Source organism: Ctenopharyngodon idella, chromosome 5 (assembly GCF_019924925.1).
Source record: "Ctenopharyngodon idella isolate HZGC_01 chromosome 5, HZGC01, whole genome shotgun sequence".
In the NCBI taxonomy this organism is placed as follows: domain Eukaryota; kingdom Metazoa; phylum Chordata; class Actinopteri; order Cypriniformes; family Xenocyprididae; genus Ctenopharyngodon; species Ctenopharyngodon idella.
In genome coordinates, this window is record NC_067224.1 from 35326693 (window position 1) to 35388370 (window position 61678).

Below are 61678 nucleotides of genomic sequence, written 5' to 3' on the forward strand. Positions count from 1 at the left end.
GTGACTATTACAGTGACAATAATTATTATTGTTACCATCAAAAAATGAAAAATACAATACCAGTCATGTTACAGCAATCAGAATTTGGGGTGAAACCGTTACAAAGTAAAACAATTTTAACACCCATGTGAGAGGTCCTACTCAATAAAAGACAACAGAACCCTTTATAATCAGTTATGCTGTCTTCACTGGATGTGGCATACACCGCAACATGACAAATGACAAAGTCATGAGATTCTCTCAGTTAGATCTCTCCCTGATGTCCTTGCAAAAAGTCATAGAAAAGTAAAAGTTATCTGGAGCTATAGCCTGGTTTACTGAGCATAAAGATTATAATTTGGGGCTGACAAGAAGGGTAAAGTGCATTACTGCTCTTTTGTACAAACTAAAGCTTTAGTTGAAAATATTCTCTTTGGTAACTGACAGATACTTAATTGAGCATATTGAACTCAGAACATTCTTTTAATACTGATTGGCTCTCAAAAGAAAATGTACAAGATTTTACTTAATTGTGTGGTTTTCTGTGCAAACTCTTTCATAACTGCACTATAAGTGACCCTAGCCTCAAATGACAGCGTCGTCGACCCAGATATAAAAGTTTGATGTGTAGTTTTCAGTAAACAAATGCGTTGATCTTTTGCTTCAGCACACATACATGTACCATAAGGACTCATGTGGGCAGACACAGCATGCAGGTCACATTGACGATCAATGAGCCACAAGAGACCAGTGAGTAGTCAGTGCTGAGGGCATCTTCTTGTTTAACAGTAGTTAGTTTATTTATTTGGCATGATCAAACAGAATCTGTTTAGATCCCAATAACTTTTTCTCATCAGGTCTATTACTGGATTTTTACTGGTTTTTAAACTTAACTTGTGTCCAATTGTTTATGTGAAATTCCTTTTATCATCAGGGCTGCCAATGGATTAATATTTTTTAATATAATTAAATAAGTCAAATAACTAATCACAATTAATCATATCAATATTAGCAAATATATTTATTCAATGATTTGAAATCATGTTTGCTTTAAAAGTGCTTATTATGGAAATTATAAACAGATGCTTGTGTACTTTATAATTTTATAATTATATAATTGTAATCTTTTTATAATTAATTTTAAATTATTAACTTTTATTATGAAATCTGTGCTCATTTTGATTTCAGCAATATTGGTATACAATAGGTATAAACAGCGCTCTTTTTTTATATAATTCTTATTTTATGTAGGTTGTCTCAACATTGCAAATGAGAAATTATTCGTATCTTGTGTTTTTAATGTCTACAAATCACATATAATCTGTGTGGAACTGCTTGCTGACTCTGAGACTAACTGAAAGTCTCAGTTACGGTTTAGATATGTTAAAAATAGAATTAACCCTCTTCTGCACTTTTCCACTTTCATCTTTAAACACCAGTATATACACTGAATTACTGTCCCGCTGTGACCCTCTCAGAGCTTCAGCTCTCTCTCCTTCAGGCAGTGTGTGTGTGTGTGTGTATCCTCTGCTTCTCTTCATTTCTTATTATAAGCACCATCACACACTCAAGTCTGCCCTGTCGTTTAAAGGTGACACTACTTAAGTGGGTCACAGAAAACTGCGCTTTTACACATTTTATCACTTGCCCGTTGCCATATATATTTGAGTGCATGCATTCAAGACTGGAATACTCAGACCTAAAGCTCTGCATCATGCTTTAGGAGTTCAGCGGTTTCACCGACAACACCTATTTAAGCTCTTTTTATTTCAGTAATGCCACATGCAGCACTCCTTGTTTATGTAAATCTTATTTTTTGCAGGTTGTTTCAACATTACAAATTAGGAATAATTTTGTGTGAACTGAAAATATGAATAAGTCTAGAAAATAAGTAATGCAGTAAATATAACAATTTATCAAGTTTTTTAATTTATTGCAGTGTTTCCCAACCTTTTTTATTTTATTTTGATAACATCAGGCTCCTTTTATTATACTGAATATCATTTAGCATTGTAATTAGCTGTAAGTAGCCATTTTTACACTTTTTTTAAACAACAACAAAACAATCAATACTATGATAAATACCCACCAACGTTCTCCATTTAATGTTTAAACATTTATGTGGGGCAATTAGGGAAATTTTCTTGAGAAACTCCCACCAGGAAATGTACTGATGAATAAAATCCAACACATTTTTATTTTTATACACTAGCTATACCAAAGTAAAGTCGAACCCTTTCCAAGTACTCCCTGGAACCTGCTGGGAATCAATAAATATGTTTACATGCATTACAGCCTTTATTTGTTTGACCAAGTATACATGATTCAATGTGTAATCAAATATTTAATATGTAAATTATTAAAATCATGTTGTGCTTTTGGAGCAAACAGGCAACAGGCTGGCATGAAAAATGGACTGGCATGATTTTAGTTGGACTAAAGCAGTTGAGGTTTTTTTTTTTATAATGAATTAAATGAATTAGTAAGACTAAAATCATACATTTAAAGTGGACAGAAATGTATTTACTCATATATAGAATGTTTTGCATAATGTTTGCCTGTGCAAAACTCATTCTGTAATTAACCAATGAAGACACAGGACTTTCTGAAAAACAAGTTGAACAATGAGAGCACACAATATAAAACAAAACAAACAAAAAAAGGACAAAACACATACAATCCAATACCAAATTAATCACAAAAAGCTTTTAAAAAAAAAATTTAATTTGTTGATGTCACCCCCATTTCTTGGTATTTTAAAGTCCTCCTGTGGTGAAAGAAAAAGTGAAAAAGTGAAAAAAAGACGGTCTCAAACCCACGGTTTGAAATCACTGGTGTTTGTGACGTCCCAAACTACCTTGTAACCAATCATGTCCACATTCTGGCAGGCTTTAGCATATCATTAACCATGACCGCTCTGAAGCAGGAGAGTCTCTAGAGAATATATCCAATATATTTTTCTGGGTAGATTTGGCAGTATAGCGGGTGTATGATGTATAACGATGTTATGATGAACTATATGCCTTTCTCCACTGACGTTAAGGTGTTCAAAGCGTTTCTAAGGATACTGATTGTTAGAAGACAGAACGGGGACATGTTATCAAACAGCTAGCATTATTATGTGTTGCTAATGTTACACCAAGCTGTTTGATAATGTAGTCAAGCAAAAGGCTAATCATATTAATTACCGTTATGTGTCTGGCATTGTAAAAAAGCGATACCTTTGTGCAGAGTTTACCTCAGTAAGTTGACCGAGTGGATCTCTTGAGCTCGTGCAAGTGAGTGGAGGCGGGGCTAATTAGCATATTCATAGAGCCATGTATAAAAAATGAGGCAAGGGTGTAGAGTTACAATCAAGCTGTTTTAAGGCATGAAAATTTTTTTTTTTTTTTAAATGTGTCATTTTGGTGATCAAAGATGAGTTTTAAGAGATAGAATTAGGGGTACTTTAACGTGTTCAATATATCGTAAAGAGGACAAATTATTATAAAGGGGTTCTTTTGATTATTCACATGTATACTGCTTGCGTGTGCGGCTATCCATTTTTTTCATTCGTTTTGTTTTTCCTATAACCATAGTGGCACATATTATTTTTACAAAGAGAGGCTTTTTATATTTATTTATATATATGTACACTATAAAACTTTATGACTGAAAGGATGTCATTTGGATTTTTTATTTGAAACCTTTTTTCTGATTAATTTGGTATTGTATTGTTTTATATAATGTGTGTTGTCCTTTTTATTGTTTGTTGATTTATAATACCGTGGGTTTTCATTGTTCAATTTGTTTTTCAGAACAACGCCTACTTAGGTGTATGCGGAAACCCTCCAGTTTCACTCGACCCGCTCTGAGCTGGATTCGAACCGACGTCTCTGGCATGGGAGGCGGGCGTGCTAACAAAGATGCTAAAGACTGCAGACTCTAGCATTAGTCACTAGTGCGCCTCTTGAGGCGAGGGGATGAGGTTTTACTCACACAGCTCTTACTAGCTGATCTACATTACACTCACCCCCCTAAACCTCACTCCCATCTGGGTCACGGCACCGATGTAACCCCTTCGGTTGTACTCGACCCGCTCCAAGCAGGATTTATTTGCACATATACCATTTCATCTTGCTTGTGCAAAACTCATTATATTCCTATCCCTAATATAGCCATAGCTTGGGTCCCTCCTTTGGAGAGATTTTTTTTTTTTGACATTATTACCATCTCCTAGCCAAAAATCAAATCACTAATAAAAGTAATAGCAGACCTCACAAGCAGCATGATGTGAGTTATCATTCATGTCTACACCGCAATCCAAAAGTTTAATACTTGGGGGTTAGAAGTTTGTTCAAATCCGTTAGCATAAGTATGAGGTATAACGGTAGTGATGCTTGCCTTGGTAAGCCCCTTTAATAACACCTAATCTCTAATAATAGGGCAGCTAAAGTGTGCTGAGGTTTGCCCTCTGCAGATAGAGTTATAGAGGACGTGCGACTCAACACAAACATGCATTGTCTTTCTGATTGCTTTGCTCCCTGTATACATCATCCTCTCTCCTCCTGTCTAAGTGCCCATCAGAACAGCTGAATGGGGAGCACATCTGCCACACAACCTCTGAATAAAATATTTCCCTGCAAGCTGAGAGAAGAATAAAAGGCCTTTTTGGGTCACAGTCCTCATTCTGTGTTTCTAAAAGGCTGAGATTTTTTCCAAGGCTCCCAAAAGTTCTGTGTTTCTCCCAGCTTTGTTATTAGACTTAAAACCTCTCAACTCATGAATTATTAACCGAATGTGATGTTTATTTTGGAATCTCTTCCAGTCGGTCAATCAGCCAGCGGAATCCACTGAGAGAGCAAGTGTCTCACTTCTCCAAGAGTTAATGCCATCAGAAACAATTGAGATGTTTGTTTCTGGACGGTTTTTACGATGGCAGTCTAGTTCACAGCAAAGACAGCTCGGACCCAAGGGTATGTGTGTGTGAATGAGTGTGTACACAGTATGTGTTATGACAGTTCACCATAAATGCAATAAAAAACATGCCGTCATGTTTACCAAGTCGGTGACACGCAGACATAACAGAAAAAAATACTCATGGCTCATAAACTTGTTCACAATTTTATAATTCCATATATAAATATAACGAGGTAGAGAAAGCGCTTTTTCAGGTGATCAGATATATTATACAACATGACTGTACAAAACTAAATAAATAATCCTTCTCACCTTCGCCCACATCCTGTTAACATAAAAGTTAGCAGGTAGATTGCGGTACTTCATGCAGCAAGTGTGTTTCCCCAGCCCTGTATCTTTAATAACAAGCATTCAGTCTATAGGTTTATGATTTGGTTTGTTTGACCAAACACTCAGTACAAGCGATCCATTACAAGCAGTCATTCAGATATAACAGATGTAAAACTGCACTGTTATGTGGGGGAAAACCAAAGTTCTCAGCAAACAAGGAACATTCACTGTATTTCATAATATGTGGCATAGTTCACAGGAGAATGCACTGATGATTGCAAACGCATGCACAAAAGCTGACACCTGTTTTCACAGACGTTGCCTCATCCTGTCACATCAGTTTGAAAAACTTTCAGCATTTCCCTAAACACATTCTGCTTTCAGATCTCAAGTTGGCACCATCTGGCTGGCTTTTCTTATTGTGTTTGAGCACCAAGATGTGCATGACGTGCTTTAGTTGTCTTCAGACACAGCTCTTACTTCCAAACAGATCTTAAAACATTTGAGATCTGAACACAATTACCAGACAGCCAGGATTATGTGCCATGTCAAACAAAGGCAAGTGACTAATTCTCTTATTCATTTTAGACGTGAAAGATTCATATTTCATATTTCACGTGAAAGATTCTTTTAATTTGGTAAATGACCTTAATGAGCTGAATGGATTCATATTCCTGAATGCATATAGGGATCTGCAAGGAAAAAGACCTCCCCAGGCTGCTTTGCTAAACACCTGATTGTCACTATGCACTGTGCATCAGAAAAAAAAGGAACAAAAGCTGTCACTGAGGTGGTACCTTTTCAAATGTACCTTGTTTACCCTGGAAGGGTGCATATTAGTACCTTAGGTACATATTATTATCTAAAGTGTATGTATTAGTACCTAAATGGTACAGTATAGCTTTTGAAAGGGCCAGTGACAGATTTTGTACCTTTTATTCTGTGTGCAAACTTTTCTGTTCTATTAGGTGCATGTAATAGAATCTTACATGTAATCATGACTTATTTTCATAAGTGAGATTGTAGCTCCAAGATGTGATTAAGTACAGTATACTTAATCACAATAAAGGTTCTTTATTGCCATTGATGGTTCCATGAAGAAAATTTGACATCCATGAAACCTTTCCATTCCATAAATGGTTCTTTAGATTAATAAAATGTTCTTCACTCTGAGAAAAAAAAAAAAAAAAAAAACTCTATTTTATCTACAGTATGTTGTACCATACAAACAAAATTGGCTTGTATTGAGTAGCAGACATTACTTGGTAGGACTAGACTGGATCTAGTAGAGAAGTATTCCTTTCTAGAACCAAATTGCCAATTACAGACAATACACATAAGGCTTTTGAGATAAACACTCTTAAAAATATTTTTATTATTATTATTATTATTATTATTATGGTTCTGTGAAGAACCCTTCCATTGCAAAAAAAAAAAAAAAAAAAAAAAAACTACCACTACCAATTATTACACTAAGAAAAAAATGGTTCTTTGAAAGGTTCTTTGGGGAACCCAAAATGGTTCTTTGGTTCTATTACATTGCTACATTAAAAAAAAAAACTTTTGGAACCTTTACTTTTAAGAGTGAAGAAAATCATAAAAGTCTACAAGGCTACACCTTGATTCATGAATATACTTCCTGCTCAACTCTGTTCTGCACAGAAACAACCACTTTAACAACTGGACTAATAGATCAGTCTCAAATTTCACAAATGTGTCTGATATATATATGAAGACTTTCAGTGCAAAACCCTCTAAAAGCTACCTTGGTCAAAAATGAGATAACGATACTGAGTGAATGTTCTCTGCACATAGTATACGTTTATCAAGTGCTTTTACTTCAAACCCGGTAAATCCCAGCCTCAGCTCATTCAGAAGTACCGGTAACCTATACATAGGAGCATGACAAAAAATGCTAATATTAAAAAAAAAAAAACATCAGACTGACTTAGAGGCTTTTGCATCTGAAGTCTTCATATATAACTCGTGCCTTAACAAAGTAAAGAAGAAATACAGACGAGACCCTTCATGGTAAAGCACTAAAAGTGTCATGGTATTACCATGACATATTATCAGAGTCCAAGTTTCTGAACAATTTCAAATTAACTGATATTTATGCAGATAATATAATTTCTAATGGGAAAAAAATATATATTTATCTTCATTTATGTATTATATATTACACTGTTCAAAAGTCTGCTCTCCAAGGCTGTATTTTTCTAATAAGAAATAAAGTAAAAATATTAAGCTAATATTGTGAAATATTCTTACAATTTAAAATAATTGTTTTTTTTAATTCTAATATATGTTCAAATGTAATTTATTCCTTTGATGGCAAAGCTGAATTTTCAGCATCATTACTCCAGTCTTCAGTGTCACATGATCCTTCAGAAATCATTCTAATAAGCTGATTTGCTGCTCAAGAAACATTTCTTATTATTATCAATGTTGAAAACAGTTGTGCTGCTTAATATTTTTTGTATAAACGATGTTACTTTTTTCAGGATTCTTTTATTAATAGAAAGTTCAAAGGAACAGCATTTATTTTTGTAACATTGTACTGTCACTTTTGATACATTTAATGTACCTTGATAAATAAAAACTTCTGAACAGTAGCGTATATGTATATGTCTATATATATGTTTGAATTTTTTAAGTTTAGGACCACACTAAATCCATTCTATTACCATGTTATTTTTTTCTAAATCCACAGACTGGTCGATATCAATGATGCAACAGTACAAACAAATACATTTCACAGATTTCTTGAGATAAACGGGAGCTACAACTTTTGGCAGGCACAAATACCCCTCAAAGTTATGGCACACAACAATGAACAGCTTCTGTCACTACACAGATGATAGTGTCTTTGCTGTCTGGATTTTGACCACAATCCCTTTTTCATCCACACAAACTACTCTCTTGATCCATTGTGACTCTACAGCAGCACCAAAACACTGGGCAGCAGGTTCAAAACCATTTATTTCCAAGCCTCTGCACATGTAATATAACTCTAAGTACCAGCACTTTACCCGATAATGACATGTCTCAGGCTGCTATACATCAGTCATGTTTCATTCTTCTCCATCTCCCGCTGTATGTTTTTCTATTCATGGCTGAATCGTATGGCCTCGAATACCTCTGCACTGTACATAATACAGCACTGCATGATCTGTTGCATGAACACTATGATTCTCTATTATTTGATTTTAAATTTTTAAAGGTTTTTCTCACAGTTGGTTCTTTTATTTGCTCTGAACGTGAGCCCACGCATGCCTATTTTTACATGGTACTTATGAGTCCTGATTGTGGTATGTTTATATCATTAATGTAGGCAGGAAGTACTAGCAAAAACTAGTAGCTACTGTATATAACAACTCAGAAGATGAAGATGCCAGTTTTTCTGTCCCTTTAGATTTACCACCAAAATGGCACTTGAGTCTGTCTGCCATGAATGTTTAGCGATACGCCAAATGGGAGCTGCTTTCCAAAAGTTCCAAAACATGCAGCAATTAGAAATTAGCATTATTCTGTAGTAAGTGTGAGTGAATGGAACAACACTTCATTTCCTGAAATGCTTTTCGTTGAATATCAAGTTATCAACTATGCCATTCGACTTCTTGTGTGTTGTGGCCAATTCAGTTCAAATTCCAACTAATGAACAGAAAGGAAGCCAATTGTTAGTTTTTGAATTTTGCAATCCAACCAAACAAACCGAACTCTGAAGTCAAAAATATTTGGGTCTGCATCAAAAGCACTAGTGTGAAAGCACCCTTAAAGGGATAGTTCACCCAAAAATGAAAATTATCCCATGATTTACTCATATGATTATCTTCTTTTAGACGTACACAATCAGAGATATATTTCAAAATATTCTGGCTCTTCAAAGATTTATAATGGTAGTGAACGGGGGGCCTGTTTTGAAGCCAAAAATAAATGCATCCATCCATCATAAAAAATAATCCATACAGCTCCAGAGGGTTAATAAAGGCCTTCTGAAATGAAGCGATGGGTTTTTCGAGTATGAGGGGTTACTCATTTGGTGCAAGTCAACTTGCGCAGTTGAGTACAGTCGTCTGGCGGAAGCTAGTTATTTTAGATTATAAAGTTTTATATATGGATATTTTTCTTACAAAAAACCAATCGCTTTGCTTCAGAAGGCCTTTATTAACCCCCTGGAGCCAAATGGATTATATTTATGATGGATGGATGCATTTATTTTTGGCTTCAATACACGCCCGCCGTTCGCTATCATTATAAATCTGGAATAAATATATTTTTTTAAATATATCTCCGATTGTGTTCGTCTGAAAGAAGATAGTCATATACACCTAGGATGGCTTGAGGGTGAGTAAATCATGGGATAATTTTCATTTTTTTTGGTGAACTATCCCTATAAAGTGTTTTTAATATATAATCAATTTGAATTCTATTTTAAAATTGCATTAGTAACTGGCAGCTTTCGGTTTCAGGCAAATATAAACAAATGCTTAAGGTAATGTACAAAGTTTGTTAGATGTCCAGTCATTTTTGTAATTTCTACAAATCAGTGCAAGAGATCATGTGCAACCCACAGGTACAGTAAGTTGATTCTGTGGAATGAAGCAAAGACACATTTGATCTGTCTGATCAGGATCAGAATTTCCTTGTGAAAATACCAGAAGTCAAAACTTTCAAAAGAGTAACTTGTTTTCTTTTTCTTCTAATTTATTTCATTTCTGAACTCTCTTCATTTTACTCTTTGCTTTGCTTTACATCAACAATCTTGGCAAAACACTTAGTGTAGTCCTTGTCGGAAAAGGTAATACACAAAAATGCACAGGCAATTTCAACGTTTCTGGTGCAGGGTTAAAATCTGTGACAAGAAACAATTGTAAGCTTCTCACAAAGATTTGGCAACACACATATAGAACTGTACATCAAAAACATTTCGCCTCTAGATCTCCATGTGTAAACAACCACATCAAATTGGTCAGTCAATAACTTATCTGTTAAGAGTCAATAACACTTGAGATTTAACAGGAATTCCGTCCTCAGTTAATGTTGCTTACCAAAAATTTCGTCATTCATGGTTGAGGAGACACTTAAAGGCATTGAAAGTCTTTTTCAATTGCCACATCAGGTCAAAAAAGAGTACAAAAACAGACAATGCCAGATCACAGCAAATGCACAAAGGCTCGCAGAGTCAGATGTTCCATCAAAGACAGCCGGCTATTCCATGTTCTTAAAGTTCTTAAAATAGATGGACTGAATCATCGGAAAAGCAAGGTGAGTGTCCTGTCTCTTGTTGTTTCTAGGCAGGGATTCATGCTCACGCACACACACATTCTGATGGATTTCCAATATCAGTCAAGCCTCATAGTGACAACTGCCCACAAGCCCTTATTTTTCCTCCTGGAGACTTGGTCGCCGCATATGTACAGAACAACTGCTTTAAGGTGGCCGCATACTTCTTCAGAACACTCACAGGTAGAGGGAAATCAGTATTATCTCAGCTTAATGCAGATAAATGAACCAGGAGCTTGAACCAATGACTGGCTAAATATGAAGGAAGCAAGTGTGAAGATTTACACTTTTGTTCCACATTGCGGAATCTAATGTGATGATGAGAAAATTAACAGCTTTGAGAAGATAACGGCCAAGAGCATCCCTATAATCACACCCCGTTGCTTCATGACAGCAAAAAAATGAGCTGATTGCTATGAATTTATAGACAGAATTAGCAAACATGTACTGCACTGTTGTTAATGTATAGAAATATATTTTAGGATATCACTATTTTAGTGCAAGCTGCACAAACGTTGATTGAATATAGGGTTGATTCAGGTCATTTTGGCCAGGTTTTACCATTTAAAGTGTCCCAATTTAGCTGAATTCACTCCAAATTTCAAAATGAAAATATGTATTTGTTTCTCCCTGATTCTTTAGAGTTGAAGCCAAAACATGAACCATATTTGAATTTGTTTTGAAAATAGCCAATAGCCATTGTTCTTTATACAAAGGTACAGTTTTATTAAAAGTATAATTGCATTATAACTCACTCTCCTATGACTATAAATCAATACTTTATTAAAATATATACACTAATGCTCAAAAGCTTAGGGTTGGTAAGATTTTTTCAAAATAAGTCTTTTATGCTGCATTTATGTGATAAAAAGTACTGTAATAACAGTAATATTTTAAAATATTAATACAACTTAACTATTTTTTAATACATTTTAAAATGTATTTTATTCCTGTGATAGAAAGCTGAACTTTCAGCATAATTTCTCCAGTCTTCAGTCACATGATCCTTCAGAAATCATTCTTATTTGCTGATTTGGAGCTCAAGAAATGTTTCTTATTATTATCAATGTTGAAAACAGTTGTGCTGCCTAATATTTTTGTGGAAACCGTGATACAATTATTTTTCAGGATTTTTTGATGAATAGAAAGTTCAAAAGTACAACGTTTATTTGAAATGGTAAAATTTTTACATTGTAAAAAACATTCTCTCTTTTTATCAGTTCAATGTGTATAAGTATGAATAAAAGTATTAATTTCTTTGAAAAATCTTACTGACCCTAACCTTTTTAACAGTAGCGTATATATATAAAATTGAAGAAAAACATAATTATGAGTATATAAAATAAATGTATTTTATATTTATATAGGTGTAAATGATTTATTTTTTTAATAAATTCAACAAAATAAAAGTCTTCTTTAACACATATTTTCTCAGTTCTATTTTGTCTGAAGAATCGGTGCTGAATTTCTAGCCAAGTATTTTAGCCGGTCTAATCCTCAAATCAGTAAAATCAGGCCTAACATGGTATATCTTGTTGTCTCATGGGGGAAAAAAATAGGGGAAAAAAACAACTACTGACCAAAACGATACCTTAATGGAACTGAAATATGAGTGTTCTGAAGAAGTATGAGCCTGTGATTCTGTTTTTTGTTCATACTTTATCTATAAAAAACAATAAGTGGATGTAGCAATGCACATTGTTCAGCTTTCAGTGTAAACCAAAATTGGGTCAAACCACATCCTTTTTCACTATACTTCAAACCTTCAGTGCCTCATGCACGCCTACAGCCGACAGTCGCCGGTTAATGTTCCGGTACCTGCAACGGAGCAAATCCCTGTAAGTGGAGCGCAGGTCCCGATTAAAAAAAGCATAAATGAAGGGGTTCATTAATGAGTTGGCATATCCAAACCATAGCAGCGTCCTCTCAAGCCATATTGGTATGCAACTACACTTAACCCCACATATAAAGGGTCTCGCTGTAGATAGAATAAAAAACGGCAGCCAACAAATACCAAAAACTCCAACTATCACGCCCAATGTTGTAGCTGCCTTTTGCTCTCGCTTAAAAATGGAGATATTCTGTCGTTCACGGCTGAGAAAACGAGAAAGAGCAGCACACTCCTCAGCTACGCCAGGTGTGTGTTGAGGTTTTAGGCCTTGCATCCTCAGGGCTTCGCTGGCAACTGTCTCCAGGCGTTCCCGACGGGGGAAGTCGGTAAAACGATGTTTGGCGCCACTTTTTCTGGCAGCCTTGAAGATCTTGTAGTACATGAAGAGCATGACGATCATGGGGATGTAGAAGGCCACGGCGGTGGAGTAGATGGTGTAGCCGAAGTCCTGGCTGATTAGACAAACACCAGCCGTGTTAACGTTCTTCGCCCAGCCACAAAATGGCGGCAGTGTGATGGAGGCAGACACAAGCCACACGCCAAAAATCATCTTCGCCATCAGTTGACCATTTTGACGAGCAGGGTAGGTCAAAGGGCGGGTGATGCCAAGATACCTGCAATCAAACAAACAGTTATAAGACATTATGATAAGATTGTTAAAGCCACTATGAAAACAAAATAGACAATTCCCTTTTTTTGCATGGAATATGGAGGTATTTATTATAAATGCTATGCACATAATTTTTATTTTTTTTAAAGTTCATGTGCCCTCGTAATCTTTAATCAGAATAACTCCCCCTCTCTTGCAGCAACATCTCTTCTATGATGACTTGTTTACTGGCGCGAGGGCGGGACAACCTGTCACTCACATGAGATCCACCAATAGCAAACCATCTAATCAATTCCCCATAGACAAAATCAAGTCCCACCCTACACTTTTTTTCTTGCTTGATGTAACAGACGTAGGCTAGTAAGAGCTGTGCGTATAAGCCCTGAACTCAAGAGGTGCTCTAGCGACTGACACTAGAGACTGCAGTCTTTAGCCTCCTTGTTAGAGCACCCACCATCCAATGCGGACGGGCCCAGGTTCGTGTCCAGCTTGGTGCGGGCAGGTGGGAACTAGAGGGGCTACATTGGTGTTTCACTCAGATATATGTCACAATAGGGAAGAAAAGACTATTGGAACTTCAGAATTTCGTGCCAGCTTCAAATATATTAAAGCTGAAGTGTGTGATTTCTGTGTAATAGCTTTGGAAAATGAAACTTGCAAAATAAAGGCCATCATTTACTCACACTCATATCGTTCCAAACCTGTATGACATTTTTCCAAGAAACTCGAAAAGATGTTTAACCAAAATCTGATAAAATCCATAAAAACATAGTCCATTCTTATGAGCTATATTCCAATTCTTCTCAAAGTTAATCTTTTCCTTCATAGCTCTCAAACCTCATTTACGTTTACATGTATATTCAATATGCCGTATCCAGATGCCACACCATGTTTGACGTCAATAATGCCAAATTACATTGATTCATCTGTCTTGCTAGTGATTGTGATTCACCAAATTTGAATATGTGCATATTCAGATCATACTAATGAGATTTGACAGAGACATACAGTGACTAACAACTTAAATTTCATATGACTGCACAAAACTTGGAATAAAGTGCATGAATCATTATTCATCTCCTTTTGTGTTTCATAGAAGAAAGAAAGTCATGCAGGTTTGGAACAAAATGAGGGTAAGCAAATGACAGAACATTCATGTTTGGGAGAGCTATACCTTTAGGATGAAATAAGAGAAAGGAAAAACAATTGCCACATATCACCTTTAAAGTTCAGACTAAGATCAAACTAATAATAGTTTGATCTTATATATAAGCATATAATTTACAAGTGTAACTTCTTTACCAAAATCATTATATACTGCAGATGCATTAACTCGCCTCAAGCTCGTTTCCTAGAATTCCACTCAATAAAACAATAGGTGGTATTTCACAAGAAGCAAATGAGAATGAAGTGAGACATTCAGCATTCTAAAAAAAACATAAGTTCACATCAGGGGCATACTACAGCGCGACGAAAGCATGGTGGTGCAAATTACATTTGTCTGAGCAGCTCTTGTCTGAACCAATCAGCACCCACTCAAGTTGAGTTGAGCAGGAGCGCAGCATTTGAGAAAAATGCATGAACAAAAAAAGATCAATTATATTATTGCCACTTCTGCTGCTGAGGAAATTGACCTTGATGTCGCCATTGCGTCTGTTGTGGCTAAATCGCAAGTAAGAACTGCATTTAAAGAGCGTAAGATTACAGCCCTTGAAGGTTTGATGAAGGATTCTCATTGCCATGACCCCTGCCCCCAGGAGACACTTATGCAAGAACGTGCTTTCCATAGAGATCTAAATTTAATCTCTGTGCAGTTTCCATTCTTGCTGGGGTCGTACTGAACCCACAAAGCACAACAAAGCTGGTGAGTTTAAAATGGCTCTGCACAGTTAGTATATGACTAGATATGAACGATACTGAATATGACAGTTGGGGATCCAAACATGAGATTTATAGCTAAACATTAATCAGACAAATAAAAAAAAGTATACCATAATGCTAAATGTATAGGTCATACTGAACTTGCGGCGTAGTCACATTGTATATCAGGGGCTTCTATTGAGTAGTCCTTGACTTTTATGAACTGGTTCATTTTAGTTTGTGCCGTATGTTTTTGATTCACTAAAAAGAACCGGTTTCTAAGAGTAATTTGTTCCTGTGTAGTCTGTCCAATTCACAAACAAATGACTCCTATGAACTTGTTAGTAAATCAGGGGAAAATAAATTAAATATTTTAGTGTAGTTAATGTAGTCTGATTCACTAATTACTCTTTTGATTCAGTCCTATTAATAAATCATTCAAAAAGTCTAATGAGCTGACATAGCACTTGAATCAATCAGACAAATCCTTCACTGAATTAACTCACTGAATCCATTAGAGCAGTTTCTGAATGAACATTATCACTTCCAGTGATGGAATATTTTAATTTATTACGCAACACTATGGAATACTTCATTCTTATTGGTCCTATTATTTGCCGTCGTCCTTGAGTATTTGTTTTCTTAGAGGAAGCTTTAAGAAAATTATACAGATAAAATCATAAGATAATAATTTCAAATTGTTTCAGATTTGTTTAATGGGTCTGTGGTCTTTAGCGTCCTTGTTAGCACGCCCACCTCCCATGCCAGAGACATAGATTCGAATCACGCTCAGATCGGGTCGAGTAGGAACGGTTAGGTTTAGGGGGTTTTAAGGCCCCGATATCCTCACGGCGAAGTTCTTTTCCTTCTTCGTTTAGGGGTAAAATGAAGTTCGAAATACATGAGCAGCGATAAACTGTTATCAAATCTCTGATGCCGTGCACACTGCTAAGAGCGGCGTTTATATGAATATGTAAATATGTGCTGTGCGCTTTGCTCTCAGTAACAAAATAAACTCAGTAACAAAAGAAAATTGAAAACAGCAAGCATTTTAATAAAGAATAAGAAAAGCATCTGATCATAGCAATGTGGATATGTTTGTTTGCAGGAGCTCTGCAAATTAGTACTCCAGTAAAGTCACGTCACGTTTATTTATATGGAATTTTATTCAATAGATTGCTTAAAAGCAAGCAGCTTTACAGTATCAAACATGAAAAACAGTGTCAGTGCCTCATTTCATCGGAAGCTCAACTTAATTTTCTACTATAAAGCAGCTATCCAGTGTGTTCACATTTTCACCCGTGGAGATCTTACCTCGACGGACTCAAACAGACGAAATGAGTCAGAGAGGAGTTCCTTGTGAAAGAAGGCGGAGCCTCAGTGCACACCTCCTATTAACTCATTGGCACAGACCAATGGTAGGACGAAGGTGTTTTGCAGCTGGAGCAAACTTTTCCTGAGATTTCGCTTTAGCAAGCGGTTTCAAACTCCCAAAGCGAACACAAAACAAACTTTCTTTTGGCCTGATTTTATTCGAAATGACTTCACATCAGTTCATTCTTCGATTTCGTTTGAAGTATATCGGGGCCTTTAGGGGGGTGAGTGTAACGAAGGCAATCTAGTAAGAACCTCACTCCCCTGGCCTCAAGATGCATGCTAGCGACTGATGCCAGAGACAGTGGTCTTTAGCATCCTTGTTAGCGCACCCACCTTCTATGCCAGAGACACATGTTCGAATCCCACTCGGACTCGTCTAGTAGGACCGGTTACATTTGGTGCCGTGACCCGGATGAGAGTGAGGTTTAGGGGTTGAGTGTAACGGAAGGAAGCTAAGAGTTGTGTGTGTAAACCTCAGTCCCCTGGCCGCAAAAGATGCGTGCTGGTGACTGATGCCAGAGACTGTGGTCTTTAGTGTCCTTTTTAGTGCACACACCTCCTATGCCAGAGATACAGGTTTGAATCTCGCTCGAAGCAGGTCGAGTAGGACCAGTTACATAAAGCAGATGTAGTTAAGTACATGTACAACACTGATATAAAATTCCTGAAGCACTATATCCTATATGCAGTGACAACTCAAAACAGAATCTCCATGGCACCAGCTCTGGCTTAGACACCATCAGCTGCATAAAGTAAATGATTCAAACGTCCCTTTAAGCAGCTTAGCAGTCAAACACCCATTGGTTTATGACTCCCAGGGCAGTGTAGAGGTCTGCGGGTCATGTAAATAACATGGCCATTATTTATGTAATAAAACTGAGGGTACAGGAGGTTCCAAGGCTAGAATAATATTAATCATAATTCTAGGTCATATGGAAAATGCAGTCTGACCTTTCCATGTAATTCTTTGAACAACATGTACAATTTTCCACTTCAAATCGAAAAACAAAAAAAGTCTTATGAGAGACCTTATGAGTTCCTGAAGGTACAAATAAGGTTAGAAGAGGTTCAGGGTACACTAATCATATACAGATCTCAGGTGACTGCATTATTTGTCAACATACCATTGATTTCTTGACGTGCAATTTTTTTTTTTTTTTTAACGTGGTAAAAAGTTGAGTGTACCTTTAATGTTTTAGTTTTTGCCAATGCTTTTATTTTCTGTTTTATATATGGATGGCAATTCTCAAATCTTGGACTATGTTGTTATCATTCTGAGTCTTGAGGGTTTATATAACACAACATTCTTCTTCACGCATGGAAAAGAGAATCTGAACTCTTCCACTTAACATCAAACCTTTTTCTGCTTTCATTGTTTTAAATTGCATCCATGACTTTTCAAAAGCGTCTAAATGCCAGTTTAAAATAGTAACCATGGGAGCCACTTCCATGAGCATCTAGAAAATTCCTGGCTCTTCTTTTCTTTCTCTCTTTAGCAATATTATTTTATTTGTCTTGGGGGGCCATTCTGTGGTTTTTAATGTACATTAAGGCAGGGTTAATGGAGAGGATGTTTAACTTCCGCTATTTTGCAGAAGAGCGGTGAAGTGATTTCTATTTGATTACCTTAACTTTGAGTACTGGTGTGCCACAAGGATGTGTGCTGAGCCCCCTTCTTTATGCACTTTTCACCCATGACTGTCAAGCTATCCATGAATTGAATCAATTCTAGTTAAATTCGCAGATGATACGACTGTCGTTGGGCTTATATCAAACAATAATGAAGTTGCATATAGGGAGGAGGTCCAGAACCTGACAACATGGTGTGACATCAACAACCTGGTCTTAAACATCAAAAAGACCAAAGAAATTATTGTGGATTTTAGGACCACTAAAAAGATCACCCACAGTCCTGTGAATATTAAAGATGAGGTTGTAGAGAGAATCCCCAGCCACAAGTTCCTGGGAGTTACCATTACAGAGGATCTCTCCTGGGGTGATAATACGGCATGTTTAATAGGGAAAGCACAACGACGCCTTTACTTCTTGAGAAAGCTAAGAAGAGCTAACCTTCCTCAGAATCTGTTAGTCAACTTCTACAGATGTACCACAGAGAGCATCTTGACTAACTGTATGACAGCCTGGTATGGCAGCTGTACTAAAGCTGCCAAAAAAGCTCTGCAGCAGGTTGTGAAAACAGGACATTGTTGGCACTGATCTACCATCTCTTGAACATCTTTATAAAACTCGCTGTTTGAAAAGGGCCAATAACATCATTAAGGATATCACTCATCCTTGTCACAATTAGTTTCAGCTCCTAAACAAACTTAAAAACAGTTTTTTTCCCACAGCAATAACTCTGTTGAACTCTGATATGTCCCTGACCATGTAAAATTACCGCTCAATAAGTTCAACAATAATATTTATGCTGCCATACTTTAAATTACTTGTCTTAACACTGAAGTTTATTTTTATAGTAGTATTTATTGTATGATGTCAATTATTTAACTATCTATTAGTAACTGTTTCATGTTTTTAACTAATGTATTTTAGTGGATGTTGTTGGTCATTTGTATTGTCTTCTTAATGCACTTTGGGGTTGGCACAAGATAAATTTCATTGTGTCACACAATGACAATAAAGTACTTGAACTTGAAGAGAAAGTGATATATTTAAAAAAAAAAAAAAAAAAAAAAAATGAAAGTCAAGTACTGCTCAAAAAAAAAAAAAAAAAATCCTTCACAGCTCTTTAAAGGGTTAGTTCACCCAAAAATGAAAATAATGTAATTTATTACCACCCTCATGTCGTTCCAAATCCGTAAGACCTTCGTTCATCTTCGAAACACAATTTAAGATATTTTTGATGAAATCCGATGGCTCAGTGAGGCCTCTATTGCCAGCAATGCCACCGAGCCTCTCAAGATCCAGAAAGGTACTCAAAACATATTTAAAACAGTTCATGTGGCTACAGTGGTTCAACCTTAATATTATAAAGCGACGAGAATACTTTTTGTGCGCCAAAAAAAAACAAAATAACGACTTTTCAACAATATCTAGTGATTGGCCAATTTCAAAACACTGCTTTGAATCTTTTGTTTCGAATCAGTGATTCGGAGCACCAAAGTCAGGTGATTTCAGCAGTTTGGCAGTTTGACATGCAATCCAAATCACTGAATTGAAACAAAAGATTTGAAGCAGTGTTTTGAAATCGGCCATCCCTATTAGTTCGGTGGCATTGCTGGCAATAGAGGCCTCACAGAGCCATCGGATTTCCTCAAAAATATCTTAAATTGTGTTCCGAAGATGAACGAAGGTCTTACGGGTGTAGAACGACGTGAGGATGAGTAATTAATGACATTATTTTCATTTTTGGGTGAACTAACCCTTTAAAAGCACTGGAAAATACACTGTCATAACATGCTAAGAACCACAAAACAATGGAAAAACATATATTTCTGCATATTGATTTTGATTCTTTGCCAAATAATTTTGTCAGATAAATATATATCAAATATTTTATGATATATCAAATATTATGAAAATGTAGGGTTTTTAAAAACAAATATCCCCTCTGGACATCACTTTTGGCCACAACATATCTTAAGTATCTTAAAGAAAATAAAGCCATATTTTATGACCATTAATATTATTTGCATTCTGACATTATTTCAAATATACTAGAGAATTAGGCAAATTTCCCCCACAAATTATTATCATAATGCATCTAGACATTTCACTTTTGACTGTTTTTATAATTCCCATTATTCTCAAAGACCTCTGATTCATATATATATATATATATATATATATATATATATGTGTGTGTGTGTGTGTTTTGTGTTTTTTATTTTTTAATCCTATAATAATTGTCACAGTTAACAGTAACAGAAAGCCATTTCACATTTCTCTTGATTTTTTGTAATATTAGACAATCAATTCTAGTTTACTGTAAAGTAAAGAACCCGGGTAAATGGAGGATAAGACATGGCAGGAAAATGCATACAGGTCCGTCTCTGAATGAACTGATGAAGAGTGACATTCAGAGGACAAAAATAATCAAGCAAAGGCATTTAGAGCGGCCACTGCCCCTTCATCTTCCTCCTCCAGCTCAAGCTCTCTTCTTTACACAAACTCTCCATCAAAACACCAGTTTCTTCACCATCTCTCGCTTTATCTCTCCACTCCATGTTGATCGTTTCTGAAATTCTCTTTCTCTAGTCATATAGGCCACTTTTATGGCACTTTTTTGAGCAAATTAATGTGACTTATCTGTTAGGTTTGTTGTGGAGCGGTGTAACGTATGCTTACTCTGCATGTGCATGATGTATTTTGTGCAAAATACACAGCGATCACACTTATGTAATTCACTTTGACTTATGTAAGTCATACAGTATAATGTAACTAAAAATATCTGCACAATGGATAAATGCATTCACTTCATCAGCAAAAAAAAAAAAATCTAAAGGGCAAAGGATTTCTGCTTTTGCTTACATACATATCTATTCCACTACAAAAGGTGAGAATTGTCCAACCTGACAGCTCCTTTTTCACTTCTCTGCCTGCAGCCGCCTACTCTCGTCTACATTCAAGACGAGTCGTTTGGCATCTCAAATGAGCCTAAAAGCCAAAAATTGCAGAGGCTTGATGGACGATGGCACCACAGCAGCGTTTCGGTGTTGCCAGATTAAAAATTGCTCCAGCAATGTTTTCCTTAAGAGACTCTCTCTAAGTCCCTCTCTATGGATTCATCATCTCACTGAACAACATCACTAAAATATTTAATGACATCTGTATTCTTTTTGTTTATCCCTGTCTTTGTTTCTCATTCTCGTTCAGTGTATTTTTCAATAATTTATACCCAAATCCAAAGAGCTTTAGTGGTATGTTTGGTCTCTGTCCAGGCTACAGCAAGTATTTTTTTTAGGTCAGGGACAAAACCGGTGGCTATTTTCAGAGACGGACAATATTTATCTGAATACAAGTAGATTCTTTCCATGTGAGACTAACGTCTCCCCTTTAGTTAATATTTGTTATCATCATAATACAAAAATACTGACCCTAAATGGTTTATATAGGGTCAGGAATATGTAAAAACAGAATTTAAGATTTAAAGTGACAGTAAAGATATTTGATGATGTAATATGAATTTATAATGAATTACAAAATATTTCTCTTTCAAATAAATGTTGTTCTTTTCACAAGAATGACTTCAACATATATTAAAATAGAAAATAGTTGTTTTAAATTAAAATATTTCACAATATTGCGGTTCTTTATTTTTAAAATCTCCCATTTCTGATTTGCATACTTCACAAATCTGAGCACAGTGGCATTGTTGAGATTTGTAAAGTCTCATTCGTATGCTTTAACTGGATTAAAAGAAGATTTGCTTCATTTTAATCCAATTGCTGTCTAGGAGAAACAGTTGGAAAGAGATCTCTGATTTTTACAGCATTTTTAACCAGCTTACCTTACCTCACTCTTATTTTTTGTAATGGACACAGTTGGCAAACACTGCCAGATTCAATTATTTCTACTACACACCTTTAACTGACTTTATATTTGTAGCTCACTCCACATAACCTTGGGCTTAAAAGCCGTGGAGCTGCACTTTTTGGATGAAGCCTATAAGCACTTGTGATGGACCTGCCTTTGACTTTGTTTCTTACAGAACATTCATCAACTGAGTAAAAGAGATGCAGTCGTATGACAACTGTGTAAAGTGACTTTTAAACCTTTTAGTGGCAATGACCTGGGTTTGAACTCATAAACAGATTGACCCTTTTCACAAAGCCTGACATTTTAAAGAGAGTAACTGAGTGGAGTGAAGTTGCATTTAAGCGATAGGATATATCAGAGACTTCACGTGTTAAGTGAAATCTATGGGATGCATGGTATTATTTGGAGAAGAGCACCATTTCAAACAGCCTCTCTATAAAACAGCTCTTAGCAGAGTTGGCTAAAACGACAAGCTTGTTTTTAAAGGAATGATCCAGGTTCAATACAAGTTCAGCTGTATTGACAACAGCTGCCTGCTGTCGATTACAAAGAACAGTTTCAATTTGTCTCTCAGTCTATGGTATTTGTAAGCTTGATTTTGTTGTTGCTGCTGTAACAGTTCTTTCATACAAATTTGTGTGATATTTGAACTTTAAAGTTGTTTAAACATTCTTTATAGAGGTTAGACTACAGCTCAACGTGGATGAACTTCTATTTGTTTCATTACATTTTACATTACATTTATGCTTTTTTTTCCAAATTAACGTACATTGCTTTTAAAGTATACATTTTATCAGTTGTGCACTACTGATGGAATTCCTGTGGATGGATTTTTCTCTTTGTAAACCACCAGGGGGCCCCGCCACAAAGTTATTTTTGGCTATAATAAGATATAAAATATAGCAAAATATTGGCAGGAAAATGGAGAAAACAAGGATGCATAAACCCTTTGAACACTGAAACTTAGCTGTTCAGCTGGCTTTAAATATTATACTTTTACTTCATACTGATAGATACATCTAATTTTCTAAAATTATATAGTGTGTGTGTGTGTGTGTGTGTGTATGTATGTATATATATATATATATATATATATATATATATATATATATATACACACTTTTTAATATACTTTTACTTCATATTCATATTTTTACTATTTTTAAATAAATTATTTTAATTATTTATTTATTAATTAACAATTTTAGAATTCTTTAGATATTTTTTAAGTGTTTACCTATGTGTATTAGGCGTATTTACGTTTTCATTTTTGTGTGTGTGCATTTCAGAAACAGTCACATTTCAGAAACAGCCCTGCTCTTCTTGTATGTACTGTATGAAAGTTGCCAGGTTTTCAAAACATCCCCTTAAAAAAAAATGTATTCTTCAAGTAAACTTAAGAAAAGTTCAAGTATATTTTAAGTATACTTTATGCAATAAATATACTAATATTAATGTACTAGTATTTCAATATTGCTTGGGACTAAATTGGCCCAAAAAGTACTTTTAAGTATACTTTAAGTGTAACAGTAAATTTTTGTACTGCAACTATAATACAATTGAGATTATAGTTATAGTTTACTAGTTAAATACTTGCACATTTTTTAGATTATGAAAGCACACTTTGAAGTATGCTCTCGGTAAACTACTAGTTTTCTTTAAGTGAACTTATTGTCATACCTATAGTTCATTAGTTATATATTATTTTTGCACTTTAAGTATACTACTATGTTCCTATTTAGGTATTATTTTTTTATACTTGAAATATACCTTTAACTGTACTTTAACTCTTTCCCTGACAGCATTTTAAAAAAAAAGTTGACAGTCTGCGTCAATATTTTTGATAATTAAAAAAAAAAAAAATCATGGCACCCAGAATATTTTGTTGCATGAATACTAGATCGTATTTAGAATATGATCAAAACATAGATGGAGTTTGATTTATATGTTGTTTAATGTTTGATGATCATGTTAATTTACATGTGCATAAGCAATGCTTCTATCGCTTGTTTCTGCTGCTTCGCTTGTGTTTTGATCTGGAGATTCTGTACTCTTTCAAAAGATGCATAATAGCACCCCATAACATATAATAGTGAAAACATGGATTGTTGGAAGATTACATCATTGGCAGAGAAATGATGGAAAATTCAGTCAACGGTGGAGAAAGAGTTAAGTAGATTTGAAGTAAAATCCTATGTAGACTAGTACAAAAAAAATTCACATACTCAGAAAGAATTAGGAAACATATCTCTTTTTTATATAAATAATTATTTTCAAACAATGTAAGTTTTTAATACAGTATGTAAAACTATGTGGAAAAAGCCTATACTGTATTTAACAGGCTACTCAATCAAAAAATTGAATACAAGTATAGGCCAAATATACTTTTCTGTCAGTATAAGTCAATTATACTCATGTAATTTTATAATTCTGAGAAATACATAAAGTACTACATAAAAAGTAGACTGAAAGTATGCTTTCTTATGTTTACTTTAAAAGTATACTAATAGCACAGTTGAATAAACTTCTTTTTGTAAGACTCATCATGCTGACAGATTAGATATACATTTATTCATTTGGGAGATGCTTTTATCCAAAGGAATTTACATTGCGTTCATGCATTCTCTGGGAATCAAACCCATGACCTTGGCGTTGCTAATGCCATGTTTTGCTGTTTGAGCTACAGAAATGATATAGCTCTGGCACAATGGCAGACTTCCATTGTACATGCATTTTTGCAAACTGAATTTTTAAAATTGACGGATGAGTCAAAATCAGTTGCTTTGAATAAAAGTGTCTGCTTAATAAATACATGTAAATGTACTGACAGCTACATATACTGCAAAACAACAAGTTGTATTGAACCCGGAATATTAAACATGTGACTTAGAAGGAAAAATAAGTCATTTCAATGACACGTTCATGTAAAATCAGATGGTTTATTGCCAAATTTATTCTTCTGTGACAGTAGTAGCTAAAAAAACATTCACGTATTGGCGGTCCTTGGGGGAAAGTCATGAAAACAAATATCACAGGGAATAAATCAGGACTCCAGTCCCATTTGAAGCTATATTTAAACAGCTCTATTTTGATTTATTATTGGCTTCATAAAACCTCCCTACTTAATTGTGCAATGCAGATTGAGGGGCTAATTGCTCTCTAAATATGTCATATGACACATGTCCTACTGAGTTTATTCGCGACAAACACCAATAGCTCCTCATTTATTAAGATAATTAATTGAACAAATTTCCTTAGTGCTGCTAATATGCACACAAGCAGCAGCTGTCATCCTAAATACTTAGTGCTGTGCCAGGCAGACAGAGAATGAATGCATAATGCATTTGAGTTAGAAAATGTCACGTTTGAATACACTAGTCTGAGCTTTAGATCACATGAAGACAGGATACTCTGACAATATTATGGATGTACCCCCACCACCACACCCAAAATACCGCAAAAGAAGAAAAGATAGCTGAGAAGAAAAATTCAAGGCATTTGATGCATCCAGATTATTAAGTTTTACAACTATTGTATAATAACTGTACTAAGTAACACTACTTTTGTCAATTTGAATTTGTTTGTGCACTAAATGCCTCATTCAGCCAATGAACTAATCAAGGCAACAACAGATTTCTTGTTCAGCAAATTTTGCTATCTTTGTAAAGGAACAATCATCCTACAAAGCAAAGATATTCAGGATTTAGTTTTAATTGGTTGAAATCACAGTAGCCCACAACACTTGACACACAAACTGTAAGAATGGTGATAATTAACAAATGTAAAAAGATGAGCTCTTTACATCACAACACAAACAATTAACAATAATGACAAAAATAACAACAAATTGTTTTTAAATGAAGTCAACAAACAGCAAAACAATAATCCTATAACAGTAAACATATAATTTATTCATGCTGCAATGTACGCTGGGAACTCACTAACCCTTAATATTTCAGTACTATGAAGTTCTTTGTTCAGACAAGTGTGTTTGACTAGTTGGAACAACATTTGGGAGAATTCTGTTGGCCTGACATTGGGTTTTTATGTAGTTTCAAGAAAATTATGACTCAAGAAGTTAAGTAAACTGGAAAATATATAGTTGCTTTATTACCGGATGAAAATAAGTATCTTTTCTATAAAATATATATATTTTTCATTCATTCATTCACTCATAAATTGTTCACAAAAGGAAATGGTCAGTGGTTTAACTTGGGATTAAGTTAATTTACAATGTAAAGCTTGACATATAAAATATATATATAAATATCAGCAATTGTACCAAACTGCATATTTGCATATGAATAAAATTTGATGTGTATTTTTTCCTCCTCGAGTATGAGCTTCGTATTCTCTTATATATTCATACTATGAGCCATAAAAGCCTGACATACCAAATGATACTCAACAAAAACTCATATGCTATCTTTTTTTGTCTAAAAACTGTTGCATAAAAAAATAAAAAAAAAGTGTTGCTAAGTATAAACTATAAATCAGATGACAGAAGGCATGTAGTTTTGATCATGTTGATAATTAGAAATGTTCATATGAAATATTATACAGTATGCTTAGGCTTAAGTATAATCTTTTTTTGTCATAAAGAATGTTGATATTTAATTATTCCATCCTATTATCTTTATCAAGATTCTCAACATACTGTTCAGGCATGCCAATGATAATATAAGTGTCCCATAGCATACTGAATTATCATAACGGAGTAGATTTGGAATAGAAATTGTTGAACAAACATTTAGACAATCAGATGTCCTTGAAACATGCAGAGTATGACTAAACAAACAGTTAAACTGATAGTGAAAGATCCTAAAAACTAAACTTGAAGATTTGTAGTTGCAGAAGGTACTGCATTCCAGTAACAGTTTGCTGTGACTAAACATAGTTTTGTTTCAGTTTATCTGCAGTATTGGAGGAACAATTCAGTTCAACAACTTTGAAGTCTTTGTTCAGGCAGCAGTGAAATTTAATTGTTTCAATAAAAGATACACACACATACATACGAATGAGGGGAAAATGCATCAGGGAGGGACCATGCTTCATAGATACTGTATCTCCCTCCCTGAAATATAAAAATAAATATAAATTAAATATATATATATATATATATATATATATATATATATATATATATATATACAGTGGGTACGGAAAGTATTCAGACCCCCTTAAATTTTTCACTCTTTGTTATATTGCAGCCATTTGCTAAAACCATTTAAGTTCATTTTTTTTCCCTCATTAATGTACACACAGCACCCCATATTGACAGAAAAACACAGAAGTGTTGACATTTTTGCAGATTTATTAAAAAAGAAAAACTGAAATATCACATGGTCCTAAGTATTCAGACCCTTTGCTGTGACACTCATATATTTAACTCAGGTGCTGTCCATTTCTTCTGATCATCCTTGAGATGGTTCTACACCTTCATTTGAGTCCAGCTGTGTTTGATTATACTGATTGGACTTGATTAGGAAAGCCACACACCTGTCTATATAAGACCTTACAGCTCACAGTGCATGTCAGAGCAAATGAGAATCATGAGGTCAAAGGAACTGCCTGAAGAGCTCAGAGACAGAATTGTGGCAAGGCACAGATCTGGACAAGGTTACAAAAAAATTTCTGCTGCACTTAAGGTTCCTAAGAGCACAGTGGCCTCCATAATCCTTAAATGGAAGACGTTTGGGACGACCAGAACCCTTCCTAGAGCTGGCCGTCCGGCCAAACTGAGCTATCGGGGGAGAAGAGCCTTGGTGAGAGAGGTAAAGAAGAACCCAAAGATCACTGTGGCTGAGCTCCAGAGATGCAGTCGGGAGATGGGAGAAAGTTGTAGAAAGTCAACCATCACTGCAGCCCTCCACCAGTCGGGGCATTATGGCAGAGTGGCCCGACGGAAGCCTCTCCTCAGTGCAAGACACATGAAAGCCCGCATGGAAGGACTCCAAGATGGTGAGAAATAAGATTCTCTGGTCTGATGAGACCAAGATAGAACTTTTTGGCCTTAATTCTAAGCGGTATGTGTGGAGAAAACCAGGCACTGCTCATCACCTGTCCAATACAGTCCCAACAGTGAAGCATGGTGGTGGCAGCATCATGCTGTGGGGGTGTTTTTCAGCTGCAGGGACAGGACGACTGGTTGCAATCGAGGGAAAGATGAATGCGGCCAAGTACAGGGATATCCTGGATGAAAACCTTCTCCAGAGTGCTCAGGACCTCAGACTGGGCCGAAGGTTTACCTTCCAACAAGACAATGACCCTAAGCACACAGCTAAAATAACGAAGGAGTGGCTTCACAACAACTCCGTGACTGTTCTTGAATGGCCCAGCCAGAGCCCTGACTTAAACCCAATTGAGCATCTCTGGAGAGACCTAAAAATGGCTGTCCACCAACGTTTACCATCCAACCTGACAGAACTGGAGAGGATCTGCAAGGAGAAATGGCAGAGGATCCCCAAATCCAGGCGTGAAAAACTTGTTGCATCTTTCCCAAAAAGACTCATGGCTGTATTAGATCAAAAGGGTGCTTCTACTAAATACTGAGCAAAGGGTCTGAATACTTAGGACCATGTGATATTTCAGTTTTTCTTTTTTAATAAATCTGCAAAACTGTCAACAATTCTGTGTTTTTCTGTCAATATGGGGTGCTGTGTGTACATTAATGAGGAAAAAAAATGAACTTAAATGGTTTTAGCAAATGGCTACAATATAACAAAGAGTGAAAAATTTAAGGGGGTCTGAATACTTTCCGTACCCACTGTATATATATATAATAACTATGAATCAGAAAGAGGCTTTAAAGTTGTTTCTGCTTTTAGTGGGCTTTTGCTCTAGTTTGTGACAGACAAGACTGCTGTTCAGCTTTGGCCATGTTTAGGGCCCTTAGACTTCAATGAGAGGTTGATTTCTGACATTGTTAAACTGAAACAAGAGGCCACAGAGGGATAGAAGAGGCCAAAAAGACCATTTATTAAAACTAAAATGCAATACGTAAATATATTTTGGGGTTGGTAAGACTTGTTCATGTTTTTTTTTAAAAGAAGTCTCTTATGCTCACCAAGGCTCCATTATTTTATCAAAAAACAGTAATATTATGAAATATTATTACAATTAAAAGGGGCCTTTTTCAGAGTCTTGATTTTAGGTTTTCATGCTTGAATGTTCAATAACACAATATTTTTCACATATTATACATTATTGCAGCACCTCTCTTCCTAGTCTGTCAGTAACACTCTGTTTAGTTCCTGACTCTATGAAGACCCTCTTTCTAAAAAGTCTAAATCTGCAATGTGCTCTGACTGGTCGGCTGGACCACTGTATTGTGATTGGTCAATTGCTTTGAGCGTGTTTCGGAAATGTCACGCCCCTTACCATAACTGCGAGTTTCATCAAATTACCAATGCTTATGAAGCAACATTACACACTAAAGAAAGTAGTAGAATGAAAAGGTAAAAGAAAAAAAAGCACAATAGGACCCCTTTAAAATAACTGTTGTCTATTTTAATATATTTTAAAAAGTAATTTATTCCTGTGATGGCAAAGCTGAATTTTCAGCATCATTACTCCAGTCTTCAGTGTCACATGATCCTTCAGAAATCATTCTAATATGCTGATTTGGTGCTCAAGTAATATTTCTTGATATCATCAAAACAGTTAAAAACAGTTGTAGAAAGTTCAAAAGAACAGCATCCATTAGAAATACAAATTGTTTGTAACATAAATATCTTTACTGTCCCTTTTGATAATTTATTGCATCCTTGCTGAATAAAAGTATTCATTTCTTTAAAAAGAACCTACTGAGCACAAACTTTTGAACTGTAGTATTTACATCAACACATATTTAGCGTTCAGGGCTGTCCAGTCACAGTGATGTTATGAGGAGGAAGATATACGTGTGAGGCAGTACAAACTATTTTGGAAACTATTTTGGACCCGACAGGAAGCCCACTGCCTCTTTGTGAGGCCTTACAAAGAGGGTGTTTACATAGATGTTGTAAAGTCACAGCATTAAAAACAGCCCATTTACTTCTAAAGGTCAGATAGAGGCTGGAAAATGATCGCAAAAAAAGCTAAATCATGATGGTTTTTAGTGCAATAAAAGCCTTGACTAACATTACAAGTGGACCTCAGGGAGCACAATGAAAAATGATAAAAAGTGTATGATGATTCTGACATTTTAAGTCTTAAAACGAAATACTTTGTTATTGTAACTGCTTAGTTTAAAGCACTTGATGGTGCCCTGTCATCTAAATATTACATTTAAAACTCACATGGTCATGCAATGCTGTATGTCACACAAAAGAACTGGCCTGGGAGCCACTTCTGAAAGACGAGCGTCCCATCAGAAAGTCTGTCTTTGTTTATTTTCTCTTTGTTGGTGGCACGTGTCCTAAAATACTAGTTGAAATTTAAATAACCATACTTCAAGTATCTAATACCGTTTTTATAGCTTTGTTTACCAGCCGTTTCCCACGGCACTACAAGTAAAATCGATACACTATATAAACTTAAATTAGTGCCTTTTAATGACATCCAGTATCATTAAATAAATGATTAAATGTGGTTTACATGAAGGATTACTGCAATTGCTCATTCATTTCCAGAGGGAGATGATATTTCATTCATTAGTACTAACATCTGCGCTTACGTCTGCTGGCAGGATTATGATATATTGATCTGTTCTGCTCTACTGAAGTTTAGCATTCATAGACTGTAAAGCCACAACACTGTATGACTTACTGCTCAAATAAATGTAAGGGATCTTAAAGCTAATTTATAAATTTCCTTTTTTTTACTACATTCAATATTTAGAGAATATCTGGTTTTATCCATGAACTTCTCCATTTCATTTCCTGAGTGAAGCCACATTTTCTTTTACCCTCAGGTGCATTAGCAGCATATTTTATTCACTTTGGAAGGCCAAGTCAATATCTAGTTGTTTTTCTTGTCCCACTTCACTCAACGGCATAAAAATTTTGTTTATTTGTTTTGTTCCTGTTGTTTGTTTGATGCGTTTTAATATTTCAGAAAAAAATATATTGGTTTCCCACAGCAATAGTTCATTGGTACACTATATATATGGAAGCCCGTTTCTGCCACATAAAAAAAAAATCATGCTTAGGTAAATCTTAATTGTGACATGAAAAGTCAAAATTAGTAAAGTTCCTAAACATAATTGGACAGCAAACCAAATATGTTTAACCTTAATAGCTTAAAGATTATATAGACAAACGAACTCGCGAATGACGAACATACTATATTACGACATACTATAGTCATGTTGTGATTTCTACTCAAGTCACCGATGACGTATGATTTTTGATCACACGTCACTTAAAGGGGACATCGGATGCCAATTTTCCACAAGTTAGTATGAAAAGTCTATAACATACTTTGATTAAAATTTCTGAATGGTTGTGTAAAAAAACACCCTTTTTACCTTGTCAAAAACCCTTTAAATGATAATGAGCTACTGTTCACCCCACCCCTATCTTCCGTGGGCGGGCTGTAAACACTATTTGGCAGGTATTGCATTGAACTCACCATTCTTATTTATGCAGTTATAAATGCTCAAAAATTATTAAAATATATTTGAAAATTACTTGTTAGTCATTAACTAACACCTTTATAAACCTTATTTTAGTGTTACCATGTTATCTTTACATAAAATGTACACAGTTTGTAATAAGACAATCACCTTAATGCATTGTTCATTATAAATGTGCAGTTATGAATTAGACTGAGAAGGTTCTAAATAGAAATGACGGCATATATGTTTGTTCGACTATATTATTTTGATAATGAACAAGCTGCTATGTCACGTTTGCAGTGCTTTGTTCTGTGTGCGTGAGGCGCCGGCGCGATCAAACAGCAGTCTTTGCAAGGGACTTGCCTCATCATCATGCAACAGTTCGTGGCCAGGTCAGATTATGTCAGAGTTTGTTGTCGTTTGTTGGAAAATCATACCATACTGCTTTTGAATCCGATGTCCCCTTTAAGGTGTGGCTATGATGGAAGGTGTCCGAAGGCACAGACCCAGAGCTCCCCAAAGCCGAAAGCCCACGGTGGAGTCGAGGGAGGGAGGAGCCAAAGTGGTGTAGTGGCTGACGACAGCTGGAGAACGACCGCGGGAGACGGAGCTGGTGGACTGAAAGGCGCAGATGGAAGACAGAAGCCGGTGTGACGGAGGACAGAGGTGACGCCGAGGGGAAGGAGGAACCCGCTGCAGCCGTAGAGGTGGAGGGATGGAGTGGAATGGACAGCCTGAAAGTCCATGGCGGAAGAGATAGGATGACTGACCAAGGGGGAGCCGGCAGGACGAGGGAACACGGTTGAGCCGCAAGTCCGAGGGTCTCCGGTGGAGCCGAAAGTGGGAGAAGCCAGGACGGAACCGACAGGTCGACGGGCCAAGGTGTAGCGAAGGGATCAGAGGCCGGAAGCAGAGCCATAGAATCCACGTTCGCAGGCGCTGCTGGTGTTTGCGTGACCTCAACGTCAAAGCGGGGCTACCACGGAGATGCTGCAGGGCTGCAAATCACCGGTAGCGATGGGGCTGGAGGACTGGCTGAGTACTCAGGTGCCATAGATAGGAGACTAGAGAGGGCCACACAGTCAATACAGGTCAGTGAAAGGGTTAAATCCCAGTCCATAGTATCCTCCATGATGTCATTAAAAAGCAGTAAATCCGAACAGACAGACAGATTCAAATCAAAACAGTTCTCATAATCCAAAGAAGGATCAGATACCGGGTGGGCTAGGGAGGGAATCAACAAGTCCCTGTCGAAGTCCATCAGCCAGTCCTCCGTTTTTGTCGGCCGCTGATGTCACTGGCTCACACCCCTGGTCAGATTTTCCGGGGAGTTCCTCCTCCGGCATGATGGTGGGTGCTGTCATCCCTTTCTCGGGCACTGGCTCACTCGTCACCGCAAATAACTCCTCCTTCTCTGTGGGGGGCTCAGGTGGCTCCCTCACGGTCGTCAATGGTGGAACTTGCTCTGAATCTGGCTGTGTTCCGAATCGAGACGCGACGCTCTCCAGACACCGTATAACGGTCTCCCTCCAGTCTAGTCCGGTGGTGTCTGGGAGGTCGATGCCTTGATTGAATGTGTCACCCCTTCATTGCTGTGCACTTTTTTCTGCATCGTGGATGATTTGTTGATTGTACACACAAAAAAGTCTCTGTATTTTTGTATTTTTGCATATTTCCCATTCATTTCCAATGGAAAACCACCAAGTGTGACTTTTTTTACTTAACCTCCTCTTCCACTCCTCCATGACAACATCACGGAGCTGGTGGATGTTAGAGACCAAGGGTGTGTCTACCTGAAGAACATAAGTCTGGTGCCTTTCTAATCCTTAAGTGTGATTGGCCACTGGTGTCAGAAGTGGCCACGGTGTTGCCCACCCTAGTGTGGAACTCATTTGTATAGCATAAAGTACAGCGTTAAAGCAGTGTCTTGTTTTGTTTACCTGTTAATAGGTCTGTCCCTTGAACTGCTGTGTTAACAGTGAATAACCACTAACATAAACTTTACTTTGCATGAAGATCAAGTGGATGTGTTACTGTTTATATCATATCTAAATGAATATAACATTTTATCATATATTCAGTCAGGCTTTAGGAAAAAGCACAGCACAACTATAGCTGCTACCAGGGTTTTAAATGATATTATTGAGGCGCTCGATAGAGGTCATTATTGTGTTTCACTCTTTATTGACTTGTCTAAGGCTTTCGACACTGTTGATCTTAGTATACTGAAAAATAGACTGAGACAAATTGGATTGTCAAAAGATACAATTTCGTGGTTTGAAAGCTATTTAGTGGACAGGACACAGTGTGTGCAGATGGAAGGCTACACATATGCACCTTTGCACATTACGAGGGGTGTTCCTCAGGGGTCCGTTTTGGGGCCTTTACTTTTTATTATTTATATTAATAATCTTGACATTAATATTAGTAACATTAATTACTTTACTAAAACTACTTTAGTGCTCCCAAATTGCATCATGCTGTGTCCTTGCTACAACGTGCTTTTGATGATGTGCAGTAAAGGCTTTGTAATTTAAGCCTGACTTTGAACGTGACTAAAACTAAAGCAATGTTTTTCTTAAGATCAAAGAAGCAAGTGGCAAATCAACCATCCCTTAAAACCCTACAGGGCACTATAATAGAAATATAAATATCTCGGTTTTATGTTGGATGACTCCTTATCTTTTAAATCTCATGTTGATCAGTTAAGGACTAAATTAAAAATAAAGCTGGGGTTTTATTTTAGAAATAAACCCTGCTTCTCATTCAAGGCAAAAAGAAGGTTCGTTTCTGCTACTTTTATGCCCGTCCTTGATTACAGAGATATTTTGTATTATCAGCAACTACCAAACTTTTAAATTCTTTGGATATTTTATATCATGGTGCACTTAGGTTTATATTAAACTGTAATTACAGCACTCACCATTGTGAGCTGTATAACAGAGTCAGTTGATCGTCATTATCAACACGTAGACGTAAGCACTGGTACCTGTTTATTTATAAATCCATCTTGGGTCAGTTGCTTTCGGTACGTGGCACCCAATGATTGGAACTTTTTACAAAATTACTTGAAATTGCAGACCCCGGTGTCGATGAACACTTTTACATTTTTTATTAGCGAGCTGTTAAAGGAAGAAATAATTTGTAAATGTTTTTGATTTGTATTGATGATGTGTCTTTATTGTGCTTGATGTGGGGTTTTTTTGTTTGTTTTTTGTTTTTTTAAGAATGCTGTGCTGCTCATCTTGGCCAGGTCACTTCTGTAAAAGAAATGTTTAATCTCAGAAAGTTTTATCTGGTTAAATAAAGGGTAAAGAAAAGAATTTAAGGTCTCCAAACATAGGTATGAATAGATTTAGATATATCTCTGTGGCCTCTCTTTGTTTCATCCACTGCTGCTGCTGCATCCATGAGGTCCTGAAGGAACTTTTATGGCAGTTCTTGCCTAAACCTTAGGAATGAGTTTGGTGGTTAGAGTTAACCTGTAGTCCAATAGTCTTTTCTTTGGCGGTGGTGGGTGCAGAAGGTCCCCCTACCTGCCCTGTAAGAGGTGTCTGGCAGTTGTCTTAGCATCTTATCTGATGTTGCTGACCATTTGTTTATGTTCATTTACCAAGGATCCCATCACAGTGTGGTACATATTCTTCCACACTGCCATAAACTGGTCCCTAGAATGTCATCTTAACCATGGTTCACCACAGTCATAATTATGAGATACTGAGTTAAACAGTCAAAATTATGACATAGAATAATAATAATAATAATTATGACAAAGAGACAAAATTATTACTTAATTTTTTACTTAAAAAGTCATAATTATGAAATATGTCTAAAGTATAAAGTCAAAATAATGATATACTTCTAAATCATACAACGTCATCATTATGAGATTAAAAAGTTTAAGTTATGAGATAAAAAATCTAAATTATGACTTTGTGTCATAATTTCTACTTTTTAATGTCATAACTTTGACTTTTTCCCCCCGGTTTCACAGACAAAGCTTAAGCTAGTCCCAGACTAAATGCATGTTTGGGCTGTTTTAACTGAAAGCAACTTGCACTGACATATCCTAAAATATGTCACTGCCATTGTTTTGTCTCAAGAAGCATACCAGTAATGTTTTTTTTCTAAGGCACGTTTATAAAAGCTACTTAAAGCTGGAGTCCGTACCTTTTTTTGGTTAAAAATGATCCAAAATCAATTTTTCAGCAAGTACATAACCAGCCAGTGTTCAAAACTATCTCCTTACCTTAGCCTGATTCACAATGGTAAGCTTGTAATAATGTTTTCTAATTCGGGTGGTAGTGGTGGGTTTCAGCGGGAAATTCAAGCATACAGCCGTTCGTCTTTGCGTCATTACGTCACGTCTGTTTACATAAAGAAGGAGTCCCAGCTAGTAGGCTAAATCACATGTGAGGATGGCGGATCATTTATAGCCTTTTCTCACAGAAGCTGCAATAATTAAAATTATCATTTTGATGGTGGATTGTAATCCAGAAAGGTCCAAATGACAATCATCAGTGACAATTGGAGATTCACCCGTAGTCAAAAGCAAAAGGCTTCGGACTGTGGAGTGGCTACAGAAATTGAAATCTACAGGTAACGCTAATGGCTACAGAAATTGAAATCTACAGGTAACGCTAATATACACATAGTCAAGTAATGCTGATGTTGTTAACATTAACAATTTGAGAACAAAGTATAACAATAATAATAATTTGCACAGCTTGACGGGATCCGAGCTAAGTGACCGTTAGATTTAATCACGATTGGTAGCGCAATTTATTGTAATGCTTTTTTTCTAAGTTGGTCAGAACAAAAGTGGCAGACATGTTACTTGTTCAGATGACATTTTCATTTTGAAAATTTTTATTTTGGTCATACTTCCAAGACTACAATCTGTGATTCCAAAGTACAGTATTCACATCGGTATGGTGACTGACAGCAAACATTAGATTCATCCGCGCTGAGGAGCCGTGCCGATCCACAACCCACGTAAAGATGATAATTCCATAAATAACTGCAATTGCAGGTTTCAAACAGAGATGGCAACAAAGAGGCAAAACTTACGGACTGCAGCTTTAATTAATCCTAATTGAACTAAAGCCTAACCCTGGCTTAATCTAAGGCCTGTCTGTGAAACCAGGCCTTTATGTGACAATTCAACTTTTCATCACATAAATGTCTTTTTATGTCATAATTATGATTTACAAAAGCATGATGGATATTCAAATTACAGGTAAGTTAATGATTATTTAATCCAGGTAGAATTACTTTGCATTGTCAGATATGCACATTTGCATGTGTAACAAGTTTCTTTATAAGCCAGTGATGGGACTGCCGCATGTTCCTGCTATTGCTTTGATTTTTTTAGCTATTACTTCACAACATCATCTAATGTTTACCTGTAAGAAGATGAACGGTCAAGTGTCCTTGTTAATAGCACAAGGCATAAAGCAATCTTCATAAGTAAGTCTGGCTGAACATGCTAGTGTCACAGACAACCTCCATTGTTTGTTTTTTTATGAAGCATTAACATCTGTTGCTAATGCATGTGAGCAAACATGACCTTTGTGCTTTTCTAATGGTAACTGCTCTTGGTGTCAACATGACCGGAAAGGAATCTTCCAGATTTTTTTAATGTAATGTCTATGAACAGCATCTGTGGAATGTTTTTGGTTACTTCAAACAATGAGTCTGACTTGATGGTATAACCTACAGTATCTCACAGAAGTGAGTACACCCCTCACATTTTTGTAAATATTTTATTATATTTTTTCATGTGACAACACAGAAGAAATGACACTTTGCTACAATGTAAAGTAGTGAGTGTACAGTTTGTATAACAGTGTAAATTTGCTGTCCCCTCAAAATAACTCAACACACAGCCATTAATGTCTAAACCGCTGGCCACAAAAGTGAGTACACCCCTAAGTGAAAATGTCCAAATTGGGCCCAATTAGCCATTTTCTCTCCCTGGTGTCATGTGACTCGTTAGTGTTACAAGGTCTCAGGTGTGAATGGGGAGCAGGTGTGTTAAATTTGGTGTTATCGCTCTCACTCTCTCATACTGGTCACTGGAAGTTCAACATGGCACCTCATGGCATAAAACTCTCTGAGGATCTGAAAAAAAGAATTGTTGCTCTACATAAAGATGGCGTAGGCTATAAGAAGACTGCCAAGACCCTGAAACTGAGCTGCAGCACGGTGGCTAAGACCATACAACGGTTTAACAGGACAGGTTCCACTCAGAACAGGCCTCACCATGGTCGACCAGAGAAGTTGAGTGCATGTCCTGTGGTCTGATGAGACCAAGATAAACTTATATGGTTTAGACGGTGTCAAGCGTGTGTGGCGGCAACCAGGTGAGGAGTACAAAGACAAGTGTGTCTTGCCTACAGTCAAGCATGGTGGTGGGAGTGTCATGGTCTGGGGCTGCATGAGTGCTGCCGGCACTGGGGAGCTACAGTTCATTGAGGGAACCATGAATGCCAACATGTACTGTGACATACAGAGCATGATCCCCTCCCATCGGAGACTGGGCCGCAGGGCAGTATTCCAACATGATAACGACCCCAAACACTCCTCCAAGATGACCACTGCCTTGCTAAAGAAGCTGAGGGTACTTAAACCCTATTGAGCATCTGTGGGGCATCCTCAAACGGAAGGTGGAGGAGCGCAAGGTCTCTAACATCCACCAGCTCCGTGATGTCGTCATGGAGGAGTGGAAGAGGAGGTTAAGGCAGTGCTGGAAAATAATGGTGGCCACACAAAATATTGACACTTTGGGCCTAATTTGGACATTTTCACTTAGAGGTGTACTCACTTTTGTGGCCAGCGGTTTAGACACTAATGGCTGTGTGTTGAGTTATTTTGAGGGGACAGCAAATTTACACTGTTATACAAACTGTACACTCACTACATTATAGCAAAGTGTCATTTCTTCAGTGTTGTCACATGAAAAGATATAATAAAATATTTACAAAAATGTGAGGGGTGTACTCACTTCTGTGAGATACTGTATATCTCAGTGTAGTTATTTTTGCTGGAAATTGAATAAAAAATTGTTTAATAATTATTCGAAATTGTTTATTATTCAAGATTGTTATTAATAATTATTCAAAAACAAATAATTCCTCATGACATGATCATTTAATTAAATTATTTATTTTAGAGGTAGGGGCCTAATTAATAAATTCCCTTTATCTAGGCTACTACTTTCAGTATTTACAGTATTAAATAATCATGAGGTAATGCCTATTTATGAATTGTTCAAGGAATTAAATATGGTGAAATAAATATAATTCAGTTTCATTGTTTGTATCATTCCTATTGTCTGTGTTTGCGTGGGTGACTCTTTCTGCAAGTTACATATCCCAGTAGGTGGCAAAAATGAATAGTATGAATGCAATCCAGACGTAATCCGTCAGTTGTGTCGCTTCACTGCCATTCACAAGTCCTTTCCCGTGGCCTCATGGGATAGTAAAGCGTCCATAGTATGCACACTTCAGAATCGCACTGGAAGTAATAGGTCATTTGGGTACTTTTTGTCTACTCTTTTATGAGTACTCTGAATTTAGACATACTACTCTTGTCACATACTGTTATTCGCCTACTGTATAAGAAAGTATGTGATTTCAGATGCAGCCAGAGTCTGTTTTTATGAGTGAGCCATTGAATCATTCACTCAAGCGATTTGTTTTGATTCATTTAGGAACGAAACAAGTTTATTTTTTATTTTTATTTATTTATTTTGTGGCAGGCCTACCTAAATTGTACAAAATCTCTACCAGCTGCATGGTGCCCAGACACTTTTATCTCATTTAGTTATTTTTGGTAAATAACTAAACAGAATTTGATAGATATATAGCTTCAAATGGTTCAGAAAGGCTTATTTTGCAATTTAATTACCTATGTAAATCAATTACTTATGAAAATGTGGGATGCATTATATTTTTCATTATATTTGTTTTAATCTCTGTCCTACAGAGTGTGTACTTAAAATTCCAGGATTTCTGTCATTAAGAAAACAAACGCAATGAAATTAAATTTTAGATTTTACCATTTTATAAATGTGTTGTGTATTGTGGTATGTGTGGGTCTAAACCCGTTGTTAATTACAATTACAATTAAAAACAATTACAAATGTCATAGTATTACAGAGATTCTATGGGAAAAATGTTTGAAAAAGTATAGCACATTATGCAACATGCTATGTTTATGCATTCCTGTATTTGCGCCCCCGTCTAGCCTAACCACTTGACTTAGATCCTTAGCAACCCATCTGTGTAACTGCTATTTAAACATTATGTGGTCCTTATGAGTCATTTCGCAGGAAAGTGTCAAGAATGTAAATAAATGTATAAACACAAAATTTGCTAGTTTATATAAACAAAGCATCCCTATCTGCACAAACACACATTAACCCTCTCATGAACATCTACATCTGCCCTCATGAACACATCTGATCATATCATTGCTTTTTTGCACAAATACATGTACATGTACAGAATCATGTTTTCTTAGTGTGAAGAACATTTTAATAATCTAAAGAACCTTGTTCCACTGTAAAGAACCGTTTGTGTAATGTTGTGCACCTTTTGCTACAACTGCCAGGTCCTTCAGATTTGCCTTCTACAACATTAGAAGGATCAGGCCTTTCCTATCAGAGCATGCTACACAACTCTTTGTCCAAGCTCTTGTTCTATCCAAACTGTAATATTGTAATGGTCTCTTGGCAGGCCTTCCAGCATGCACTGTCAAACCTCTGCAACTGATCCAGAATGTTGCAGCAAGAGTGGTCTTTAACGAGCCGAAGAGAGCGCACATCACACCTCTGCTCATAAAATTGCACTGGTTGCCAATTGCCGCTCGCATCAAATTCAAGACACTGACGTTTGCCTACAGAACAACCACTGGCTCGGCTCCCCTATTCCTAAACTCATTAATTCAGACCTATGTGCCATTCAGAAGCTTGTGTTCTGCAAGTGAACAGCGCCTTGTGGTGCCATCGCAAAGAGGCACAAAATCACTTTCACAGACCTTTACCTGGACTGTTCCCTGCTGGTGGAATGACCTGCCTAACTCAACCCGAGCTGCTGAGTCTTTAGCCATTTTCAAGAAACTGCTGAACATCTTTTTCGGCAACACTTGATCCATTAATACAACACTTACTATTCTATATCTAAAAAAGAAAAAATAATTGCTACGTCTACTGTGCTGGATTAACTGGGACTGGTCACAGCACTTGCATATACTTGCATATATTGCCCTATTGTTAATTTGATTGCTTCTATTGCTCCCCTCATTTGTAAGATGCTTTGGATAAAAGCATCTGCTAAATGACTAAATGTAAATGACTAAATGCAATAGAAAGATTCCATGGATGTTAAAGGATTAGTTCACTTTCAAATGAAAATTAGCCCAAGCTTTACTCACCCTCAAGCCATCCTAGGTGTATATGACTTTCTTCTTTCTGATGAACATAATCGGAGAAATATTAATACATTTCCTGACTCCGAGCTTTATAATGGCAGTGAACAGGGTTCACGAGTGTGAGCTGTAGAAACTGCATCCATCCACATCCATCCATCATAAACGTACTCCACACAGCTCTGGAGGGTTAATAAAGGCCTTCTGAAGCGAAGCGATGCATTTGTGTAAAACAAATATCCATATTTAACAAGTTATGAAGTAAAATATCTAGCTTCCGGCAGACCACCTTCCGTATAAGTTACAAAGAAAGTGTAAACTTGCATCGCGTCAGTTACACTTTTTCCATAACTTGAATAGGGAAGGCGTAGGACGTAGTGTAAGATTTTTGAACTGCAAGAGTTTTACACTTTCTTCGTACGTTGAATACGGAAGGCGGTCTGGCAGAAGCTAGATATTTTACTTCGTAACTTATTAAATATGGATTTTTTTTTTTTTTTTTTTACACAAAAATTAAAGAATTAACCCCCCCAGAGCCGCGTGGAGTACATTTATGATGGGTGGATGTGGATGGAAGCACTTTCTTCAGCTCATACTTGTTCATCCCGCTCTCTGCCATTATAAAACTCAGATGTGTCAGGATATTTATTAATATTTCTCCGATTATGTTCATCAGAAAGAAGAAAGACATATACGCCTATGATGGCTTAAGTGTGAGTAAAGCTTGGGCTAATTTTCATTTGAAAGTTAACTAATCCTTTAAAGGTTCTTCATTGAACCACAAATGACAATAAAGAACCTTTATTTATAAAAGTGTACTACCTTCTAGGGTTTCACACATACACAGACATCCATGCATTCCGTTAAGTGCCTTTATGTCACAATTCTGTTCAGTTTAGTTCTGTTCATGGACTTTTAGTTTGTAATTTTTCAGTTCCTGTGCTCTTTTGTTTGATTTTCCCACCACTTGTCAGTTACTACAGACACTAACAATCATCAGCTGTTTGTCGTTTAGCTCATCACCATTGTGTATTTAAGTTCCTGCTGTTCACCTAGTCCTTGTCCAGTCATGTTTTTGTTATGGTGTGTTTCTTGGCCTATGTTGGATTACTTTGCCTGTTTGGAAAAAACTTTGTATTGGATTTGTATCCATCTGACTCTTCATCTGTTTGTTTTGCTACGCAGACACCGGAGAGTGTGACACCTTAATGTGTCACCATAGCATTGCCCAAATATAATTGCAGCATTTATTCTGGTGTCATATTTTATCTTAAACCGTGGTATCTCCATATATATTGTGTATATATACTACCATTCCCAAGGTTTGGGTCAGTATGATTTTGTTTTTTAATTATTTTATTCGTAAATAAAGACTTTGACTTTGTATTTCAAAGAAATGCTGTTCTTTTGAACTTATGGTTCATCAAAGAATACTGAAAAAATGTATCACAGGGACAACAAAAAATATTAATCAGCAAATCAGCATATTAAAATGATTTCTGAAGGATCATGTGATACTGAAGTCTAGAGTAATGATGCTGAAAATTCTGCTTTGCATCATGGGAATAACATTTTAAAATATATAAAAACAGTTCTTTTAAATTGTAATAATATTTCACTATATTACAGTTTTTACTGTATTTTTGGTAAGCATAAGAGACTTCTGCAAAAATATTTTTAAAAATGTACTGACCTTAAAATTTTAATCATAGTGTAAATACTGTGATGATACCATGGTACTTTGATACATATCATGGTACTAAATGATTATTTAATGATCATTGATGATTATTGAATGATCATATTTATTTAACACAGAAATTACATTGTACTCCAAGGCACTTTAATTTTACCGTGGTATTACCAATTAAGGTACAGTATTACAAATGTCCAAAACACCATTATTCTTTTTTGCTATTGATTTGTAGTCACATCACTATGTATGAGAATCATAATAGACCACTTAGAATAAAAAAAAGTGTTTATTCCAGCTCTACCCATCTCTCAACCTGAAACGGATTTGCACACCCCTGATAAACTTGCTTTTGAAATTTTAAGCACAAACATTCTCATGAGAGAGCAAAATCTTATCTGACAGGATGTGTCAGCGAACGCTCACAGTATGCCACATGGTAAGGCTGCTCCATTTCACTCACACCTGATGCTAAATAACACAGATGCCACTAATCGGCTCCCCTTATCCAGATCAGCAGATACATTTATTCTATCAAGAAACATGGCAGAGCATTCAGTTGCAGAAACATTTTCTAATCATCTTCAGAATGGTGCCATTTTTATTTGACACTTGTTAATGATGATCTGCAATATTCAGTGGACATCCATTCCAAGAGTTTTTATATTTAATTCATGATTATTTGTGCTCATTTCCTCATATTTTAATCATTTATTCTGGGCATTTGCACATCAAATTAGAGACATTAATATCAAGAACCAGTCCACATAAATTTTTACGACCTTCCCAGCTGAACAAAAAACAGCACAGATGGAAAATATGAAATCTGTTATGAGAAGGCTAAACCTATTGTTCTGGAGATTCATGAAGCATGAGTGGCATAAATAAAAACAACTCTACCCTCCTATCAAATATTCTGGTTGTTAAAATGAAAACAATTTGGGACAGTTACAAATCACTCAGTAACTGAAGCAGATGAAATACATAAATCAAAAAAATGTTCATTCTTTTAGATCAACCAGAAACATTTTGTGAAAATATCATGTCCCCAGTTATTTGGACTTACTTTGCTTGACAGTTAAACTACTAAAGGTTAGGCAAAAAGATAACACATTTACAATAGTGCTGTCAAATCGATTAATCGTGATTAAATCAATTAATCGCACCTAACATAAAAGTTAGTGTGTGTATATATATATATATATATATATATATATATATATATATATATATATATATATATATATATATATACGTGATATATACTGTATGATGTGATACACACACATCACATATATATTATATTTACAAACTTTTATGTTAGATGCGATTAATTGTGATTGTCTCGATTAATCGATTTGACAGCGCTAATTTACAAATATAAATGTTCTCAAAATTAATTAAAAAAAATAAGTGTAAATTAAACGTAAATTACACACACTCACACCCCAAACATTCTTATCTAGTTACTTATTAGAAACATGTTGGCTACATAACAGCTTCAAAATTCCCATTTTAAATATAGGTTTGTGTAATTTACGTTATTTTAAGAAGGGGGTCCAATGGACCAATGTGCGACCAATTATTCTCACACAATCAATTATGTACTAGCATTAAAAAAAATCTGGATAAGAGGGCAAATTATATCTTTCTCCAAGGAAGTATATTCATCCTTATTAAAGTAACTATGTCATTTCAGGTATGCGTCATGGGGGAAAGTGAAAATGATTAAATGAATAGATTAAATTAAAAAAAATGGAGCAAAATGACTCTAGAGTGAATCATGAGGTCCTTAGTGGAAAAGCACTGGACTTTTAAAATTGATTAGATAGAATCTATATGTCTCCATCTTACCTAATTTAGACCCTGTTGAAGGAAAAGACACACAGACCTTCTTGATAAATCAGAACTGTTTTGATAAATGAAGCTTTTGGCTAAATAATATTTTTCTACAGGTTGACACAACACTTTCTGCTGTTTTCTGAGCAAAATCTGAGCAACATGTATTAATTTCAGATGCTATGAATTAAAAAGAAGAAACTCTTCATATTTGGCAGTTCTAACAATTAATGAGCCTGAACATTCATTATAGACCGCCACGTGTGATGCAATAATGTTACAAAATTCATTCCAATGAAATTGAGGACATCTGCAATGGGCAGGACAGTTTTTTTCTTTTTCTCAGAGTGACTGAAAGTCTCAAACAAGCACAAATAATGGCTTTTGTGATGGTTTACGCCTCATATAACATGTGAGAGATCACAGTTTATTGATCCGTGTCAAATCATTTTAATCGAGATAAGATGGTTGGCCGATGTGTGAAAACTGTAAGCCTTCAGAACGATTTTCAGTCGAAAAAATGAATGTAATCAAAATTCAGTTACTAAACTTTTAATGGAGTTTAGACATGAAGTTTAGATGGAGAATGACATGATGACACTCTCCTGTCAGTAAGTCTCCAAAAAATGCAAAGTTCTAATTTAAGAGATTACTTTATGGTAATGCAGCTCTTGAGAAGAACTTGACATCTATAGACGTGAGCATTACCGAAATTATTTAATAGCTTCAAACGATAGATAGATAGATAGACAGATAGATAGATAGAGTATCTCACAGAAGTGAGTACACCCCTCACATTTTTGTAAATATTTTATTATATCTTTTCATGTGACAACACTGAAGAAATGACACTTTGCTACAATGTAAAGTAGTGAGTGTACAGCTTGTATAACAGTGTAAATTTGCTGTCCCCTCAAAATAACTCAACACACAGCCATTAATGTCTAAACTGCTGGCCACAAACGTGAGTACACCCCTAAGTGAAAATGTCCAAATTGGGCCAAAAGTGTCAATATTTTGTGTGGCCACCATTATTTTCCAGCACTGCCTTAACCTCCTCTTTCACTCCTCCATGACGACATCACGGAGCTGGTGGATGTTAGAGACCTTGCGCTCCTCCACCTTCCGTTTGAGGATGCCCCACAGATGCTCAATAGGGTTTAGGTACCCTCAGCTTCTTTAGCAAGGCAGTGGTCGTCTTGGAGGTGTGTTTGGGGTCGTTATCATGTTGGAATACTGCCCTGCGGCCCAGTCTCCGAAGGGAGGGGATCATGCTCTGCTTCAGTATGTCACAGTACATGTTGGCATTCATGGTTCCCTCAATGAACTGTAGCTCCCCAGTGCCGGCAGCACTCATGCAGCCCCAGACCATGACACTCCCACCACCATGCTTGACTGTAGGCAAGACACACTTGTCTTTGTACTCCTCACCTGGTTGCTGCCACACATGCTTGACACCATCTAAACCAAATAAGTTTATCTTGGTCTCATCAGACCACAGGACATGGTTCCTTAGTCTGCTTGTCTTCAGCAAACTGTTTGTGGGCTTTCTTGTGCATCATCTTTAGAAGAGGCTTCCTTCTGGGACGACAGCCATGCAGACCAATTTGATGCAGTGTGCGGCGTATGGTCTGAGCACTGACAGGCTGACCCCCCACCCCTTCAACCTCTGCAGCAATGCTGGCAGCACTCATACGTCTATTTCCCAAACACAACCTCTGGATATGACGCTGAGCACGTGCACTCAACTTCTTTGGTCGACCATGGCGAGGCCTGTTCTGAGTGGAACCTGTCCTGTTAAACCTCTGTATGGTCTTGGCCACCGTGCTGCAGCTCAGTTTCAGGGTCTTGGTAATCTTCTTATAGCCTACGCCATCTTTATGTAGAGCAACAATTCTTTTTTTCAGATCCTCATAGAGTTCTTTGCCATGAGGTGCCATGTTTATCTTCCAGTGACCAGTATGAGAGAGTGAGAGCGATAACACCAAATTTAACACACCTGCTCCCCATTCACACCTGAGACCTTGTAACACTAACGAGTCGCATGACACCGGGGAGAGAAAATGGCTAATTGGGCCCAATTTGGACATTTTCACTTAGGGGTGTACTCACTTTTGTGGCCAGCGGTTTAGACATTAATGGCTGTGTGTTGAGTTATTTTGAGGGGACAGCAAATGTACACTGTTATACAAGCTGTACACTCACTACTTTACATTGTAGCAAAGTGTCATTTCTTCAGTGTTGTCACATGAAAAGATATAATAAAATATCTATAAAAAATGTGAGGGGTGTACTCACTTCTGTGAGATAATGTAGATAGATAGATAGATAGATACATAGATACATAGATAGAAACATGTACTTAGAAAATATATAGGGATGGTTTTGAATTCACATTGACTTTAAATTCAACCAAATTTAGGATTTTAAATTCAGTCTTTCTAATAAAATATTTGCATACTATCCCTCTACAGTAGTGTTACATGGTTTGTTTTACAGTAACTAAAAATAGCAGCCATAAAAACACCCATGAGTCAGTAAAAGTCATGTGAGCGACAGAAGGTTCAATATCATCTGTCGAATGGCAGTATGAGGATATAGCAAATTTTTGAAAGCAACTCTTAGAGATTTTAGTCTCAGCTTGGACTGTAAAAGGCAACTGTTGCCACCTACAACTGACAATGTCTTGAACTGTGAGCAGAAACACTAACACACTTAAGTTAGTTAAAAATTGATGTGTATATATCAAGCTATGTGTTGTAAAAGTTACTAGATGGGTCACTCAGGATGAATCAATAATGTAAAAGGAGTAAAGAAAAAACACTCTAGATTTTTCTCAGGTCATTTTCATCCCACTATTATACTTGCTTCCTTAGTATAGGTGCCTCCATTTGAAGACTTCATTTGCAGCTGCTGAGAAACGTATGTACCAAATAAAGAAAAGATTATTAACTTTACATAGAGGCTGTTCTCATGATTCCCAAGGAAGTACATGTGTGGAAATGATATGAAAGTCATTAGTGGCCCAATATGAGCTCACTATACTGTATATGGCAAATATAGCCCAACTTGATATACCAGATATAGCTCTACTTGTAGTATCTATGGTGAGCTAGTCAGACGGCACCAAATCATCTAGAAAAATATTTGTACAAAAACAGGTTTATTATCTATTGGCAATAGCGTAGAGATGTATGAAACAAAGGTCACATTGAAGTCATTTCCAAAACAAGCTGCTTTATGTTGGTCAGTGTGGGGAATTCTTGTGACCAATTTGAAGACAAGTGAAATCTTTTTCGCCCTTACACGAAACACGTGTGGATTCCTGCTGGAATGACTTGTTATGTGTTACTGACATTATTTTTGTGGTTTTCAAGCAATTTAAGACCTAACAGAGGAATCTAAATAATTTCTGTCATAAGTGACAGGATCTGTGAAGTTTAAAGTCAGCATAAAATGGAAGTTGCGACAGTCTTTTCTTCCCTAAATACTGCAATATTCCATTAAAATAACATGAATTGTCAATTTCGATTTCATGGTGACTTTAAATACATATAGTTCACCCAAATATTAACATTCTGTCATTATTTTCTCACCCTCATTTTGTTCCAAATTTTCTTTTCTCTGCAAAACACAAAAGGAGAAATTAGGCAAGTTGTCCAATCTCTTTTCCATACAGTGACTTTAAAGCTCCAAAAGTAAATAAATAAATAAAAAAGCCCCAAACATGCAACTTTATGTTGCTTTTTGCTATTTCTGAAGCTTGAAAATGCCTGGTCACCATTCACTACCATTGTAAGAAAAAGACATTCTGCTAAATGTTTTTGTGTTCTTTGAAAAATGAAGTGGAAGATGGATCAAAATGAGAGTGAGTGCAAGATGATAGATTTCTATAAGAATTTCTATAAGAAAACTCCCTCTATTTTCTTTGTGACGTGCTTTTTTCCTCTACATCTGAAACCTCCTGTAGAATTAACTGTATATATTTTAGCCTCCCTCCTGTGCGACAACTGTGTCAACCTCCCTTGTGCTCTTCTCACACGCTGCTCTAGCACTCACGGTTCTACCCCGTACAGCGTGCATTCATTTCCCTGTCCTCCCTGAAGAATAAAGCGTATTACCACTTGTCATCATTCCTGGTTAGTGTATCTCATACAAGATGATACTCCATCATTTTTGGGATTCAAGCGTGTTTGCTTGAGCGCATGTACTGCGTGACTCCTAGCAGCACGTCAGAAATGTGCAATACTCTTAAGTGATTATATAAAAGTATTAGTGTGAAATTCACAATAACAGTTTCTCCTGTCCTTTCCGCTCCTGGAGAAATCAGTGACGGTCGAAAACACATCGGACGACACTGACAGGTGTGACTCAACATGTCAGGCGCATCTCAGGTGAGTTTTACCTCAGAGCAAGGTCTCTCCAGGCCTCAAATTGCGCGGCGTGCTGGTCAGGAGAGCAGAAAGAGTGTCGTATGCTACTAAGACTCAAGGAGAGTAGTCACAAGAACACTAGAGACCTGAGGCTAGTTCCTTGGCCACTGGGAAAACCTGCTTTTTGAACCTGAACTGCATCCGTGTCCATTTCCATTTCTAAATTCTAGAAGACAGCCAGACCGTGTGTGTCTTATTTGCAATTTTAATGCGAATCTGTCCCTTCCTATCTCCACGGGCAGCATTCCCCCGTCTAACATATATGAGGCTATTTTTTCTTGCACAAAGGACAGAGTTACTGCTGCTAAGAGGATAGACTTCCTCCACTTACGCTCAAGTTTAAATATTAATGTCACTCTCGTGAATAATTGATATCACAATTTATTAATCTCAACAGGAACACCAGACCTAAAGTGACCAGGAAAAAAAGATATACTGTGGGAAGTTTTAACCATTTCACAGATAAAATGGGTTTAAACAAAGAGTCAGTGTTGAGGCTGCAGTTATCAATTAAAGTTCTAAAGTCCAACATTTACAAGAGGATTAAATTCTGTTTAATGTTATTTGTGAAGTGCTTTTCTCAACAAAACAAAAAATAGTTCCAAAGAATAAATATGCAGTCACATTAGCGATCTTTGGCGAAATTTCACTGGCAAAGTAGGTCTATTCAAGAGTTTACACTTAGATATTATCAGATATAGTATAAATTATGCATATTTGGCATGCTGTCTGAGGAGAGGGCTCCGAGCTCAGAATATGGCCCAAACCCAGAGAACTCCCCGTTCATCCCTGGCTGGGATAGGAGTAATCGAGAGTGAGGAGTTGGGGTGGAGGAGGGATGCTGGAAAAACTGTCATGGAACAGAGGTAAGTTGGCTCTATATATAAGCCTCCTTTCACACTAATTGGTAGATTGATTTATCTGAACGTGCTACTCCCCGAATTTTGTTAAGAAATATTCATTTATCCATTGGTAAACAAGGCGAATTCGCATGTGAAAATTTCCACAAACTTGAAATCGATGTGAAAACTTGAAATCGATGTCTCTCGCGTGGATTCTGCATTTTGAATGCAGAACTTCACTATACAAAGGTAACCCTAGCAGTGTGTGGGAATATTTCAGTGGCCATTCTGTAGATTACATCGACTTGCCAGAATATGGCGACAAGTGACTCTCTTTATGAATGAGTCACCATACACCCACCATTTTTGAAGTGCATTCCACTTCATGAAGTGGACAAGAGAAGTTTATATGGACAGACCCTCGAGCCTTCGATTTTGAGTCTACTTCATATGTACACTTCAGGCAGCTCCATATACCACAATGCAACACGATTGTGACGTCACCGCACATCGCGTTTAATTTATCCCACCACAAAAAACTCTATGATATATTAATTATTTTTTTTACTATTTAAAACACACATATATACATATAGAATGCTGCATTAAACAATTTCGTAAGGGAAAAAATTAAATAACAAATCAACTACAGTGGATTCCAAGTGATCAAGGGCTTAGGACAGGGGTGTCCAGTCCTGCTCCTGGAGGGCCACTGTCCTGCAGAATTTAGCTGCAACCCCAATTAAACACACCTGAACCAGCTAATCAAGGTCTACTAGGCATACTAGAAACTTCCAGGCAGGTGTGTTGAGGCAAGTTGGAGCTAAACTCTGCGTCCTGCAGTGGCCCTCCAGGACCGACATTGGACACCCCTTGGTTCCAATACAGCCCATTGCAAAGGTTCCGCCAATAGTGGGCACTCATGCAATGTAAGCAATGACCTACATCCAAGTCAACGAGACTGAGGGAAGTTAGCGAGAGAAGGGCATAAAAAAACAAACTGGAACGCAACCTATAGCTGGGTCCCAATTCAGAGGCTGCATCCTTCAAAGGACATGGACTTCAAAGGTCACACCTTCGAAGGCCATGAAGGTCGGAACGAGCATTAGTAAGATACAGTTCTTAGATCTTAGTAAGATACAGTGCCTATAAAAAATCATCATACCTCTTTAAAATAGTTACTTTATTTGTTTTGGGTGGTGTGCAAACACAGCACACTACCCAAAACACACCATACCTACTGTGAAGCATGTTGGTGGTAGAATTATGTTGTGGGGGTGTTTCTCTTCAGCGGGGACTGGGCGATTGGCCAGGATTGAAGGGGAAATGGATGCTGCCATCCAAATCCAAATTCTTGAAGAAAACCTGTGTCCCTCTGCTAGACAGCTGAAGACGGGCAGGTCACCATTCAAGATGATAATGATCCTAAACATACCACCAAAAGAACCACGCAATGGCTTAAGGACAGGAAGGTGAATGTCTTTGAGTGGACAAATCAGAGCCCTGACTTAAATCCGATAGAAAATCTGTGGATGAACTTGAAGAGAGCAGTCCATTGCCGCTCACCATGGAATTTGACTGAACTTGAGCAATTCTACAAGGAAGAATTGGCAAATATTCCCCAATCTAGGTGTGCAAAGTTAGTACAAACATATCCAAACAGATTATTGTCTGTAATTAAAGGAAAAGGTGGCTCTATGAAGTATTAAATCAGAAGACTGATGACTTTTCCAACCCTGTTATTCTAGTTTTTCAGTTTTTTATTAATTTTCAGAACTGTTGCTTTTTCTTTCATTACTTTGATGATGGATTTTAGGCTGTACAACAAATAAAATAAATATTTCAAAGAGGTATGATGATTTTCTGTAGGCACTGTGTAAGTCAGTTGAACTGCTTTAAAGGTTTTGGCAAAAAATAAAAAATAAAATCCTGTCTTCACCGGCGTGTAATGAATTCTGGGTTAGGCAAGGCCGTGAAAGATCCATCTGTTGTATCCTTCATTGCACGGGAAACAAAGGACGCTTTTGAAGGAGCCTTAGAACTGGGACAGCCTTCGTCGTGCCGCAGTGACACAATCGGCCTTCGAAGGATGCAGCCTCTGAATTGGGATGCAGCTTATATATGTGTGTGTGTGTGTGTGTGTGTGTGTGTGTGGTTCAGAGCCCTATATTATGAGGACAAAATATCCCCACAAAGATGGAAATAGCTGAAATCCATGTCCTTGTGGAGACATTTTACTGTGATTGGTAGGTTTAGGGGTTAGAAAATAACTGTGTGTGTGTGTGTGTGTGTGTGTGTGTACAAAATGTATACATTCAAGACAAGATGAACCAGCATGGTGGTATTGTGAATACAAAGACATGCTATTTGTATTTTTAATGTATCCTTTTAATAATGCAACAAGTGTGATACTTGATTTTTGAAGTGCCATGCATTCACATTAGCACATTAGACGAACATTACCCAGTCACATTAACATGAACACCATGAGTAAAGCCAAGTGCTACTTCCTGTAGTCTTTGTGTCTTTCAATCAAGCCCAAAGCGGTGTGGCTTCTCAATACTTTATACGGGCAGCAAACATTCCATTCATCAACACTTAATCCTAGAACAATGGTTCATCACTGTCACTTCACCCTGAGATAAAACTAAAATATGCCCATAAATAAGAGAAGTCTGCTGTCTGAGTGAGATGGATAACTTGCTTGAGCTCACTCATGGACAACTTAATGTGGTATTTGTGGGATGTGAATGAGGGTGATTTGTCTTTAACATTGGAGAAATAATGATGATGTATTTAATTGAGATAATACAAACCCATTAGAGAAACATTTGGCTTTCTCCTTTTATGATCGCTGATTTCATTTTCTCACACTCACAGAGCTTTCCATAACAGACAAATATGTTTCTCTGCCTTATTTATTGGTATATATTACGGTATGTAGATTTAAGTAGATTTTAATGAATGTTTATAGATTTTAAATATTTTGAGTGCAATCAAGACCAGGTACATGTATGTGTAAATAGTTGATTGATTTGATTTAATGTTGATTTTAAAATCAGACATAAACCCTTGTTATCTTATCAGCTTGAATTGTCAATCATTTTTTTCCTGCTATTTTTCCTTTCTGTTAAAGGTCTTTCTTCATTGCTGAATGGTTTCGATCTCTATAGAGCCTGTTGGTCTGTGATTGTCCAGTGGATAGAAAGTCCAGACATTGATTGTTTTTTCTACTAAGAGCCTTCTTGTTGAAAACACCTCAAGATTTTGGCAATATCTAGTAAATGGTCCTTTAAGAAGACCTTGCTTTCAAGATGAATGAGTAAAAGGCACTAGCAAGGTAGTTTCACTTCCATTATTAAAATGATCTATGTTCACAGAATCAAAGGTCAAAGCATTTGTCAAGAGTACTTGAACACTGGGTTATAATAGTGAGTTTACAGGCACTCCTGTTTAGGGGCTGTCCTTCACTGGTGGCTTCTCTATGAAATTAATTTAAGAGCATACACTTTGGGAAAATTATTGAGGGAACATTCCATTTTATCATTTTGCAAACATTATGGGAACATTATTTTTTGAATGTTCGTGTTTTGAATGAACATCCAACTAAAACATTTAAGAAAATGTTCCATGAATGATGTAATGATTTTTAAAACACTGCACCTATCTTCCATTAGTTGGACAAACAGATATTCCTTGTTCTCACATCATAAAATAGATATGAAGGCACATTTATGCTAAGAAATATGCATATACAATCTCATTCAGGGGGCCTGTATATCCAGGTGCATTTCCCGATTAAATACTGGATCGGTTTTAAATGAATAGCCAATCAGACTGTGCAGACTGGGTAATCTTATCACCAATGGCTGCTAAACAGTCTTCATTTAATAAAAACATTAGAGCAACCTGACGGACCACACTTTAGTCTCAATAACAAAAAGCACTAAGCACCTCCTGCCTATGTTCCTGGTCCTCACAGAAAAAAATCCTCTCCAGCCAAACTAAAATATGCAATCACTCAGCTTTTTACAAACAGAAACAAGCGTCATAAGAGACTAGGTTTGTTTGTAATCCTTCAAAACCCTCAAGTGCTTGCTGAAAGAATCTGAGCCTCTGGTATGTACATGTGTATAGATTAAAGTGTCTACTAAGCGATAGCAGACGTAATGTGCTAAAAAAAAATCTAAATGCATCTATGTGACATTTTCCTTGAGGATTTGTGCGTCACAACAATAAAGAGACAGAGGAGTTGAAATGTTGTTGTTGTTGTTTTGTGCTATACATCTCAAACTTTGATACTATATAACATTTCCATATTTATGATACATTTTGATCAAATTTAAATTAATATGTTAATAAACATGAATTTACTGTCTAATCAAGTTCACTAGAGAATGAATTCACCACTGTAGCTCATTTCTAATTGGTTAAGCTGATGATGGTTAAACTCCCCTACACCATATTGGCTGGTCATCTTTAAATAAGTCAGCTTTAATTTAATTTAATTTAGTTGTTTAAATAAGCAACCTGAGCTTCCAGACCAAAAGATAAAGCTGCAAAGTTCAAAACCCCATACTGTAAACCATATTCCCAATTTACTTTACTGTCATATAGAAAAACAGGCAATGTGTAGTTGGAAAGAAACACCTTTAAATCTGAACTAAATATTAATGGACACTCTGACATATAGATTGATGGCTGACTGAATTACCCATTCAATCACACAACAATTTACTACAGCCATACTGTATGTGCAAGTGAAAACTGCAAAATCAATACACCACATTTTTTTACTTTTTTTCCCCCAACATAACCCATTCTCTTAGTGAGCTTAACTGCAGCAATAGATTCTCGGACATCAGGACCCAAAGGACACTAACTCCTCGGATGTGTCAAAGGAAATCAGGGTCTTTCAGCGACCCCCCTCGTGATGTCACGTGGAAGACTGGCTGCAGGTGTATTGACCCTATTCTCGGTCTGCAGGAATGATGTCCAACATGGACACAGAGTTGTCAGGATTAATTTCTGCTGTACAGTGAACACGTCCAGAGAGTTGCCATTCAAGTGAAGGAAGTTGCCAGTCCAGTTTAGTACTGACTGATGTTTATTTAACTGAGGAATAATATTAAATGAGCAACAACGTGGACCATTTATGAGATGGGTAGCTGACATGACATGAGTGCAATGACAGCAGTTACCTGCAGTTTTATTAGAAAAGTATTTTTCTAATATTTGTATAAATGCCATTTCATGGGAATTTTCATTTAGAGACTAAAAATAAAGGTTAAATACAAGGGTTTTGCAGTGATGCCATAAGAACCATTTTTGGCTCCCCAAAGAACCTTTTAGTGAACAGTTCTTAGGTAAGCAATAAGGTACTCGAGGCTGTGCTGTATCGTGAATAAGTCACGGCTGAAGGGCATTGTTAGGCATGACACAAAGCGGAGTGCCTGCAACCCCTTCAGCCGTGACTTATTCACGATACAGCACAGCCTTGAGTACCTTATTGCTTTTATAAAACGGTTACCACACAATACAAATATTAAAGCCAAAAATATGTAACAATGCAACTTTCATGAAGTAAACTCTTACTAAAAGCCTTCCTTCCGCCGGAAAAAATAGTCCCTGACTGTGAACAGCAACAGAAGTTACATTATTACGCCATTAGATGGCAGCAAAGACTGTCTTTATGAGTGTATCAGTCAGTAGCGAAGACTTTTACATTGAAAAGACTGAATTGTTGTGAACACGGAACAAGACGCAACTGAAATGCTTTGACTAGCGCTGTCAGTCACGGGAAAACCCCTTAACTGTTAAAAGGACAAGATAATAAATCGGACATTTAAACAGATTTTTTATTATGAACAGGACTGACCTGAAGGAAAATGCTAAATCTGAATGCAGGTAAAAAAAATTGCTCACTCGATCTCTTTCTCACAGTACTCTTCTACACAATACAGTAAGCTTCAATGAACAATATCAATTGAGAACAAACAGTTTACGTTGCTAAGAGTGGTTGCTAAGGGTGTTGTGTAGTGATACACAGAACCGTCGGGTGTGAATAAAAACACAGCTATTGACCAATCAGTATCAAGGACAGGAACTAACTGTTTTATAAAAGAGCCGTTTAATATTTTTCTTAGTGCGAAAAACATTTTAGTATTCTGAAGAACCGTTTCCACTATAAAACATTTTGTGCAATGGAAAGGTATTATAGATGTTGAAGGTTTTTCATGCAACCACATGCCAAAAAAAGAAACTTTATTTTTAAGAGTGTGTGGAATATTTGTAGAAACCTAAATGGTGCATAAAATGAAGGAAATTCTAAAGAAAAAAAAAAACGAACAATTACAGCATCTTATTGCCATTATTGCCATACACTTCCCTTTATATATATATATATATATATATATATATATATATATGTATACACACACACACAGTGGGGTCCAAAAGTCTGAGACCACATAATGAACCACAAGATACTCTTTGAAACATTCGTGCTGGAATACATGTTATTCAGCTTTTACACAAACTTGTGGAGTTCATGCATCTTGATTAATATATGCTTAATAAAAATACAATAAAATAGAAATTCACCAGTGGTCTAATGGATACATATGAGCTTAAAATAATGTAAATAAAATAAATAAATAAAAATAAATAAATGTTATTTGTCAGCTACCCTGATTCTTAAGGATGAAACATTTTGCATAAACTTCTAGTGGTTAAAAAAATGATGCTAAGTAACCCAGAAGAGTTGTAGGTTCAAACACCAAAATGGGTTGCACCAACCATCACCACTGTGTTCAAAGCACTTGCCCCTGTAACAAAGTCACTTTGAGTTAAAGCGTCCCCTAAATGACTTAAGAAAAACCCAACGTACACTCACCTGTCCACACTGATCACGCACAGCGTCATGATGGATGCAGTGCAGCACATCACATCCATGGCGATGAAGATGTTACAGAAGACCTCTCCAAAAAGCCACTTTCCTCCCGTGAGGTCCGTCACGATCACGAATGGCATCACCACAATAGCCACGGAGAGATCCGCCACGGCCAGAGACACCAGCAGATAGTTGGACGGCTGTCTGAGCTTTTTAACAACGCACACCGCGATCACCACCAGCATATTTCCAATCACCGTCACGGTGGTGATGATGGCCAGCATCATTCCGATAACAATCTTCTCCGCTGTGGTGAAATCGAGCAATGGTTCCCCGCAGGATTTGTTCCACATGGCCATTGAGATGTTGTAGAATAAGTGTGAGGAACCATTGAGAACTTCCGACGCGACCTCAGAGTGAGTGAACGAGAAGAAATCTAGCGAGCCCGATGAGTTGAACATCATCCCTGCGCCTGATGATGAAGAGCTCGCCAAGAGTGCGCTCCGTGCGCCAAACGCATGCTGAAGCGAGCGCAGATTTGAGGTGCCTTTCAGCTTTCCAAAAGAAAAAAAAAAGAAAAAACAAGATAAGTCGTACGGATACAGCAAAGGAAAACTTAAATAAACGGAACGAGAGAGGACAATCGCTTTGGTTTGGCTGTATAATGTGCGCGTGGAGAGGCTATACGGTCCTTGACTCGATGGAAGTGACAGTTCGGGTCTTCATGCGGGGAAGTGTGTGAGAATTGCGCACTCTAGTAGGTTAAACGCGTAACTTTCTCATCAAAGGGAAGCGGAAGGTCTCGGCTCCACCTACAAGATGTTTTTTCTTGCTTCTATTTCGGAGGAAGCACAAGACTGTTTTTAAATATTCCTCTCTACTCTAGTCTCTGTGGTCTGTATCTCTCTCACTCCAGTTTTCACTGTCAGTTACAATCCGCTACTGTCATGTGTTGTAATTTTGTGCCTTGTTGCATAACCAAAAGATAGCATTTTATATTTTATCCAGTTTTTAGGGGGGGTTGTATTTTATTTTTGCACATTAGATTTTATAGGGGAGAAGAAATAATAAAATGACTTGACAGATATATAGCTTAGGCCTATCAGGCTATAGGAGAGAAAACACACCTGTCTCTGTGACTGCCCAAATGCACCGTTTACAGCGACAATCATTTTCAGTAAAAAGATAAGCTGGCGACTTCCCATGAGCGACTGCGACCCTTTGCATTAGTGTGGGCGTGTCTACTAAATATAGCCTTTTAATTTTATGCAAATTCAACAGCAAATACGAAGCGACTTCATTCAGCAACAGCCAGGGAGTGCAGACAGTGGAGTTTGATTAAGTTGTAAACTAATAATTAATAATGTGATTATGAGTATGAATAATATAAATAATAATAATAATAATAATAAAAGCGTTGGTAAACCAATTAGAAACCATTTTTTTTTTTTTTTTGCCTGTCAATGTTTGTTGACATGTCTGTGGAGCTGGGCGGGATTTTGGTGATTGAAGGGGTAATGCTGACATTGCTTGCAGCACATTTTAGTGTAGCTTTGTGGTTAAAGGGTTAGTTCACCCAAAAATGTCATTTCTGTCATTAAGTACTCACCCTCATGTTGTTCCAAGATCTTTGTTCATCTTCGGAACACAAATTAAGATATTTTTGATGAATCCAAGAGGGGTTTTTTTATCCCCCATACAAAGCAACGTAAATACCGTCATTCAAGGTCCAGAAAAGTAGTAAAGACATACTGAGTTGGCGTTCTGACGTAGAACCTGGAAGCACTGAACGTAAACAACATAGGAGACCGACAGGGGAGAGACGAATTTGTTGAATAAAGTCATATTTTTGTTTTGTCATTTCATAACATTAAGGTTGAACCACTGTAGTCACGTTGACTATTTTAATGATGTCTTTACTACTTTTCTGGACCTTAAATGACTGTAATTACATTGCTTTCTATGGGGGATAAAAAAAAACTTAAAAAAAAAACTCTTGGATTTCATCAAAAAATCTTCATTTCTGTTCCGAAGATGAATGAGTGAACAGGTTTGGAACGCGTGATTTTTTTCCCCAAATGGTTCAGCAGAAATCCCCGCCCTGCAACCAATTTCACTGGCTGAGGTTACAGTGACGGGTAGGTTTAGGGATCAGGGTTGGGTGTAGGTAATCATTACTGTGATTGACATGGCCAATAAAATGTTTAGAATCGGCTCCAGGGCGGGGTTTCCGCTGAACGACATGAGGGTGAATAATTAATGACAGTCAGTTTGAGCAGTGCATTATGCGGGTTTTCCCTACCACTTTGGCAAAAGGAAACATCACAGCCCTCTTTTTCTGTTTTCTATAGTCATGTAGCACCAGTTTGGGGAGTAAAAATTGCCTACTAATTTTTTTTTTTTTTTTTTTTTTCAAGTTTTATTAAAAACCCTTTTTGCCAGCAGTGAATAACCCCTTAGGTTGGTGAATAAAAAGGTTGGTTCAAACCCTGCAAGGGGCGATTCCTGACCACTGACAGTGCCACTGAAAAAGGCCCTTAAACCCAGGTTGCTTCAGGGGATATTGTCCATGATATAAGTGTACTGTGTCACTTTGGATAAACCGCCAGAAAAAAAATGCTTAGCATTTTAGACTTTCAGAACACCAGCTCTGAGATAACAAAAGCCCTGAAAAGTTGAACATTCAAAACCTATCAGCTGAATGTTGACAGCTACAGAGACAATGCTTGAACAAAAAAATGATAAAACACATCCTGTACTGTATGTGAATGGTGAGCACTCAACCTCATGGAGTTAAGTGGCATGAAAAATGAATCTGTAATGAAGCATAGAATTGCACAGAATAGGACAGCATGTTTCCAGGCTAATTTGAAAAAGCCACCATCATCATCTTCTTCGTCATTGTTCAACTGGGGCATGTCAGAGCCTTATGTTATGTTAGAATCTGAAAGCATACTTTCTAGGACCATTTCTAACTTTATGGGTAAAGTTATAATCGGGTTTAGGAATTAAAGCAGGGTTTTCAGCATTCTCAGAAAAAAGGGTAGAAAAGCTGTCACTGGAGCAGTACCCTTTTAAAAAGGTACACCTTTGTACCTTATTTACCCCTAAACGGTGTTTATTAGTATCTTAAAGGTACATATTAGTACCTAAATGGTATATATTAGTACCTTTTGAAATGGTACCACCAGTGACAGCTTGCCTTCTTTCTGTGTGTGAATCTTTTAGATGCCTCTTATGACCCAAAATATATTGGCTTCTCTTTTAAAAGCTCAAGGTCAAAGCACCTGGGTCAAGTGCTGCTAGAGAGATAAAAGCCAAACAGCTGCTTTGACCCAGCATGCTCGCTGCTTCCCTCAAGCCTCATTGGTCAATTTTCAGAGAGTAGCCTGACAAGCAGAGCAGTGATGATGAGTGTCAGCTTAAATTAAAAGTCATTTCAGTGATTTGCTTCTGATGACCGACACTGACTGTCGCTGAAATTACCCATGTTGAAATGCTAAAATTCAGATATGATCCTCCATAGGTGAGTCAGTAGATCTGGGAAAGGTGTTTGTTTACGTGCAAATCTCATCTGTATTAGTGTAGGCCTATAAATTCATTAACCATTTCAGTCGTATCTCTATATACGCGAAAGGTTCTCCATGAATTTTCTTGGGATGATTTTTTCCTTGGTAGGTTGCCAAGTCTTTCCCTAACCTTCCACATCACATGGCTTAGGACTCACACATGCACGCATTCACACCTACGGTCCATTTTTAGCATCTCCAATTCCCCTGTATACTGCATGTTTTTGGATTTTCGGAGGAAAAGAAAGGCCTCATGGCTCAGCCGGGACTGGAACCGGGGACCTCCTTGCTGTGAGGCAACAGTACTAAGACCTATTATATAATGACATTTATATGATAAAGATAATAATTATGTTTTTTTTCCAAGCAGAGAATGAGATCAAGACACAGGGCCTGACTCAAACCTGCATCCTAGGAGCACTGGATCATAATTAAAGTTTTTTTGATTGACGTTTAATTTAAACTAAATCTCTGAAGTATTTAAATGTGCACAAAGAATTTTGTTCCTCATTAAAAAGTTTTACACATAAATTAATGAATAAAACCTTTGAAAAATGAAAATATGTATAAAAATGTTGTTCACAAGAGTGCAAGTTTGCAGTGTGATACGAGAGACACCCAGATACCTATCCAGATGATCACTGAATGCCAACATTTGACCAGTCTCAATACAAATACTGTATACAAGTCAAAAATATGAAATATTATTTTCCCTATCTGCTGCTTTTTGCTTCAGAACTCACCCTGACAGCAACATAGTGTCGGGCCAGATCTGGCCCACATCTGGTCCGTGTGTAATCCACATGTACCAGATCTGGGCCACACGTTGCTGTCTGGGCAGGATAGTTACTTGTGAAGGAACTGTAAATATACTTCTTTTTTTTACCAGAACAGTTTTGAGCCTTGTTGAATATACCAGACATTATCCTGAATTTCCCTTTTTATGGACCACCTTAATCTCCAACCTGACAATTTGGAACCATGTGGCAGAGTTAAGTTTCCTTCCAGTAGTTTTGTTCTCTCTGTAGACATTTTTAATAATTAACTGAGATGTCTGTTGAGCTCAAAGACTTGTTTGTGGCTGCATAATAAAACAGTGTTTACTTTACTTTATGTAGCTTGTGTTTTTACAATCATACAGCAGGGTAAATAAAGAAGAAATGTATCATTCCTCTAAAGGAATGGAAACAAAAAAGACTTTTGACAGGAGGCTGGAGATATTTGACTTGATGGGCTTTCTTATAATAATAGCAGCACTCATGGAGACAAACGCATAATTAAAATTTAAAAATGAATCGAACTTTTCACAAATTAAGAAATGTGGCATGCAGCAATAGACTGTGATAAGTATGATAATAACTTTGTATTTAGTATAACTCATTTTAACAAATGTACATTTGCCAAGCTTTTCAGAGTCTTTCTTCTTAGTTGTGTCTGCTCCACAGAGCAGAATGTTACAGTAATTCTCCTGAAGAATGATGAGGAATATTTCTGAGATACTAGGAAATATGTTTATCTATAACAGGACACTGTATATGGAAAACAGCACCAGATAAGTCAGAGTAGTTACAGTAGTTTATCTGTGGTTATCTCTCTCCTGCAAGGTGAAACAAATGGAATACTGTATACAGTGTCTCTAGAGAGTTCCACATAAGTCTGCGGCATCATCTGTTTTGTGAAATATTTCCTGGCTTTGACATGGTAAACTT

The 61678-nt window shown here is 36.8% G+C and overlaps 1 protein-coding gene across 1 annotated transcript; it reads right to left on the reverse strand.

The window, feature by feature from the left end:
* Window positions 1–9455: 9455 nt before the first annotated feature.
* htr7c (5-hydroxytryptamine (serotonin) receptor 7c) lies at window positions 9456–59555 on the reverse strand. Its single transcript, XM_051894185.1, has 3 exons — window positions 57528–59555; window positions 56404–56954; window positions 9456–12999 (listed from the first exon to the last, which is right to left on the reverse strand). Exons 1-3 carry the CDS (start codon window positions 57603–57605, stop codon window positions 12252–12254), a joined length of 1377 nt encoding a protein of 458 aa, XP_051750145.1. The 5' UTR covers window positions 57606–59555; the 3' UTR covers window positions 9456–12251.
* Between the last annotated feature and the right edge of the window lie 2123 nt (window positions 59556–61678).

What these genes read in the sequence shown, in the direction of transcription:
- htr7c (XM_051894185.1), bottom strand. Translation starts at nt 57,605, where the DNA reads ATGGGAAGTCGCCAGCTTATCTTTTTACTGAAAATGATTGTCGCTGTA. An exon ending in TTGGGCAGTCACAGAGACAG is followed by an intron (nt 56,955 to 57,527) that starts GTGTGTTTTCTC and finishes TCTTTTGGAAAG; the next exon opens with CTGAAAGGCACCTCAAATCT. An exon ending in TGCGTGATCAGTGTGGACAG is followed by an intron (nt 13,000 to 56,403) that starts GTGAGTGTACGT and finishes GTTTGATTGCAG; the next exon opens with GTATCTTGGCATCACCCGCC.